At 49.8% G+C, this 70564-nt stretch overlaps 4 protein-coding genes across 5 annotated transcripts in view; 3 read left to right on the forward strand and 1 right to left on the reverse strand.

Annotated features, from left to right (window-relative positions):
* Positions 1 to 16930: 16930 nt before the first annotated feature.
* Positions 16931 to 23036, forward strand: LOC148813605 (immunoglobulin superfamily member 3-like). Its single transcript, XM_088908382.1, has 7 exons — positions 16931 to 17023; positions 18253 to 18564; positions 19740 to 20051; positions 20288 to 20569; positions 21187 to 21225; positions 21669 to 21785; positions 22908 to 23036. The coding sequence occupies exons 1-7, from the start codon at positions 16945 to 16947 to the stop codon at positions 22946 to 22948; spliced, it is 1182 nt and encodes a 393-aa protein (XP_088764508.1). The 5' UTR covers positions 16931 to 16944; the 3' UTR covers positions 22949 to 23036.
* A 1416-nt stretch (positions 23037 to 24452) lies between these two features.
* LOC148813606 (uncharacterized) lies at positions 24453 to 32325 on the forward strand. The gene is made up of 9 exons (XM_088908064.1): positions 24453 to 24525; positions 25431 to 25742; positions 25979 to 26260; positions 28018 to 28056; positions 28172 to 28216; positions 29314 to 29622; positions 29859 to 30140; positions 31327 to 31443; positions 32285 to 32325. Exons 1-9 carry the CDS (start codon positions 24453 to 24455, stop codon positions 32323 to 32325), a joined length of 1500 nt encoding a protein of 499 aa, XP_088764190.1.
* A 1653-nt stretch (positions 32326 to 33978) lies between these two features.
* Positions 33979 to 40023, forward strand: LOC148813607 (uncharacterized). The gene is made up of 6 exons (XM_088908300.1): positions 33979 to 34051; positions 36131 to 36439; positions 36676 to 36957; positions 37422 to 37532; positions 38394 to 38467; positions 38576 to 40023. Exons 1-6 carry the CDS (start codon positions 33979 to 33981, stop codon positions 38726 to 38728), a joined length of 1002 nt encoding a protein of 333 aa, XP_088764426.1. The 3' UTR covers positions 38729 to 40023.
* Positions 40024 to 63400: 23377 nt separating this feature from the next.
* vps52 (VPS52 subunit of GARP complex) overlaps positions 63401 to 70564 on the reverse strand; it is a 13669-nt gene continuing 6505 nt past the window's right edge. The window contains exons 8-20 of one of the 2 annotated variants that reach the window (XM_088908380.1): positions 70437 to 70537; positions 69799 to 69931; positions 69385 to 69442; positions 68818 to 68951; positions 68135 to 68290; positions 67927 to 68045; positions 67351 to 67474; positions 66476 to 66571; positions 66259 to 66366; positions 65497 to 65562; positions 65289 to 65400; positions 65069 to 65187; positions 63401 to 63959 (exon numbers count right to left, since the gene is read on the reverse strand). In XM_088908380.1, coding sequence (XP_088764506.1) covers positions 63813 to 63959; positions 65069 to 65187; positions 65289 to 65400; positions 65497 to 65562; positions 66259 to 66366; positions 66476 to 66571; positions 67351 to 67474; positions 67927 to 68045; positions 68135 to 68290; positions 68818 to 68951; positions 69385 to 69442; positions 69799 to 69931; positions 70437 to 70537 — 1473 coding nt within the window. In that variant the 3' untranslated portion in view covers positions 63401 to 63812. The remainder of the gene's footprint in view (positions 63960 to 65068; positions 65188 to 65288; positions 65401 to 65496; positions 65563 to 66258; positions 66367 to 66475; positions 66572 to 67350; positions 67475 to 67926; positions 68046 to 68134; positions 68291 to 68817; positions 68952 to 69384; positions 69443 to 69798; positions 69932 to 70436; positions 70538 to 70564) is intronic. The other variant, XM_088908381.1, reaches the window with a different exon arrangement.

Raw genomic sequence — 70564 nt, forward strand, 5'->3', positions numbered from 1 at the left:
GGGGGGTAGGGCAGACAGGGAGTAGAGAGGGGTCAGGTGAGGTAGGAGGTGGCCTGGGCTGAGGAGGAGAGAGTAAGAGAAGGTGCAGAGAGAGGCCCAGGCCACGGGGGGGGGGGAGATAGGAGGGGGTTAGGGGAGAGAGGGGTCAGGTAGAGTGGAGGGGTGAGGAGGTAGGAGGTGGCCCAGGCCACAGGGGGGGTGAGATGGGGGGGTGAGGTAGGGTAGAGAAGGTAGGCAGGGCTAGGAGAGGCAGGAAGGGTAGAATAGGGGGTGGGGTAGGCAGTAGAGGGGGAGGTGGGAGGGTGGGCTGATGTTTTGTCATGTTTCTCCCCCCCCATTAGTATCTAGTGTCATTTTATATATGTATAAATAGTATTTAATGATATTAGATACTAATCTTACACTAATGGGGGGGGGGAAGAGACATGACAAAACATCAGCCCGCCCACCCTCCCACCTCCCCCTCTACTGCCTACCCCACCCCCTATTCTACCCTTCCTGCCTCTCCTAGCCCTGCCTACCTTCTCTACCCTACCTCACCCCCCCCTGTGGCCTAGGCCCCTCTCTTACTCTCTCTCCTCCTCAGCCCAGGCCACCTCCTACCTCACCTGACCCCTCTCTACCCCCTGTCTGCCCTACCCCCTCCTATCTGTCCCCCCTGTGGCCTGGGCCCCTCTCTGCTCCTTCTCTTACTCTCTCTCCTCCTCAGCCCAGGCCACCTCCTGCCTACCTGACCCTGCCTACCCCTCCCAACTATCTGCCCTAACCTACCCCACCCCCCTGCTATTCTACCCTACCTGGTCCTGCCTACCCCACCCATCTCCTGCTGCCTCCACCTGTCTACCTCTCCTAGCCCTGCCTACCCCCTCTACCCTACCTAACCCCCTGCCTGCACCTCCCAGCCCATCCTCTCTCAGCTGACCTGCCCCTGCCCCCACCTGCTAGCTGGGCCTGTCTACCCCACCCTCCTCCTACCTGCACTACCTGGCCCTGCCTGTCCTACCTACCCCACCCTCTCAACCTGACTGTCCCACCCTCCTGCCTACCCAGCCCACATACTTACCTTGGATACTCACCTGGGTGATACTTACCTGGGGCCGGCCAGGATTTGAACCCACAACCTTGCGGTCATGAGCCCAGCACCATCTCCACTCCTCCATCTGCTGCCCCAAGGGGAGAGGGATTCGGTCTGTCTCTTATCCCTCCGTTTCAGCCCTGACCTGGGAAGAAGACCAAGAGCCCACAGGAGCCCCACACCTACAAAGACACGCTGTGGCTCAGGGGAAGAGCTCTGGACTTCTGCCTGGAGGTTGTGGGTTCAAATCCTGGAAGGACCTGGAGCTTTTGTTAATTTAATTCTTGTGGACAGTAACACGCTGATAAATAAAGACATGAGGGCTGTGGGCTTTTACTTCTCACCCTCTCACTGGTGGGGAGGATCACACCGCAAATTCCCCTCAGCTCTCAGCCAGGACTTGAACCTGCAACCTTGTGCTCAGGAGCTCCACACCATCTCCACTCCTCCACTGGCTCCTGTCCTGAAGGAGAGCTCATTCGGTCTGTCTTTTATCCCTCAGTCTCGAACCCTGAGCTGGGAAGACCAAGAGCACACAGGAGCCCCAGACTCACAGAGACGCTGTGGCTCAGTGGAAGAGCTCTGGGCTTCTAACACAGAGGCTGTGGGATCAAAACCTGTAGAAAACAAGATGCTTGGTTTTCATTTAATATTCACATTTACACTTTTATTTTTATTGATTTTAGGAACAACTGAGCCCCAACACAGAGGAGCCTGTAGGACATCCAGCAAGATTAATCCTGAGACCCAAAACAAGCTCCAGCCCTCATTTACCAGTCTGATTTTTATATGGGATCATCCCCAACGAGGCCCAGGAGAACAACCTGCAGCCTATAATCACCTGCCTCGCTGCTGGAAGACGATTGGTGGGGAGACAGTTAAAAGGCAGGAGGGGAGGCCTTCAGTCTGGTGCTGCTGGGGACAGAGAGCAGTTGTGCTGAGCAGAGCAGGAGGGAAGAGCTGCAGAGCTGAGCTGTGTCGGGGGAGGAGGTCAGACTGCTGAGCCTGGGAGCTGGGAGTCTGACTTGTCTTCACAGAGGCCTGGGGAAGCCGACTGCACGTCGAGCTACAGTTGGGAGAAGAGCTAGAGGTTTGTCTTGTGGTTTCTGGAACACTTCATCTCAAGCTGTGAATAAAGAGCCCTGTTTCCTTACCTTGTGGCTGTGAGTGTCTGTCCTGAGAGCTGTCCACCTGTCCTGGGCTGTCAGTTGGACACTGGCCTAGGACAGGTCTCTCGTCCCCTGGGCTGAAAAAAAGATGGAAGAACTACTGGGTTTAGTTCCTGATCAGCCAGAGACTCTGCTGGGCAGGAGGTCAGAACAGCTGATCCGTATGACTGACCCTGATCCCACTGGGAGCATGTGTGAATCACCACTGGCCCACCAGTGACCTTCCACTCCCGATCCCTGCAAGACCAGCACACCAAGAAGCACAGCAGCTGAGATCCTGATGACTGGTGCCCACAGCTGAACAAACCACTCCTGCTGCCTTTCTTCTCGGTCCAAGGGAGGTGGAACACCACCCCCCTCTGCAGGAGCGCACAGGGAGAGGCTGGGAGATGGTCCTTCTGCTTGATCTGCTCCTGGAGAAGAGGGAGTTTCGAGATGAAGCAGAGTATCAACCGAGAGCAGTCCTAGCCCCTGAATCGTAAAAGGAGATAGAAATCAAGGAGAAAAATCAGCTGCTGTGAAAGTAGGACAGCTCCTGCTTTATTTAAAACATGCCCGCTTGCTCAATATGTGTATATATATCCCTCCATCACAGCTTCCCTGCAACTGAGACATCTCTTTCCCACAACAAGCCACAGAGAAAGGGTGAACTAGTATCTCTGCAGGAGCTCCAGCAGGCTCTGAGCTTTACTCTCACACCCCCCCTCATTATATACACTGCCTGCAGGCTTGGATTGACAGCACCTGTCCCCCATCAACCCAGGGGAGGTATTCCATTGGCCACCATTATCCCCCCCCCACCCCCACCAGCAGCAGTCAGGAGTGATAGAGAGGAAAGAGACTTTATCCCTTCCTCATCCCATTATGGACACTGACATTACCCCCCCCCCCACCTTTCTTCACACAGTGTAATATAAATCTGTACACTGGGGTCTGGGACTGGCTTAGAGGTGGTACAAATATATGTTCAAGTCCCAGAGATTGTCTGTTACAGAACAAGCCCCTCTACCTACAGACACTGCCCACTGGTGGAGAAAGACTGTTACTGCAACCCCCCCCCCAGCTCCCTCCTGTTCCCCTGGGAAGCCCATCAGTAACGGATACAGCTCTGGCCGGGTGCAGGGACCCACACTGTGTATTCGCTCAAGGTCCCACCCATGAGATCAGGGAATGCAGGAAAAACGGGCAGAGCTGGTCCGAAGCCCCACATGCTTGAGTTCAGCCCACAGGCGCGGCGGTGTGTAACCGTTAAAGCACAGGACGGCTAAAACCACAGCCCCTCATCTTAACCATTCCAGTCCAACAGAGGCAAGAGGTGAGCCCACAGGGCTGCACAGTGCCACAGCTTCAGCATGGTGTTCGGCCGCAGGGCCGCCCAGTGGCCCAGCTCCAGTAGGGGGGTAGGACAGCGCTGAAGTGTACGAGTGTGGCCCGAGCACTGCTGTGAACCCACACCTCTGAGAATGACAGTACAGAACAGGGATGAGGAAGCTACAGTACAGTCCCAACCCAGGGAGGAATATTACAGCAGTACAGGTGGAAGGCCAGCAGCAGACTGCCCTTTCAGGCAGCATACTACACCAAGCTTACCCTAGGGCAGTGTGTAAATATTACAGCACAGTGCAGGAGAGAAATAAAGCAGGATACAGAATTAAGTACCAATCTGACTAATACAAGGGTACAGGAGGAAAGTTCAGTACACAGTAATACAGCCATCGGAGTGTGACAAAAGCACAGCGGCCAAGCTCAGGCATAAGATAATCTGTCAAGTCCAGCAGGCAGATCCCAGTGATACACCACCACACTACATGAAACTCGAACAAAGGCTGGAAAAGGAGAGCACAGTCCCCATTAGTCATCCACAGGAAAAAGCCGGTGTTAAGCACATACATGGAGAACTCTGCATCACAGCAGTACAAGCAAGGTCCTTATACAAGTAAGTCAGGCAAAAGTACAGGGGCTGAGTTCAGTACCCAGGGAGTAGTTTTACACCGAGCAGGGGTGGAGTCAAGTAGGTTCTTCTCCATGTAACAGGTACAGAGTTCCATACCGATGGAGGAGTTTAATAGCACTGGTTCAGAGTCCAGTAACCAGACCACGGGTTACTCAGGTCGAGAGTTCAATGCACTTGTCCGGGTCCAGGTGAGTTTAGTATCCCTGCTTAAGAAACAACTGTGCAAATAAGAGATCATGTGCAGATTAGTGTGACACTGTAGTAGAGGTGCAGAGTTCAGTACACACAGCTGAGTATTACAAACAGTACAGGTGAAAACAGATCGAATTATCATACAAGTACACCGTTCAACACACATCTGGATATTACATATAGGACAGGAGGTCAGTATACACACATGAGAAATATAACATTACAGATCAGGATACAGATCAGAATATTGTACAGAGTACACATCTAAGCATTACAAACAGTACAGGTGAGTTCTAAAGTTGTATTCTGAAGAAGACAGCAGTACAAATGAGTACACAGATCTGAGTATAACAAACAGTACAGGTGAGTTCAGTATACACATCTCAGAAATACAACAGTACAAGTTAAGAAATAGAGCAGAGTATTACAACAGGACAGGTACAGAGCACACCTGAGTATAACAAACAGTACAGTTGTGTTCAATACACACATCTGAATATTACATATAGTACATGAGGTCAGTATACACACATGAGGAATATAACATTACAGATCACGATTAAGATCAGAATATTACAAAGAGTACAGGTACTGAATACACATCTGTGCATTATAAACAGTACAGGTAAGTTCTAAAGTTGTATTCTAAAGAATACATCCGTACAAGTGAGTACGTAGATCAGAGTATTACAACAGTACAGGTACAGAGTACACACATCTGAGTACTACAAACAGTACATTTGAGTTCAATACACACATCTGAGTATAATAGTACAAGTGAGTTCAGTATATACATTGAGAAATACAACAGTACAAGTGAGTACATAGATCAGAGTATTACAACAGTACAGGTAGAGAGTACACACATCTGAGTATAATAAACAGTACAGGTGAGTACACAGATCAGAGTAGTTTAATGGTACAGGTGCAGCGTTCAGTGTAGAATTGTGAGTATAACAGTACAGGTACCAAGTCGAGTACACATATCTGAGTATAACAGTACAGGTGAGTTCAGTATACACACATCTGAGGAATACAACACTACAGCTGAGAGATCAGTATATAGATCAGAGTATTATAACAGTACAGGTACAGAGTACACATGTCTGAGTATAACAAACAGCACAGGTGAGGTCAATATACACATCTGAGGAATACAAAAGGACAGGAACAAGTTCAGTACACAAGTCTGAGTATTACAAGAGAAACCCTGCGAGACCTTCGCCCATGGAGCTGAGGAATAGAACAGTACAGATGCAGAGCTCAGGGCAGAAGGTTCGAGTTTTACAAGAGAATATACTGTACACGAGAACTTACCCCATACTTCTGAGACTGACAGAAGTGCACGTGAGACTTCAGTAATGCAATAAAGGTGAGAGCTCAGGAAACAGGTCTGAGTGTTACAAGTGTGCAGGTGAAGAGTTCAGTACACGTTTGAGAATTAAAGCTCAGTACAGGTGAGTTCAGTACACAGGGCAGAGTATTAAAGCTCAGTACAGGTGAGTTCAGTACACAAGGCAGAGTATTAAAGCTCAGTACAGGCGAGTCTTCATCATAGAGATGTTACTGTGAGCATTAAAGGTGAACTGCAACAACTTTCCAAAGTTATATTGAAGCAGGAAGGATGAGTACGTTTCAAACCACAATGAAACTAGCGAGTGTGCAACCCCCACATCACAACAGCGATGAAGTTTCAATGTGCAACACCATACTGCCAGCATTTCAGAACGAGGCAACAAAACAGACACAAGAAGCAGCCCTCTTGTGCTGCAAACATGCTCTAGACCAGGAGATTTGTGCTACTAGATTCATGTTAGATGTGTATAAGGCTACATGGTCTTAGATGCTTCATCCAACTACAGCAAAAAAACAAACAGCATCCTGCCAACAAATTAAAATACACTCCTTCGTTTTCAAGTTTACGGGAAATCACACAAAAGACATTCTTGCAGGTTTTATATAATTTTGTTTTAACAACACGTGCAGGTGAACAGAATTCAACAGCTTGATTTCAAGGCTGTTTTACCCACAAACACTACTTACTTGTCAGCTCAGCACACAGATGTTGAACAGTTCTGGGGTGAAATGTGCTGCACAACCTGTGCTTGCTGGATGGGGCTTGTGGAGGAGACCCACATCAGTGCCCGTGTTTCTGACCCGTCTCCTTCCTGGCTGACCCCTTGGAGAAGGAGACAGTGCTCTCTCACAACAGAGGAGCGGACCAGCAGAAAGTCAAACTGTTCTGAACAGTCAAACGTGCGACAGTGAGGCTTCGATTGAAATACAGACGCCAGATCAAGAAGACCAGAAAGGATTAAGGGTGGTAGGAGAGCCCATTTCATGTGTGTGTACAGCAGCTAGTGAGCAGGAAGGGCTGCTTTTGTGTGACAATGTCCACAAACTCTCCCTCTCGCTCGTGGTGAGACCAGCAGTTTCACATCTACCAGCAACGATGTGGCCAACACACAGCACGTTCACAAATCTGCACTTAACACGAAAACTGTAAAATTCATTTTGTTACCAAGATCGAATACCTGGTCTCAAAGTTATGAGTTCAGCGCACAGGTTTGAGTATTAGACCATATTACAGGTGAAGTATCAAACAGGTGAGACTTCCCTACACTGGTGGGTTATGGAGTACAGTATTACACTAAAGGCAAGGGTTCAGAACACCGTTTGTCATCAAGTATTAAAACAGCACAACACACTGATCACACTGTCATTAATTATTCAAGCACCGTGCAGTTGAGAATCCAGTACACAGAGGTGTCTGAGTATTATAGTACAGTGTACAGAGTTCAGTACGACTGTACATATTAGAGTTCTCAAGTGTGGCAGAGTATTCAAGCTCAGTACAGCTGAGAGTTCAGTACAGAGTTTTTACTACTACAACACACTGCAGGCAACAGTTCAGCACTCAGAATCGAATACTTGAACACAATGCAGTCCAGCTCACAGGTGCATCAAAGAGTATTAAAATTAAGCATTATAGGATAGAGTTCAGCACACAGGTTTGATTATAAAAGTGGACTACAGACGAGAGCTGAGAAAACTGGTTTGTCATTAAAGCTCCGTACAGACGAGTTCAGTACAGTTTTGAGTATTAAACTGCAGTACACTCAAGGGTGTCACTAAGTATTAAAGCTCAGTACAGCCAAGAGTTCAGTATACAAGTTTGAGTACTACAACACACTACAGGCAACAGTTCACCACTCAGGTTCAAATACCGAAACAAAACAGTTCAACACAGGTGTGTCAGAGTATTAAAGCTCAGTGTAGGAGAGAGTTCAGTACAGGTCTGAGAATTAAAATTCATTACAGGTGAATTCAGTCCAGGTGTGAGTATTATAGTACACTACAAGGGTACAGAATACTGGCTTGTCATTGAGTATTAAAACAAAGTACAGTTCTGTACATAGATCTGTCATGGAGTATTATAGTACAGCGTACAGAGTTCAATACAGAGGTTTGAGTGTTACAACTGTCCATATTAGAGTTCTTCACACAGGTGTCATCAATGCAGCTCAACACAGGTGATAATTCAGCACACTGATCTGTCCCTGATTATTAAAGCACAGTACAGTTGAAAAACCAGTACACAGATCTGTCTGAGTATTAAACCACAGTACAGGTGAGAGCTGAGCACACAGGTTTGAGTTCAGAAGCAGAATAAAGATTTTAGTTCAGCACACAGGTGTGTGGTTGAGTATTAAAGCTCAGTACAGACATGTGTTCAGCTCACTGTTTGAGTAATCCAACTGTTCACAGGTTCAAGTACTAAAGCACAGTACAGGTGAGCATTGAGCACACAGTGTGTCACCGAGTGCCAGCGTTAAGGTACAGCCTTCATGAGACGTCAGCACACTATTGTCAACACTACACTGTCTACAATATGCCTCTATAATAAAACATCAGAACAGTAACTGAAGTACCTGTCTCTGGGATACAAGAGCTGTGCCCCCCTCTGGAATCGAACCCTGAACTCTGCAACCCACCAGTCCTAATCCCAGCTCAGCACTGCGAAGCTGCTGTTTCACAGACCACATGCAGCTGGACTGAGAGAAAGAGACGAGCAGAGAGACGCCACAGAGGAAGAAATACAGACAGCAGAGAGCTTCTCACCTCCCTCCCAACTCCCCGTCCACACCTGTCTTCCCACTGTCGGCCTCTGGACATCCTGGAAAACTGGGGAAAAGAATACAGGAGAGATCATTCAACCCACATCCCAACTAATCCATACCTGTCTTCCCACTGTCAGCCACTGGACATCCTGGAAAACTGGGGAAAATACAGGAGAGATCATACAACTCGCAGCCCAACTAATCCATACCTGTCTTCCCACTGCCAGCCTTGGGAAAACTGGGGAAAAGAATGCAGGAGACACCATCTAACCCATCTTCCCACTGTCAGCCTCTGGACAACATGGAAAATAATACAGGAGAGACCATCCAACATGCATCCCAACTAATCCACACCTGTCTTCCCACTGCCAGCCACTGGAAAACTGGGAAAAAGAACGCAGGAGACACCATCTTCCCACTGTCAGCCTCTGGACATCCTGGAAAATAATACAGGAGAGATCATACAACTCACATCCCAACCAATCCACACCTGTCTTCCCCACTATCAGCCACTGGACATCATGGAAAAGTAGGGAATAAGATTACATGAGAGGCCATCTAACCTGCATCCATACCGGTCTTTCCACTGTCAGATTCTGGAAATCCTGGAAAATAATACAGGAGAGGTCATCCACATGCATCCCAACTAATCCACACCTGTCTTCCCACTGTCAGCCTCAGGAAAACTGGGGAAAAGAATACAGAAGACACCATCTAACCCATCTTCCCACTGTCAGCTCCTGGACATCCTGGAAAATAATACAGGAGAGATCATCAAACATGCATCCCAACTAATCCACACCTGTCTTCCCACTGTCAGCCTCTGGACATCCTGGAAAATAATACAGGAGAGATCATCAAACATGCATCCCAACTAATCCACACCTGTTTTCCCACTTTCAGCCACTGGATATCCAAGAAAGCAGGGGAAAAGATTACATGAGAGACCACCTAACCTGCATCCATACCAGTCTTCCCACTGTCAGCCTCTGGAAAACTGGGGAAAAGAATGCAGGAGACGCCATCTAACATCTTCCCACTACCAGCTCCTGGACATCCTGGAAAATTAGGCAAAATAATACAGGAGAGATGATACAACTCAAATCCCAACTAATCCATACCTGTCTTCCCACTGTCAGCCTCGGGAAACTGGGGAAAAGAATGCAGGAGACACCATCTAAGCCATCTTCCCACTGTCAGCCTCTGCACATTCTGGAAAATAATACAGGAGAGGTCATCCAACATGCACCCCAACTAATCCACACCTGTCTTCCCACTGTCAGCCTCAGGAAAACTGGGGAAAAGAAAGCAGGAGACACCATCTAACCCATCTTCCCACTGCCAGTTCCTGGACATCCTGGAAAATAATACAGGAGAGATCATACAACTCACATCCCAACTAATCCACACCTGTCTTCCCACTGTCAGCCTATGGACATCACAGAAAATAATACAGGAGAGACCATCCAACATGCATCCCAACTAATCCACACCTGTCTTCCCACTATCAACCACTGGACATCATGGAAAAGTAGGGAATACGATTACATGAGAGACCATCTAACCTGCATTCATACCGGTCTTTCCACTGTCAGATTCCAGAAATCCTGGAAAACAATACAGGAGAGATCATCCAACTCACATCCCAACTAATTCATACCCGTCTTCCCACTGTCAGCCTCGGGAAACTGGGGAAAAGAATGCAGGAGACACCATCTAAGCCATCTTCCCACTGTTAGCCTCTGCACATTCTGGAAAATAATACAGGAGAGGTCATCCAACATGCATCCCAACTAATCCACACCTGTCTTCCCACTGTCAGCCTCTGGAAAACTGGGGAAAAGAGTGCAGGAGACGCCATCTAACATCTTCCCACTACCAGCTCCTGGACATCCTGGAAAATTAGGCAAAATAATACAGGAGAGATGATACAACTCAAATCCCAACTAATCCATACCTGTCTTCCCACTGTCAGCCTCTGGAAAACTGGGGAAAAGAATGCAGGAGACACCATCTAACCCATCTTCCCACTGTTAGCCTCTGGACATCCTGAAAAATAATACAGGAGAGATCATCCAACATGCATCCCAACTAATCCATACCCGTCCTCCCACTGTCAGCCACTAGACATCCCAGAAAGTAGGAAAAAGATTACATGAGAGACCACCTAACCTGCATCCATACCCATCTTCCCACTGTCAGCCTCTGGAAAACTAGGGAAAAGAATGCAGGAGACGCCATCTAACATCTTCCCACTACCAGCTCCTGGACATCCTGGAAAATTAAGCAAAGTAATACAGGAGAGATCATACAACTCAAATCCCAACTAATCCATACCTGTCTTCCCACTGTCAACCTCTGGAAAACTGGGAAAAAATGCAGGAGACACCATCTAACCCATATTCCCACTGTCAGCCTCTGGACATCCTGGAAAATAATACAGGAGAGATCATCCAACTCACATCCCAACTAATCCACACCTGTCTTCCCACTGTTAGCCTCTGGACATCCTGGAAAATGATACAGGAGAGATCATCCAACATGGATCCCAACTAATCCACACCTGCCTTCCCACTGCCAGCCTCTGGAAAACTGGGGAAAAGAATGCAGGAGACACCATCTAACCAATCTTCCCACTGTCAGCCTCTGGACGTCCTGGACTAAAATACAGAATGGACCATCCAACATGCATCCCAACTAATCCATACCCATCCTCCCACTTTCAGTCACTGGACATCCCGAAAAATAGGGAAAAGATTACATCAGAGACCACTTAACCTGCATCCATACCCGTCTTCCCACTGCCAGCCTCTGGACATCCTGGAAAATAAAACAGGAGAGGTCATCCAACATGCATCCCAACTAATCCATACCTGTCTTCCCACTGTCAGCCTCTTGACATCCTTTAAAATAATACAGGAGAGATCATCCAACTCACATCCCAACTAATCCACACCTGTCTTCCCACTGTCAGCCTCTGGACATCCTGGAAAATAATACAGGAGAGATCATCCAACATGCATCCCAACTAATCCATACCCATCTTCCCACTGCCAGCCTCAGGAAAACTGGGGAAAAGAATGCAGGAGAAACCATCTAACCCATCTTCCCACTGTTAGCCTCTGGACATCCTGGAAAATAATACAGGAGAGACCATCCAACATGCATCCCAACTAATCCACACCTGTCTTCCCACTGTCAGCCTCTGGACATCCTGGAAAATCTGGGAGTTAATACAGCAGAGAGCATCCAACCTGCATCTGAACTCCTCATCCAGCCCGCTGTGATGTTGCTCACGCTTTTGAGAGACAAAGCAGGAGGAGTCCTCTTGGGGCTCCAGCTCTCCACCTGGACCAGGGGCACCAGCAGCTCTTCATCACCATCATCCTCACAGGCTCCAGCAGGCAGGAGGAGGAGGAGGAACATCCTGGCCGTCTCCCAGAGACGACTCCTGCTCCACCCCCTCGGAGAGCGCGGATCCGGATCGGTCCGGTCTGCTCCCAGTGGGATCGGGGAAGACCAGCCTCGCCTGCGAGGGAGCCTCACCTGGTCTGACCTCACCTGCCCTTCAGGACCAGTCAAGCAGACCCCCTTGTCCTCTACCTGCAGGTGTGGGGGCGCCCTCTCCAGCGGGGGACAGTGTTACCCCACTCCCAGTCCCTCCCTGCCCTCTCCCTGCCTGCGGGGCCGAGCTCCTCCTGCAGGAGCTGTGTCTGGTGGGAATAAACAGGCCTGAAGGCAGCCTGTGCTCCACCGGAGAGTCCCGACTGCTCCGGCCCAGAGCTGCTGTGCTGGAGAAACACAGGCGTGTTGTCCACAGGCTCTCTTCCTCACCTCCTCCTCCTCCTGACACCCCCGGGCTCCTCCTCCTCCTGACACCCCCGGGTGTCCAGGCACTGGGCTCTAGTCATCATTATAATCATCTGTGACTGACCAGTGTCAAGAAAAAATAACTCATAAATGAAAATAACCATCCCAGTGGACACCCACTGCAGACACTGGCTGGTTTAGTGACAGCTGTAGAATGAATGACCAGTATAGGGAATATATAACAGTTTTCATAAAAAACTACCTGCTTCAGTGACTGGACAGTGCAATTTACAACCAGCAGGGTGAATACAGAACATAATTAATAAGGAAAAACTCCATCTGGTTTAGTGACTTAAAATCAACACCCAGTAGGGTGAATATAGAACTTGAGTATTCATGAAAAACACCATCAGGTTGAGGGACTAGAAAGCACAATTAAACAGTGCAGTGAATATGCCAGGTAATTAATATGGACAAGCTGTATGGTTTAACAATTAGAAATTAACAACCAGTACAGTGAATACACAACAGAATTCACGAAAACCCATCTAGTTTAGTGACTACAGTACAATCAGCAGTCAGGACAGGGACTATATCACAGACCTGTCAGTACTCAGGAAAACCCATCTAGTTTAGTGACTACAGTACAATCAGCAGTCAGGACAGTGACTATATCACAGACCTGTCAGTACTCAGGAAAACCCATCTAGTTTAGTGACTCCAGTACAATCAGCAGTCAGGACAGTGACTATATCATACACCTGTCAGTACTCAGGAAAACCCATCTAGTTTAGTGACTCCAGTACAATCAGCAGTCAGGACAGTGACTATATCACAGACCTGTCAGTACTCAGGAAAAACAGTCTAGTTTAACGAGTAGACAGTTCAATTAACAACTGAATATAGTATGTCTGGTGTAGTGACTAAGGAGTTAAAATAACACCCAGTACAGGGAATATACAGTACACCATAATAAATCAGGAAAATCACTGCCTGCTTTAGTGACCATAAATCAAAATTAATAAAAAGTACAGTGAAGGTAGAACAAGTATTCAAGAGAAACACTGCGGTCCTGTGACTACACAGTAAAATTAACAACTGCACAGTGAAAATAAGATAATTAACAAGGAAAAACTGTGCAGTTAAGTGACTAGACAGTATAATTAATCACCAGTATGGTGAATATATAACCTAAGTATTCAGAAAAAAACATCTAGTTTAGTTATTAGACGGTTCAATTAAGAACTGGTACTGTGAACAGATCATTAATAAGGAAAAACTAATTCTGGCTTAGTTACTGGACAGTAAAATTAACAGACAGTATAGCGAATATATAACAATTATTTAGGGAAAAACACTCTGATTTAGCAAACAGACAATATAATTCATAACCAGTACGGAGAATATATAAGTATTCTAGAAAACCACCACCTGGTTTAGTGAGTAGACAATTACATTACAAACCAAAATAGTGAAGATAGGAAATTTAGGAAAAGCAGTCCGGTTTAGCGAGTAAGTAATACAATTAACAACTGGTACGGTGAATATAGAACAATTAAGGAAAAACACCATCCGCTTCACCGATTAGACAGCACAATGAACAACCAGAACGGAGAACATATACCATCATTATTTAGTAAAAACACCGCCTGGTTCAGGAACACTACTTTTACCATTAACAACCAGTGTGGTGCAGATGTAAAAAAATTATTCTTGAGAATCTCTGTCCGGTATCGTGACTAGACAGCTAAACAGTACGGTGAAGATCTAATATACTTATTCACAAAAACACTACCGAGCCTCAACACCGCCGCCCCGACCCCTCAACACCGTCGAGCTGGTTCAGTACAATTACCAACCAGGATAGGAGAGGCATAAGATCATTATTCTGGAAAAACACCGTCTAGTTCAGTGACTAGAAATCCTAATTAACACCCCGTCCGCGGAATAGAGACGATAATTAACAAAGAAAAAACTTCGTCTGGTTTAGTGAGAAAACGCTACAATTAACAACCACTGCGGTGGACCTACAAGACAATTAATAGAGAAAGACTTCGTCAGGTTTAGTTACAAGACCAAGACAGCAAAATTAACAAACCACTACGGTGCACGTATACAAATAATTATTCAGGAAAAACTCCGTCGGGTTTAGCGACTAAACAGTTAGACTAAGAGCCGGCGAGGAGAACAGATTACATAATGATTCAGGAAAAGGACCGTCTGTGTTTCGGACCAGCGACTTCACCGGACAAACAGCAAGTCAAACACGTAACACGTCTGTGAGTGAAGTGAAAAATATTTTCTTACCAACTGGTACAGTGAGTAACCGGAGGAGAGCAGGGCGTCGATACTCGTCTGTTCGTTCAGCTTGCAGACAAAGTGGCGTCGAGCGCCCTTCCGGTTATCAATTAACCAGGTGAGTCCACTTCCGCCGCTCAATTAAACAGGCGAGTCCACTTCCGCCCCTCAATTAAACAGGCGAGTCCACTTCCGCCTCTCAATTAAACTGGAGATTATTAATTATAAATCTAAATCTGCCTATAATTCTGTTTTTGTTTAATTCCTTTAAAAAATATTTGTACTTTTTTCCTAAACAACCAAAACGGCAGTCAACAATTGTGAGGCAAATTAATAAAAATATGATCAAACCAGATAAAGAGGACAGGAGACACAGTGAGAGAGAGGAGATCACAGGGAGTCCCTCAGTCATAAACACACACAGCAGGACAGGAGAGACAGTGAGAGAGAGGAGATCACAGACAGCCCCTCAGTCATAAACACACACAGCAGGACAGGAGACACAGTGAGAGAGAGGAGAGCACAGGGAGCCCCTCAGTCATAAACACACACAACAGGACAGGAGACACAGTAAGAGAGAGAGGAGATCACAGGGAGTCCCTCAGTCATAAACACACACAGCAGGACAGGAGAGACAGTGAGAGAGAGGAGATCACAGACAGCCCCTCAGTCATAAACACACACAGCAGGACAGGAGAGACAGTGAGAGAGAGGAGATCACAGACAGCCCCTCAGTCATAAACACACACGGCAGGACAGGAGACACAGTAAGAGAGAGGAGATCACAGGGAGTCCCTCAGTCATAAACACACACAGCAGGACAGGAGAGACAGTGAGAGAGAGGAGATCACAGGGAGTCCCTCAGTCATAAACACACACAGCAGGACAGGAGAGACAGTGAGAGAGAGGAGATCACAGACAGCCCCTCAGTCATAAACACACACAGCAGGACAGGAGAGACAGTGAGAGAGAGGAGATCACAGACAGCCCCTCAGTCATAAACACACACGGCAGGACAGGAGACACAGTAAGAGAGAGGAGATCACAGGGAGTCCCTCAGTCATAAACACACACAGCAGGACAGGAGAGACAGTGAGAGAGAGGAGATCACAGGGAGTCCCTCAGTCATAAACACACACAGCAGGACAGGAGACACAGTGAGTGAGAGGAGATCACAGACAGCTGTCTCTCCATGAGACACACAGACACACAGTTAGGGAGAGGGCCTGGGGTCAGAGTGCAGTGTGTGTTTAGTGCTGTGCTGTTTATTCCAGTGAGCTCAGACCCCTCTGGAGCGGTGCAGAGGGGCTCCAACGTCACCCTGACCTGCCTCCTCACCTGTTCCTCTGCCTGTGATAAAACCACCCAGCTGCTCTGGAGGAACAGTACCGGGGACAGCCTGCAGGGCGGCGCCAGTGAGCGCACTGGGAATACTGTCAGCTCCACTGTTGTTCTTGAGCCGCAGAGCTCTGATCCCTCACAGGACACACACACACACACACACACACACACAAACCCTGGACAGGACACCAGTCCATCACAGGACACACACACACTCACACACCCTGGACAGGACACCAGTCCATCACAGGACACAGACACACACACGCACGCACGCACGCACGCACACACACACACACACACCCTGGACAAGACACCAGTCCATCACAGGACACATATCAAAGACACAAACCCTGGACAGGACACCAGTCCCTCACAGGACACACACACACATACACACACACACACACACAAACCCTGGACAGGACACCAGTCCATCACAGGACACACACAGACACATACCCTGGACAGGACACCAGTCCATCACAGGACACAGACACACGCACGCACGCACGCACGCACGCACGCACACACACCCTGGACAAGACACCAGTCCATCACAGGACACATATCAAAGACACACACCCTGGACAGGACACCAGTCAATCACAGGACACACACACACTCACACACCCTGGACAGGACACCAGTCCATCACAGGACACACACACACACACACACACACACACACAACAGCGCCCCCTGGGGCTGGCTGTTCGCCTGTGGACCCTGCAGCGCGCTCAATGAGAGCTGCTCCTGTACTCCAGCGGGTGCCGACGGGGCTGTGTGCTCTGTGGGGCTCCCGGTGGGAGAAATGACAGAGGGAGGAAGACCGGATCAGAGAGTCCCTCCCTGCTTCTGCCTCGGATGCCGCTGATGACACAGGAAGTGTGTGGGCAGCCATGTCCGTTTCTCTGCTTGGAACTGCGCCTATTAATATCCTTCCTCTTTGACAGAAGGAGGAAGAGCTGCAGACAGAACACAATGGATCTCCTGCTCCGGGCTTCGTCCCTCATCCCCCTGCTCTCCCTCCTGGCCTGGGCTCTGGGACTGGGGGTGGAAGGTGAGTCTCGGGTTCGAGGGGGCTGGCCCGCAGACTGGGCTCTCTCGGGAACTGGCTGTCCGCGCTGGCCCAGCGATCTGACGGTACAGCTCGAGGCGTGGCCTGCATCTGCTGGAGAGGAGCTGCACCAGCTGGATCTGGAGTAACCTGCAGCTCGGCTCTGCTGCTGCTTCCTGAAGGGGTCCGGACCGGACTGACCCTGTTCAGGGGGGTCCGGTCTGGTAGAGAGCAGAGCCATTAGCACAGCAGGGACCGGACCGGACCGGACCGGACTGACCCTGTTTAGAGGGGTCCGGTCTGGCAGAGAGCAGAGCCATTAGCACAGCAGGGACCGGACCGGACCGGACTGGACTGACCCTGTTTAGAGGGGTCCGGTCTGGTAGAGAGCAGAGCCATTAGCACAGCAGGGACCGGACCGGACTGGACTGACCCTGTTTAGAGGGTCCCGGTCTGGTAGAGCCGGGTGCATCAGGCAAGAACACAACAAGTGTCAATCAGTCGGTGTCGAACTCCCCCCTCCGGGGCTGTCAGTGTCACACCCCCCCTGCGGGGCTGGCTCTGCTCGTCCTGTCAGGGGGTGTGACCAGGGAGCCCTTACAGGGGCTCATCAGCTGGGACTACACAGGCGAGGCCCCGCCCTTCCACCCGGGCCCCGCCTCCACACTGGACACGCCCCCTGCGGTATCCTGTTGCTCTCTGGTTTCCTCATTTGCTAGAAATTTGCCCCAAGAGGATAATTACAATCCAAAGACATCTATCGAAGCGATATATGTGTGAAAGGAGACACATTAAGAGGTGTGGGGTGTTGTGATATCGGGAGTGAGAAGAGACACAGTGGGAAGTGTGGGGTGTCAGCAGTGAAAGGAGACACAGTGGGAGGTGTTGTGGTGTCAGCAGTGAAAGGAGAACAGTGGGAGGTGTTGTGGTATCAGCAGTGAAAGGAGACACAGTGGGAAGTGTGGTGTCAGCAGTGAAAGGAGACACAGTGGGAGGTGCTGTAGTGTCAGGAGTGAAAGGAGACACAGTGGGAGGTGTTGTGGTATCAGGTATGAAAGGAGATACATTGGGAGGTGTGGTGTCAGATGTGAAAGGAGACACAGTGGGAGGTGTTGTGGTGTCAGCAGTGAAAGGAGACACAGTGGGAGGTGTGTGGTGTCAGGAGTGAAAGGAGACACAGTGGGAGGTGTGGTGGTATCAGGTGTTACTCTTGTGTTATTTTCTCTCCTCAGGTGTGACTCTGTACTCCACTGTGGGGGGGTCAGTCAACATGTCCTGTCAGGGGTCCAGAGACCATCAGCAGTACTATTTTGAGTGGCTCTTCTATCACAAATCTGAGAAGTCAGTGAAGATAGTAAACAGAGAACAGCAGATCACAGTCAGAGACCCAGAAAGAGCCCAGAGAATGAGTGTGGGGTCTGACTGGTCTCTACACATCCACAGTCTCAACACTCAGGACACTGGACAGTACCTCTGTGAGCAGTATGTCAATGGAGAATTTTATCTCACTGGACGCACCACTGTTGATCTCTACCTGCTGTCCAGTAAGTCTGAGGACCTGAGGACGTGTCTCTGTGTTTCAGTGAGTCTCCATTAACTGTCCCCTCTGTCTCTCCAGCCCAGTGCTGGTCCTGATGAGTCCAGTCAGGAATCTTCAGGTCTTCTGTCTCTCTGTCTGTCCTTCCTGTGCTCTGATCTGCTGTCTGGACTCATTGATCATGTCAGTGTGTGAAACAGTGTCTGTCCCTGTGCTGAAGACACATGTGATGTCATTCTGCAGTCTCTGCCAGTCCCTCTGGAGGATTGAAGACAGGCACAGTCCTCACTCTCCAGTGTGGTCTGGACTGTGGGGGAGGGTTTCAAAGCTGTTCTTATGTACCTGCTGGAGTCACAGTGACCTGGGAGAGTGACCACATGGACACAGTGGACATCAGCCAGGACAGATATTTCAGCAGCTTGTCAATGAAGCTGCAGAGTTCAGACCACATGAGGACCAGGACATGTGTACTGAGAGACAGAGATGTGTACAGTGTCAAAATTCTCCCCCTGCAGGGCTGGCTCTGCTCTCTAGTTTCATCATTTGCTAGAAATTTGTCCTGAGAGGATAATAAAAATCCAAAGACATCTATCGAAGCGATATATGTGCTTATATGCAGTGTGAAAGAGAGGGGAAGAACAGGTGAGAAAGGGGACACATTAAGAGGTGTGGAGTGTTGTGGTGTCAGGAGTGAAAGGAGACACAGTGGGAGGTGCTGTGGTATCGGATGTGAAAGGAGACACAGTGGCAGGTGTGGTGGTGTCAGCAGTGAAAGGAGACAGTGGAAGGTGTGTGGTGTCAGATGTGAAAGGAGACACAGTGGGAGGTGTTGTGGTGTCAGCAGTGAAAGGAGACACAGTGGGAGGTGCTGTAGTGTCAGGAGTGAAAGGACACACAGTGGGAGGTGTGGTGGTGTCAGCAGTGAAAGGAGACACAGTGGGAGGTGTGTGGTGTCAGATGTGAAACGAGACACAGTGGGAGGTGTGGTGGTGTCAGCAGTGAAAGGAGACACAGTGGGAGGTGTGTGGTGTCAGATGTGAAAGGAGACACAGTGGGAGGTGTTGTGGTGTCAGCAGTGAAAGGAGACACAGTGGGAGGTGTGGTGGTGTCAGCAGTGAAAGGTGTGACAGTGGGAGGTGTGGTGGTATCAGGTGTTACTGTTGTGTTATTTTCTCTCCTCAGGAGTGACTCTGTACTCCACTGTGGGGGGGTCAGTCAACATGTCCTGTGAGGAGTCCAGAGACCATCAGGAGTATTACTTTGAGTGGCTCTTTCATCACAGACCTGAGGCGCCAGTGAGGATAGTAAACAGTGAACAGCAGATCACAGTCAGAGACCCAGAAAGAGCCCAGAGAATGAGTGTGGGGTCTGACTGGTCTCTACACATCCACAATCTCCACACTCAGGACACTGGACTGTACCACTGTGAGCAGTATGTCAATGGACAGTATTTTCCCCTTGGACGCACTACTGTTGATCTCTACCTGCTGTCCAGTAAGTCTGAGGACCTGAGGACGTCTCTCTGTGTTTCAGTGAGTCTCCATTAACTGTCCCCTCTGTCTCTCCAGCCAAGTGCTGGTCCTGATGAGTCCAGTCAGGAATCTGCAGGTCCTCTGTCTCTCTATCTGTCCTTCCTGTGCTCTGATCTGCTTTCTGGACTCATTGATCATGTCAGTGTGTGAAACAGTGTCTGTCCCTGTGCTGAAGACACATGTGATGTCATTCTGCAGTCTCTGCCAGTCCCTCTGGAGGATTGAAGACAGACACAGTCCTCACTCTCCAGTGTGGTCTGGACTGTGGGGGAGGGTTTCAAAGCTGTGCTGGGGAACCTGCTGATGTCCAAGTGACCTGGGAGAGTGACCACATGGACACAGTGGACATCAGCCAGGAAAGATATTTCAGCAACTTGTCAATGAAGCTGCAGAGTTCAGACCACATGAGGAACTGGACATGTGTGCTGAGAGACAGAGGAGTGATGAAGACCTCTGATACCTACACCATTCACCTCACAGGTAGAGTATTATTGTGAGAGTGAGACAGACCTGATACCTACACCAGTCTCCTCACAGGTAGGGTATTATTGTGAGAGTGAGACAGACCTGATACCAACAACAGTCTCCTCACAGGTAGGGCATTATTGTGAGAGTGAGACAGACCTGATACCTACACCAGTCTCCTCACAGGCAGGGTATTATTGTGAGAGTGAGACAGACCTGATACCTACACCAGTCTCCTCACAGGTAGGGTATTATTGTGAGAGTGAGACAGACCTGATACCTACACCAGTCTCCTCACAGGTAGGGTATTATTGTGAGAGTGAGACAGACCTGATACCAACACCAGTCTCCTCACAGGTAGGGCATTATTGTGAGAGTGAGACAGACCTGATACCTACACCAGTCTCCTCACAGGTAGGGTATTATAGTGAGAGTGAGACAGACCTGGTACCTACACCAGTCTCCTCACAGGTAGGGTATTATTGTGAGAGTGAGACAGACCTGATACCTACACCATTCACCTCACAGGTAGGGTATTATTGTGAGAGTGAGACAGGCCTGATACCTACACCATTCACCTCACAGGTAGGGTATTATTGTGAGAGTGAGACACCTCTCTTCCTTTGTTCCAGGTGTTCATACTGGAGACACAAAAGTGAGCCCGGATTCAGGTGAGCAGCTTCTGCTCATTAGCACACAGTCCTGACTGGAGGAGCTCACCCAGCTGTGTCTGGAGAGAAGCCAGGGTATCGGCTTCAACCGCAGGGCTGGGCAGCTTGTTCCCCACCCCCACCCCCCTCTGTGAACAGTAGAGCCTCCTGTCCTGACTGGAGAAGCTCACCCAGCACACCCACAGGTCTGGGCAGCTTGTTCCACAATCTCAACACCCTCTTACTTATTTCTGAAGATGATTTCAGAGCTTATTCACTGGATGTTGGTACTTGTTGCCAGTCCTTCTGCAGTCTTTCCACAGCTCTTTAAATCTGCAACACCTTCAGAGCTGGGAGAAGCTGACTGGACAGTGTAACACAGCTGGCTCATAACTGACTTGACATGATAATCAACAAGACTTGTTTCAAAAGCTCTTTCTCAAGATGATCTAACTCTTCCTCAGATCAATCATCAGGACTGGAGATGACAGTGAGGCTGACTATTTTCTTCATCGTGCTGCTGGTCCCGGTGCTTCTTGGGATATTAATTTTCACCAAGAGGAGGAACAGCAAAGTCACAGGCAAGTAACAGAGCAGTGGAGTCAGTCTAGAGCAGGTCTGTTCACAGGCTGTAAACTCCAGTAACAGAGCAGTGGAGTCAGTCTAGAGCAGGTCTGTTCACAGGCTGTAAACTCCAGTAACAGAGCAGTGGAGTCAGTCTAGAGCAGGTCTGTCCACAGGCTGTAAACTCCAGTAACGGAGCAGTGGAGTCAGTCTAGAGCAGGTCTGTCCACAGGCTGTAAACTCCAGTAACAGAACAGTGGAGTCAGTCTAGAGCAGGTCTGTCCACAGGCTGTAAACTCCAGTAACAGAGCAGTGGAGTCAGTCTAGAGCAGGTCATTCCACAGGCTGTAAACTCCAGTAACAGAGCAGTGGAGTCAGTCTAGAGCAGGTCTGTCCACAGGCTGTAAACTCCAGTAACAGAGCAGTGGAGTCAGTCTAGAGCAGGTCTGTTCACAGGCTGTAAACTCCAGTAACAGAGCAGTGGAGTCAGTCTAGAGCAGGTCTGTCCACAGGCTGTAAACTCCAGTAACGGAGCAGTGGAGTCAGTCTAGAGCAGGTCTGTCCACAGGCTGTAAACTCCAGTAACAGAGCAGTGGAGTCAGTCTAGAGCAGGTCCATCCACAGGCTGTAAACTCCAGTAACAGAGCAGTGGAGTCAGTCTAGAGCAGGTCCATCCACAGGCTGTAAACTCCAGTAACAGAGCAGTGGAGTCAGTCTAGAGCAGGTCTGTCCACAGGCTGTAAACTCCAGTAACAGAGCAGTGGAGTCAGTCTGGAGCAGGTCTGTCCACAGGCTGCAAACTCCAGTAACAGAGCAGTGGAGTCAGTCTAGACCAGGTCTGTCCACAGGCTGTAAACTCCAGTAACAGAGCAGTGGTCTATCGGTGCAGAATGGCCGCTGTCTTTCTGTTTTAATAGAAATACTCACTTGATTTTTCAGACCCCTTTTTTTTTAACACAACACTCATTTGTCTCTTTATCCTTCATACTGAACCATTAGTTTATAAACCATGACTGTGACCAGCTTCGATGTCTGCATCTGTGCTGCAGAGTTTGTAGAAATATTTGTCAAACATGACTGTTTTCGTCAATATCCATCCTCCTCCTCCTGAATGAAGCCTCATCTTATTCTCCCTGCAGAGGAAGTGTCACCGGGGATTGAGCTCCAGCCGCAGCGCTGACTTCCTGTCCGTCCTTCTAACCATTCCCTCCTCCCCCTAGTGCCGAGAGAGAATAGTTCCTGTGTGTCTGCTTGAAGCTCTTCATAAATTCCCCACGGTCATTCCCTGCTTTTGAGGAATTAAAGGAATATTGTCTGAAAAACCAACAGCTGGGAAAAGTGCTGAATCAAACCAGTGACTGGATATCCACTGGACTGACTATACCACAGACTGGGATCCCACTGGACTGGACTGGATATCCACTGGACTGACTATCCCACAGACTGGGATCCCACTGGACTGGACTGGATATCCACTGGACTGACTATCCCACAGACTGCAATCCCACTGGACTGGACTGGATATCCACTGGACTGACGATCCCACAGACTGGGATTTCAGTGCACTGGATTAGCACTGGACTGGATATCCACTGGACTGGCTATCCCACAGACTGCAATCCCACTGGACTGGATATCCTCTGGACTGGCTATTACAGGTCATATCGCCCTCAGGTAACAGATTGGACAGCTTGCTCTCTGAACTGCTCTTCCCTGAAGTGACTATCCTCCCAGCTGGATCAGTGGAGTGACCACTGGATCACAGGAATGATCACTGGACTGCAAAGTCACTGGACAGACTGTTGAACTGGATATTAATGTTGATGCATATTCACTGGACTGGACATTCACTGCACTGTATTATCACTGGACTGACTGTCTCTTGGACTGGATATTCACTGGACTGGACATTCACTGCACTGTATTATCACTGGACTGACGGTCTCTTGGACTGGATATTCACTGGACTGAGTGTTCGCAGGTCACATGACCCTACAGTAATCCACTGAACTGAGATGTGATGTTCTGTTATTACAGTAATGTATTATAATCAATGATGCCATTACTAAACATTGATCTGCTGTGTTCAATGGATTCACCTGCTGTGATTGGTGTCATGAGAACGTGAGCCCCAGACCTGACCCCAGCCCAGCTCCAGAGACAGTCCTGTGCCCCCCCCCCACCCCTGATTCCTCCCCTGACTCCGATCGTGTGCTCAGTCGCAGCACAGCCTGACCCTCCCCACGATCCCCCCCCGCCCCGATTCCAGCCCCAACCCCAGCGTGGACCCAGCTCGGGGCCTCGTCCCCCCCCCGCCCGGCTCTGGGTCTCTCCGGCCCAGCGAGACTCGCGAGCGATGTGGTCGGCCCCCGTGCGGCCCCCCTCTCGCTGCAGGAAGTCGCTCTCACACGAGCGGCGGCTGTGGGGGGGCCCAGAGTCTGAGTGTGGGGGGCCAGTGGACTGGGCTGTTCCTCAGGCGGCAGGACAGACCCCAGATGTGGCCAGTGTCTTGGCCGGTCTCCTGCCGGCCTGCCTGTCAGTGAGAGTCAGGGGCTGCGGCTGCTCCTGTGGCAACACAGGAAGTGCTGCTTTCCACTTCCTGTCCCGGAGTTGGTCAATCTGGGCGTCCGTCTCCTCCTCCTGTCTTCTGCTCCGGCGCTCGGAGGAGACGTGTCAGTGAGGAAATGGGGCTCCCCGTCTTCTGTCTGCTGGTCTCTCTCTCTTTCTGGGGTCACACAGTGGGACAGAAGGGTGTGGGTAAGTCACACAGGTGTGAGTGTGTGTGTGTCAGTCTCAGTGTGAGTGTGTGAGTGTGTGAGTGTGTGTCTGGGTCAGTCTCAGTGTGAGTCTGTGATTGTGTGTGTGTGTGTTGGGAGTACACACTGAAGGGAGTGCGTCTCTCTGTGTGTACAAGTGTGTTCAGCTGTGTGTTTGTTTGCGTGTTTAATGTGATACAGAGCTGTGCAGTAATGGCTTCTCCGCTGTGCAACAGTGTGTGTGAGTGAGTGACAACAGCAGTGGAGTATTCAGAAAGGAAAGACTGTGTCATCTGTTACATTGTGCAACACTGTGTGTGTGTACTTCTTAAAGACAGCAGTTCAGTAATGGAGACACAACAGTGTGTGTGTACTTCTTAAAGACAGCAGTTCAGTAATGGAGACACAACAGTGTGTGTGTCCTTCTTAAAGACAGCAGTTTAGTAATGGAGACACAACAGTGTGTGTCCTTCTTAAAGACAGCAGTTCAGGTATGGAGACACAACAGTGTGTGTCCTTCTTAAAGACAACAGTTCAGTAATGGAGACAGTTTTTGTTAACTTCCTTAAATGTATCTAATAATACATTAAATCTTATTAATCGCTTACATTTCAGGCTTCTAACATCTTTTATTCTGATTAGACTGCAGTTGTTTTTAAATAACAGCAAGAACAGATCTGATAACATTTGCGTTAATATTGTACTTAGTACATAGAGAGGAGTAAATGTGTGAAAGGAGACACAATGAGTGGTGTTGTGATATCAGGAGTGAGAGGAGACACAGTGGGAGGTGTGTGGTTTCAGGAGTGAAAGGAGACACAGTGGGAGGTGTGGTGGTGTCAGCGGTGAGAGGAGACACAGTGGGAGGTGTTGTGGTGTCAGGTGTTGTGTTATTTCTCTCCTCAGGTGTGACTCTGTACTCCACTGTGGGGGGCTCAGTCATCATGTCCTGTCAGGGGTCCAGAGACCATCAGGAGTATTACTTTGAGTGGTTCTTTCATCACAAATCTGAGAAGTCAGTGAAGATAGTAAACAGTGAACAGAAGATCACAGTCAGAGACCCAGAAAGAGCCCAGAGAATGAGTGTGGGGTCTGACTGGTCTCTACACATCCACAGTGTCAACACTCAGGACACTGGACAGTACCTCTGTGAGCAGTATGTCAATGGAATACATTATGATGATGGACGCACCACTGTTGATCTCTACCTGCTGTCCAGTAAGTCTGAGGACCTGAGGACGTGTCTCTGTGTTTCAGTGAGTCTCCATTAACTGTCCCCTCTGTCTCTCCAGCCCAGTGCTGGTCCTGATGAGTCCAGTCAGAAATCTTCAGGTCTTCTGTCTCTCTGTCTGTCCTTCCTGTGCTCTGATCTGCTGTCTGGACTCATTGATCATGTCAGTGTGTGAAACAGTGTCTGTCCCTGTGCTGAAGACACATGTGATGTCATTCTGCAGTCTCTGCCAGTCCCTCTGGAGGACTGAAGACAGACATAGTCCTCACTCTCCAGTGTGGTCTGGACTGTGGGGGAGGATTCAAAAGCTGTTCTTATGTACCTGCTGGAGTCACAGTGACCTGGGAGAGTGACCACATGGACACAGTGGACATCAGCCAGGACAGATATTTCAGCAGCTTGTCAATGAAGCTGCAGAGTTCAGACCACATGAGGACCAGGACATGTGTACTGAGAGAGAAAGGAGTGATGAAGACCTCTGATACCTACACCATTCACCTCACAGGTAGGGTATTATTGTGAGAGTGAGACAGACCTGATACCTACACCAGTCTCCTCACAGGTAGGGTATTATTGTGAGAGTGAGACAGGCCTGATACCTACACCAGTCTCCTCACAGGTAGGGTATTATTGTGAGAGTGAGACAGACCTGATACCTACACCAGTCTCCTCACAGGTAGGGTATTATTGTGAGAGTGAGACAGACCTGATACCTACACCAGTCTCCTCACAGGTAGGGTATTATTGTGAGAGTGAGACAGGCCTGATACCAACACCAGTCTCCTCACAGGTAGGGTATTATTGTGAGAGTGAGACAGACCTGATACCTACACCAGTCTCCTCACAGGTAGGGTATTATTGTGAGAGTGAGACAGACCTGATATTTACACCCGTCTCCTCACAGGTAGGGTATTATTGTGAGAGTGAGACAGACCTGATACCTACACCAGTCTCCTCACAGGTAGGGTATTATTGTGAGAGTGAGACAGACCTGATACCTACACCAGTCTCCTCACAGGTAGGGTATTATTGTGAGAGTGAGACAGACCTGATACCTACACCAGTCTCCTCACAGGTAGAGTATTATTGTGAGAGTGAGACAGACCTGATACCTACACCAGTCTCCTCACAGGTAGGGTATTATTGTGAGAGTGAGACAGACCTGATATTTACACCCGTCTCCTCACAGGTAGGGTATTATTGTGAGAGTGAGACAGACCTGATACCTACACCAGTCTCCTCACAGGTAGGGTATTATTGTGAGAGTGAGACAGGCCTGATACCTACACCAGTCTCCTCACAGGTAGGGTATTATTGTGAGAGTGAGACAGGCCTGATACCTACACCAGTCTCCTCACAGGTAGGGTATTATTGTGAGAGTGAGACAGACCTGATACCTACACCAGTCTCCTCACAGGTAGGGTATTATTGTGAGAGTGAGACAGACCTGATACCTACACCAGTCTCCTCACAGGTAGGGTATTATTGTGAGAGTGAGACAGGCCTGATACCTACACCAGTCTCCTCACAGGTAGGGTATTATTGTGAGAGTGAGACAGGCCTGATACCTACACCAGTCTCCTCACAGGTAGGGTATTATTGTGAGAGTGAGACAGGCCTGATACCTACACCAGTCTCCTCACAGGTAGGGTATTATTGTGAGAGTGAGACAGACCTGATACCTACACCAGTCTCCTCACAGGTAGGGTATTATTGTGAGAGTGAGACAGGCCTGATACCTACACCAGTCTCCTCACAGGTAGGGTATTATTGTGAGAGTGAGACAGACCTGATACCAACACCAGTCTCCTCACAGGTAGGGTATTATTGTGAGAGTGAGACAGACCTGATACCTACACCAGTCTCCTCACAGGTAGGGTATTATTGTGAGAGTGAGACAGACCTGATACCTACACCAGTCTCCTCACAGGTAGAGTATTATTGTGAGAGTGAGACAGACCTGATACCTACACCAGTCTCCTCACAGGTAGGGTATTATTGTGAGAGTGAGACAGACCTGATACCTACACCAGTCTCCTCACAGGTAGGGTATTATTGTGAGAGTGAGACAGGCCTGATACCTATACCAGTCTCCTCACAGGTAGAGTATTATTGTGAGAGTGAGACAGACCTGATACCTACACCAGTCTCCTCACAGGTAGGGTATTATTGTGAGAGTGAGACAGGCCTGATACCTACACCAGTCTCCTCACAGGTAGGGTATTATTGTGAGAGTGAGACACCTCTCTTTCTTTGTTCCAGGTGTTCATACTGGAGACACAAAACTGAGCCCGGATTCAGGTGAGCAGCTTCTGACACAGTCCTCTGTCTCAGATTGTCTTTTTTGAGCATCTCTTGATGCCGAGAGGAATCTCACAGGGATGGGCAAATCTCTTATCTCCTCCTTCTTTTTCAGGCGATGTCGGATCTAAAGGATTTACAACAGCCCCACCTAGAGAAGGTTAGAGAGACTCAGTTTCCTTTCATATGACTCAGTTTCGACCAAGGAATGACTGAATAAATGAGCACTTAGAGAGGGAGAGGGAGGCAACAGTGTGTGTGAGTGAGTGACGACAGCAGTGGAGTATTCAGAAAGGAAAGACTGTGTCATCTGTTACATTGTGCAACACTGTGTGTGTGTACTTCTTAAAGACAGCAGTTCAGTAATGGAGACACAACAGTGTGTGTGTACTTCTTAAAGACAGCAGTTCAGTAATGGAGACACAACAGTGTGTGTACTTCTTAAAGACAGCAGTTCAGTAATGGAGACACAACAGTGTGTGTACTTCTTAAAGACAGCAGTTCAGTAATGGAAACACAACAGTGTGTGTACTTCTTAAAGACAGCAGTTCAGTAATGGAAACACAACAGTGTGTGTGTACTTCTTAAAGACAGCAGTTCAGTAATGGAAACACAACAGTGTGTGTACTTCTTAAAGACAGCAGTTCAGTAATGGAGACAGTTTTTGTTAACTTCCTTAAATGTATCTAATAATACATTAAATCTTATTAATTGCTGACATTTCAGGCTTCTAACCTCTTTGATTCTGATAAAACTGCAGTTGTTTTATAAATAACAGCAAGAACAGATCTGATAAAAGTTGTGTTAATATTGTACTTAGTACATAGAGAGGAGTAAATGTGTGAAAGGAGACACAGTGGGTGGTGTTCTGTTATCAGGAGTGAGAGGAGACACAGTGGGGGGTTTGTGGTTTCAGGAGTGAAAGGAGTCACAGTGGGAAGTGTGTGGTGGTGTCAGCAGTGAAAGGAGACACAGTGGGAGGTGTGTGGTGTCAGGAGTGAAAGGAGACAGTGGGAGGTGCGGTGGTGTCAGGAGTGAAAGGAGACACAGTGGGAGGTGTGTGCTATCAGGAGTGAAAGGAGACACAGTGGGGGGCGTGGTGGTGTCAGGAGTGAAAGGAGACACAGTGGGAGGTGTGGTGGTGTCAGCAGTGAAAGGCGACACAGTGGGAAGTGTGGTGGTGTCAGGAGTGAAAGGAGACACAGTGGGAGGTGTGGTGGTATCAGGTGTTACTGTTGTGTTATTTTCTCTCCTCAGGAGTGACTCTGTACTCCACTGTGGGGGGGTCAGTCAACATGTCCTGTGAGGGGCCGAGAGACTATCAGTACTACTTTGAGTGGCTCTTTCATCACAGACCTGAGGCGCCAGTGAGGATAGTAAACAGTGAACAGCAGATCACAGTCAGAGACCCAGAAAGAGCCCAGAGAATGAGTGTGGGGTCTGACTGGTCTCTACACATCCACAGTGTCAACACTCAGGACACTGGACAGTACCTCTGTGAGCAGTATGTCAATGGAATACATTATGATGATGGACGCACCACTGTTGATCTCTACCTGCTGTCCAGTAAGTCTGAGGACCTGAGGACGTGTCTCTGTGTTTCAGTGAGTCTCCATTAACTGTCCCCTCTGTCTCTCCAGCCCAGTGCTGGTCCTGATGAGTCCAGTCAGAAATCTGCAGGTCTTCTGTCTCTCTGTCTGTCCTTCCTGTGCTCTGATCTGCTGTCTGGACTCATTGATCATGTCAGTGTGTGAAACAGTGTCTGTCCCTGTGCTGAAGACACATGTGATGTCATTCTGCAGTCTCTGCCAGTCCCTCTGGAGGACTGAAGACAGACATAGTCCTCACTCTCCAGTGTGGTCTGGACTGTGGGGGAGGATTCAAAAGCTGTTCTTATGTACCTGCTGGAGTCACAGTGACCTGGGAGAGTGACCACATGGACACAGTGGACATCAGCCAGGACAGATATTTCAGCAGCTTGTCAATGAAGCTGCAGAGTTCAGACCACATGAGGACCAGGACATGTGTACTGAGAGAGAAAGGAGTGATGAAGACCTCTGATACCTACACCATTCACCTCACAGGTAGGGTATTATTGTGAGAGTGAGACAGGCCTGATACCTACACCAGTCTCCTCACAGGTAGGGTATTATTGTGAGAGTGAGACAGGCCTGATACCTACACCAGTCTCCTCACAGGTAGGGTATTATTGTGAGAGTGAGACAGGCCTGATACCTACACCATTCACCTCACAGGTAGGGTATTATTGTGAGAGTGAGACAGACCTGATACCTACACCAGTCACCTCACAGGTAGGGTATTATTGTGAGAGTGAGACAGGCCTGATACCTACACCAGTCTCCTCACAGGTAGGGTATTATTGTGAGAGTGAGACAGACCTGATACCTACACCAGTCTCCTCACAGGTAGGGTATTATTGTGAGAGTGAGACAGACCTGATACATACACCAGTCTCCTCACAGGTAGGGCATTATTGTGAGAGTGAGACAGACCTGATACCTACACCAGTCTCCTCATAGGTAGGGTATTATTGTGAGAGTGAGACAGACCTGATACCTACACCAGTCTCCTCACAGGTAGGGTATTATTGTGAGAGTGAGACAGGCCTGATACCTACAGCAGTCTCCTCACAGGTAGGCTATTATTGTGAGAGTGAGACAGGCCTGATACCTACACCAGTCTCCTCGCAGGTAGGGTATTATTGTGAGAGTGAGACAGGCCTGACACCTACACCAGTCTCCTCACAGGTAGGGTATTATTGTGAGAGCTTCAACCACAGGGCTGGGCAGCTTGTTCCCCACCCCCACCCCCCTCTGTGTACAGAAGAGCTTCCTGTCCTGACTGGAGGAGCTCACCCAGCTGTGTCTGGAGAGAAGCCAGGGTATCGGCTTCAACAGCAGGGCTGGGCAGCTTGTTCCCCACCCCCACCCCCCTCTGTGAACAGTAGAGCCTCCTGTCCTGACTGGAGAAGCTCACCCAGCACACCCACAGGTCTGGGCAGCTTGTTCCACAATCTCAACACCCTCTTACTTATTTCTGAAGATGATTTCAGAGCTTATTCACTGGATGTTGGTACTTGTTGCCAGTCCTTCTGCAGTCTTTCAACAGCTCTTTAAATTTGCAACACCTTCAGAGCTGGGAGAACCTGATTGGACAGTGTAACACAGCTGGCTCATAACTGACTTGACATGATAATCAACAAGACTTGTTTAAAAAGCTCTTTCTCAAGATGATCTAACTCTTCCTCAGATCAATCATCAGGACTGGAGATGACAGTGAGGCTGACTATTTTCTTCATCGTGCTGCTGGTCCCGGTGCTTCTTGGGATATTAATTTTCACCAAGAGGAGGAAAAGCAAAGTCACAGGCAAGTAACAGAGCAGTGGAGTCAGTCTAGAGCAGGTCTGTCCACAGGCTGTAAACTCCAGTAACAGAGCAGTGGAGTCAGTCTAGAGCAGGTCTGTCCACAGGCTGTAAACTCCAGTAACGGAGCAGTGGAGTCAGTCTAGAGCAGGTCTGTCAACAGGCTGTAAACTCCAGTAACAGAGCAGTGGAGTCGGTCTAGAGCAGGTCTGTCCACAGGCTGTAAACTCCAGTAACAGAGCAGTGGAGTCAGTCTAGAGCAGGTCCGTCCACAGGCTGTAAACTCCAGTAACGGAGAAGTGGAGTCAGTCTAGAGCAGGTCCGTCCACAGGCTGAAAACTCCAGTAACGGAGCAGTGGAGTCAGTCTAGAGCAGGTCTGTCCACAGGCTGTAAACTCCAGTAACAGAGCAGTGGAGTCAGTCTAGAGCAGGTCCATCCACAGGCTGAAAACTCCAGTAACGGAGAAGTGGAGTCAGTCTGGAGCAGGTCTGTCCACAGGCTGCAAACTCCAGTAACAGAGCAGTGGAGTCAGTCTAGACCAGGTCTGTCCACAGGCTGTAAACTCCAGTAACAGAGCGGTGGTCTATCGGTGCAGAATGGCCGCTGTCTTTCTGTTTTAATAGAAATACTCACTTGATTTTTCAGACCCCTTTTTTTTGACACGGCACTGATTTGTCTCTTTATCCTTCGTACTGAACCATTAGTTTATAAACCATGACTGTGACCAGCTTCGATGTCTGCATCTGTGCTGCAAAGTTTGTAGAAATATTTGTAAAACATGACTGTTTTCGTCAATATCCATCCTCTTCCTCCTGAACGAAGCCTCATCTTATTCTCCCTGCAGAGGAAGTGTCACCGGGGATTGAGCTCCAGCCGCAGCGCTGACTTCCTGTCCGTCCTTCTAACCATTCCCTCCTCCCCCTAGTGCCGAGAGAGAATAGTTCCTGTGTGTCTGCTTGAAGCTCTTCATAAATTCCCCTCGGTCATTCCTTGCTTTTGAGGAATTAAAGGAATATTGTCTGAAAGACCAACAGCTGGGAAAAGTGCTGAATCAAACCAGTGACTGGATATCCACTGGACTGACTATCCTACAGACTGGGATCCCACTGGACTGGACTGGATATCCACTGGACTGACTATCCCACAGACTGGGATCCCACTGGACTGGCTATTACAAGTCATATCGCACTCAGGTAACAGATTGGACAGCTTGCTCTCTGAACTGGTCTTCCCTAAAATGACTATCCTCCCAGCTGGATCAGTGGAGTGACCACTGGATCACTGGAATGATCACTGGACTGCAAAGTCACGGGACAGACTGTTGAACTGGATATTAATGTTGATGCATATTCACTGGACTGGACATTCACTGCACTGTATTGTCACTGGACTGACTGTCTCTTGGACTGGATATTCACTGGACTGAGTGTTCGCAGGTCAGATGACCCTACAGTAATCCACTGAACTGCTTTTTCTTTGAGTCAACAGCTGACAGAACTGACTATCCACTGGACTGCCTGTTCGCTCTGCTGACTAGGAACTGAAGGGGATATCCGTGTCACTGGTGAATCACTGGACTGGATATTCACAGGACAGACTACTGGACCGGATGTTAATGTTGCTGGGTGCTAACTGGAGGTCTTGTTGAACAAACTGGTCTCTGGCAGTGACGATTACCGTGTGAACTGGTTGTCTCCTCAGTGGTCGCTCGATACAGCTCGTCTGATTCTCACCCCGACAGCTCCAGGGGCGCTGTACAGTAGCTGACCCTGCGCTCTGACCCCCAGCTTCTCTCCCTGTCTGTGTGTCTCATGGGGAGCAGGCTGGGGTCACATTCCTCATGCAAGACATTGTACAGGGCCACCAAAGAGATGTGATGTTCTGTTATTACAGTAATGTATTATAATCAAGGATGCCATTATTAAATATTGATCTGTTGTGTTCAATGGATTCACCTGCTGTGATTGGTGTCATCGGAACGTGCGCCCCAGACCTGACCCCAGCCCAGCTCCAGAGACAGTCCTGTGCCCCCCCCACCCCTGATTCCTCCCCTGACTCCGATCGTGTGCTCAGTCGCAGCACAGCCCGACCCTCCCCACGATCCCCCCCCCGCCCCGATTCCAGCCCCAACCCCAGCGTGGACCCAGCTCGGGGCCTCGTCCCCCCCCCACCCGGCTCTGGGTCTCTCCGGCCCACCGAGACTCGCGAGCGATGTGGTTGGCCCCCGGGGGCCCCCCTCTCGCTGCAGGAAGTCGCTCTCACACGAGCGGCGGCTGTGGGGGGACCCAGAGACTGAGTGTGGGGGGCCAGTGGACTGGGCTGTTCCTCAGGGGGCAGGACAGACCCCAGATGTGGCCAGTGTCTTGGCCGGTCTCCTGCCGGCCTGCCTGTCAGTGAGAGTCAGGGGCTGCGGCTGCTCCTGTGGCAACACAGGAAGTGCTGCTTTCCACTTCCTGCCCCGGAGTTGGTCAATCTCGGCGTCCGTCTCCTCCTCCTGTCTTCTGCTCCGGCGCTTGGAGGAGACGTGTCAGTGAGGAAATGGGGCTCCCCGTCTTCTGTCTGCTGGTCTCTCTCTCTTTCTGGGGTCACACAGTGGGACAGAAGGGTGTGGGTAAGTCACACAGGTGTGAGTGTGTGTGTGGGTCAGTCTCAGTGTGAGTGTGTGTGTGGGTCAGTCTCAGTGTGAGTGTGTGAGTGTGTGTGTGTGTGTGTCAGTCTCAGTGTGAGTGTGTGTGTCAGTCTCAGTGTGAGTGTGTGAGTGTGTGAGTGTGTGTGTGTGTTGGGAGTACACACTGAAGGGAGTGTGTCTCTCTGTGTGTACAAGTGTGTTCAGCTGTGTGTTTGTGTGCGTGTCTCCTGTGATACAGAGTTGTGCAGTAATGGCGGCTCTGTCGCCTTCTCCATTGTGCAACAGTATGTGTGTGAGTGAGTGACGACAGCAGTGGAGTATTCAGAAAGGAAAGACTGTGTCATCTTTTACATTGTGCAACACTGTGTGTGTGTACGTCTTAAAGACAGCACTTCAGTAATGGAGACACAACAGTGTGTGTGTACGTCTTAAAGACAGCAGTTCAGTAATGGAGACACAACAGTGTGTGTGTGTACTTCTTAAAGACAGTAGTTTAGTAATGGAGACACAACACTGTGTGTGTGTACTTCTTAAAGACAACAGTTCAGTAATGGAGACACAACAGTGTGTGTACTTCTTAAAGACTGGAGTTCAGTAATGGAGACACAACAGTGTGTGTCCTTCTTAAAGACAGCAGTTCAGTAATGGAGACAGTTTTTGTTAACTTCCTTAAATGTATCTAATAATACATTAAATCTTATTAATTGCTGACATTTCAGGCTTCTAACCTCTTTGATTCTGATAAAACTGCAGTTGTTTTTTAAATAACAGCAAGAACAGATCTCATAACAATAGTGTTAATATTGTACTTAGTACATAGAGAGGAGTAAATGTGTGAAAGGAGACACGGTGGGTGGTGTTGTGGTATCAGGAGTGAGAGGAGACACAGTGGGAAGTGTGTGGTGTCAGGAGTGAGAGGAGACACAGTGGGAGGTGTGTGGTTTCAGGAGTGAAAGGAGACACAGTGGGAAGTGTGTGGTGTCAGGAGTGAGAGGAGACACAGTGGGAGGTGTGGTGGTGTCAGGTGTGAAAGGAGACAGTGGTAGGTGTGGTGGTGTCAGGTGTGAAAGGAGACACAGTGAGAGGTGTTCTAGTGTCAGGTGTGAAAGGAGACACAGTGGGAGGTGTGGTGGTGTCAGCAGTGAAAGGAGACACAGTGAGAGGTGTTGTAGTGTCAGGTGTGAAAGGAGACACAGTGGGAGGTGTGGTGGTGTCAGGAGTGAAAGGAGGCACAGTGGGAGGTGTGGTGGTATCAGCAGTGAAACAAGACACAGTGGGAGGTGTGGTGGTATCAGCAGTGAAAGGAGACACAGTGAGAGTTGTGGTGGTATCAGCAGTGAAACAAGACACAGTGGGAGGTGTTGTGGTATCAGCAGTGAAAGGAGACACAGTGGGAGGTGTGTTGTGTCAGCAGTGAAAGGTGACACAGTGGGAGGTGTGGTGGTGTCAGCAGTGAAAGGTGACACAGTGGGAGGTGTGTTGTGTCAGCAGTGAAAGGAGACACAGTGGGAGGTGTGGTGGTGTCAGCAGTGAAAGGAGACACAGTGGGAGGTGTGTGGTGTCAGCAGTGAAAGGAGACACAGTGGCAGGTGTGGTGGTGTCAGGAGTGAAAGGAGGCACAGTGGGAGGTGTGTTGTGTCAGCAGTGAAAGGAGACACAGTGGGAGGTGTGGTGGTGTCAGGAGTGAAAGGAGGCACAGTGGGAGGTGTGGTGGTGTCAGGAGTGAAAGGAGGCACAGTGGGAGGTGTGGTGGTGTCAGCAGTGAAAGGTGACACAGTGGGAGGTGTGGTGGTGTCAGCAGTGAAAGGAGACACAGTGGGAGGTGTGTGGTGTCAGCAGTGAAAGGAGACACAGTGGCAGGTGTGGTGGTGTCAGCAGTGAAAGGAGACACAGTGGGAGGTGTGTGGTGTCAGCAGTGAAAGGAGGCACAGTGGGAGGTGTGGTGGTGTCAGGAGTGAAAGGAGGCACAGTGGGAGGTGTGGTGGTGTCAGCAGTGAAAGGTGACACAGTGGGAGGTGTGGTGGTGTCAGGTGTTACTGTTGTGTTATTTTCTCTCCTCAGGTGTGACTCTGTACTCCACTGTGGGGGGGTCAGTCAACATGTCCTGTCAGGGGTCCAGAGACTATCAGGAGTATTACTTTGAGTGGGATTTTCTTTACAAATCTAAGCGAATCAAAATAATAAACGGAAAACAGCAGATTACAGTCAGAGACCCAGAAAGAGCCCAGAGAATGAGTGTGGGGTCTGACTGGTCTCTACACATCCACAGTCTCAACACTCAGGACATTGGACAGTACCTCTGTGAGCAGAATATCAATGGACAGTATTTTCTCCCTGGACGCACCACTGTTGATCTCTACCTGCTGTCCAGTAAGTCTGAGGACCTGAGGCAGTGTCTCTGTGTTTCAGTCAGTCTCCATTAACTGTCCCCTCTGTCTCTCCAGCCCAGTGCTGGTCCTGATGAGTCCAGTCAGGAATCTGCAGGTCTTCTGTCTCTCTGTCTGTCCTTCCTGTGCTCTGATCTGCTGTCTGGACTCACTGATCATGTCAGTGTGTGAAACAGTGTCTGTCCCTGTGCTGAAGACACATGTGATGTCATTCTGCAGTCTCTGCCAGTCCCTCTGGAGGATTGAAGACAGACACAGTCCTCACTCTCCAGTGTGGTCTGGACTGTGGGGGAGGGTTTCAAAGCTGTGCTGGGGAACCTGCTGATGTCCAAGTGACCTGGGAGAGTGACCACATGGACACAGTGGACATCAGGCAGGACAGATATTTCAGCAGCTTGTCAATGAAGCTGCAGAGTTCAGACCACATGAGGACCAGGACATGTGTACTGAGAGAGAGAGGAGTGATGAAGACCTCTGATACCTACACCATTCACCTCACAGGTAGGGTATTATTGTGAGAGTGAGACAGACCTGATACCTACACCATTCACCTCACAGGTAGGGTATTATTGTGAGAGTGAGACAGGCCTGATACCTACACCAGTCTCCTCACAGGTAGGGTATTATTGTGAGAGTGAGACAGGCCTGATACCTACACCAGTCTCCTCACAGGTAGGGTATTATTGTGAGAGTGAGACAGACCTGATACCTACACCAGTCTCCTCACAGGTAGGGTATTATTGTGAGAGTGAGACAGACCTGATACCTACACCAGTCTCCTCACAGGTAGGGTATTATTGTGAGAGTGAGACAGACCTGATACCTACACCAGTCTCCTCACAGGTAGGGTATTATTGTGAGAGTGAGACAGACCTGATACCTACACCAGGCTCCTCACAGGTAGGGTATTAATTCTTGAAACGGAGTTTGATTCCTGTTTTATCCTGATTCATTGTTTCTCCCAGAGGACGATTTGCTGGTGAAAATTCTTGTGCCAGTAGCCGCTGTCCTCTGTGTCCTGCTGGTGCTTGTCGCTGTCGTCATGATGAAGAGAAGGATGAGGAGGAAGGTGACAGGTCTGTACCACTACAGCAGCCTTATAAACCAGAGTTCACCTTTGACCTTTCACCTCTAAAATAAGAATGTGCAGAAAGAGCTGAATTCTGGCCTGTTTTATTTTTTTTGTTTAAGCACAGTATATGGGTAGCTGCTTATTAAGTCTGAGTATCTCAGTCACCTTTGATTTTAAGCTTGTTCCACACCCCCACCCCCCTCAGTGTACAGAAGAGCCCCCTGTCCTGACTGGAGGAGCTCACCCAGCTGTGTCTGGAGAGAAGCCAGGGTATCGGCTTCAACCACAGGGCTGGGCAGCTTGTTCCCCACCCCCACCCCCCTCTGTGTACAGTAGAGCCTCCTGTCCTGACTGGAGGAGCTCACCCAGCTGTGTCTGGAGAGAAGCCCCAGGGTATCGGCTTCAACCACAGGGCTGGGCAGCTTGTTCCCCACCCCTGCCCCCCTCTGTGTACAGAAGAGCCTCCTGTCCTGACTGGAGGAGCTCACCCAGCTGTGTCTGGAGAGAAGTCAGGGTATCGGCTTCAACCACACGCCTGGGCAGCTTGTTCCCCACCCCCACCCCCCTCTGTGTACAGTAGAGCCTCCTGTCCTGACTGGAGGAGCTCACCCAGCTGTGTCTGGAGAGAAGCCAGGGTATCGGCTTCAACCACAGGGCTGGGCAGCTTGTTCCCCACCCCCGCCCCCCTCTGTGTACAGCAGAGCCTCCTGTCCTGACTGGAGGAGCTCACCCAGCTGTGTCTGGAGAGAAGCCAGGGTATCGGCTTCAACCACAGGGCTGGGCAGCTTGTTCCCCACCCCCGCCCCCCTCTGTGTACAGAAGCACGGCTCTGGGCCTCAGTCCTGGCTCTGCTCGTTATTCGCAGGCCGGGCGGCTCGCGAGGAGAGAGAGGACGTCGCCGGAGACCTCCCTGTCTGCGCCGGCCCCGCAGAGCCCACGGTAACACGGCCCCGGGTTCGAGCAGACCCCCCCAGCGGGGCTGTGCTCAGCCTCCTTCCTGTGTCCGAGTGTGACCTGTCCGCGGGTCTCTCTCTCTCCCTCTCCCAGCAGGTCCAGAGCTCCCCCAGCGCTCCGGGCGGCGATGAGGTCAGCTACTCCACTGTGAGCTTCGCAGAGGCGACAGCAGGACCCCAGAGAAGACAGGGCGTCCCCAGGGAGGGCGAGACCAGCGTTTACTCGGACCTCAGGACAGGGAAATAGGAGGAGGTGGAGGTTACATCAAGTCTCCACCGGGGGGCGCTGTGTGATGTACCTGAGACTCCCCCACCTGCCAGAACACGATCCACCAGGCCACAGAGATGGACGCTCAGAGCACAGCAGCAGAGCTGTGTTGCTTAACAGCACGGCCGGTTTTGAACTCAAAAGAGCCTAAAACCTGTTGGGGATATTAATTCAGACCCCCTGTCTCGAACGTTTCCTGTACTGCTTAGTCACTGAACCAGTAGGTGTCTTTACTGACCAGCTGTTCCACTGTACAAGGTGGTTTTCACGAGTTAAGGGCTTCTCAAGAAACGCGCTGGCGTCTTTCCTCAGTCAGTATTGTGTCCGATATTCACTGCGCTGAAAAATGACTTTACTGCGTGTTCACCAACACCGTCTGTTTCCGGAATACGCAGTCCCGTTTATCCTCTAAAAAGACCTGGCGTTGCTATACAACCTGAGGTTCGTTTCCCTGGAGGAGGAGGAGTGTCATCGGAGAGCAGGGACACGGGACTGGCGAGCTGTTTAATTGAGGGGCGGAAGTGGACTCTCCTGGTTAATTGACGACCGGAAGGGTGCTCGACGCCACTTCGTCTGCAAGCTGAACAAACGAGTATCGTTGTCCTGCTCTGCTCGGATATTCACTGTACCCGTCAGTAAGAAATAGTTTTTCCTTCACGAATAGTTGTATGTACGTGTTTGCCTGACTGTTTAATCAGTGAAATCGCGGGTTTCTGAAGCCGGACGGAGTTTTTCCTTGTTAAATTATATTCCCCGGGCAGGTTGTGAATTGTACGTCTAGTCATGAAACCGGACAGCGTTTTCCCTGAATCATCGTTATATCCTCGCTGTGCTGGCTGTTAATTTAAATGCCTAATTTCGCTAAACCAGGCAGTGATTTTTGTGAACAATCTTGGTATATGTTCACCGTACTCGTTGTTAAATCCGTCTCGTCACTAAACCGGACGGAGTTTGTCCTGAGTGCTCATGTTCACGGTACTGGTTGCTAATTTTAATTTCCAGTCACTAAACCGGACGGAGTTGGTTCCTATTAATTATTTGATATATATTTTCCTACGGTCTGTTAGTTAATTAATTAACGAGACTGAGTTTTTCAGTATTAATTATGTTCTATATCCCCCGTGCTGGGTGTTAATTTGACTGTATAGTCACAGAACCAGAAGGTGTTTTCCATGAATACTTATGTCTTCACTGTGCTGTTTATTCATTTTAATTTATGCTCATTAAACCAGGCAGTGATTTTCCTGAATTATTCTCGTGTATATTCACCGTACCGGGTGTTAATGACACTGTCTAATCACTAACCCAGACGGTGTTTTTCCTCAATAATTGTTTTACGTTTGCGGTACCTGTTCTTAATATTACTGTTTAGTAACAAAACCGTGTGGAATGTCTTCTTACTAATTTTCTTATATATTCAGTGTTCTGGTTGTTAATTATACTGTCTAATCACTGAACCAGATGTTATTGCTGAATATCTATGCGACATATTTCCTGTACTGGTTGTTAATTTTAATTTCTAGTGACTAAACCGGACAGTTTTCCCTTGTTGATTATCTTGTATCTTCACCGTGCTGGTTGTTAATTTTACTGTGTTGTCACAGTGCCATACAGTGTTTTTTTAGGAATAATTGTGTTATCTTCACTGTACTGTTTGTTAATCTTGAATTAGTCACTAAACCAGACAGTATTTGTCTAGAATAATTGTTATATTCATCGCACTGGTTGCTAATAATACTGACTAGTCACTAAATCAGACGGAGGTTTTCATTAATATTATTCCTGATTATTTGCGTGATATATTCCCTGTACTGGTTGTTAATTTTCATTTCTAGTCACTAAACCGGACAGAGTTATTTCTTATTAATTATGTTCTATATTCACGGTACTGGTTGTTAATTGTACTGTTTTGTCACTAAACCTTCCAGTGTTGTTAACGAATACTTGTTCTATATTCACCTTCCTGGTTGTTAATTTTAATTTCGAGTCACTAATCCAGACTATATTTTTCTTGAATAATTATGATAAATTCGCCGTGTTCGTTGTTAATTGTACTGTCTCGTCACTAAACCCGATGTTTTTCATGAATACTTGTTATATATTAACCATACTGAGTATTAATTTCTAGTTCCTAATCCGGGCAGAGAATTTCCTAAATATAATTGTTCTATGTTCACGGTACTGGTTCTTAATATTACTGTTTAGTAACTAATCCATACAGAAGTTTTCCTTACTAATTTTCTTATACAGTATATTCACTGAACTGTTTTTTTATTATACTGTCTAATCACTGAACCAGGTGGTGTTTTTCCTGAATATTTCTTAAATATTAATTGTGCTGGTTGTTAATTGCACTGTCCAGTCACTGAACCAGGTAGTTTTTTATGAAAACTAATGTTGTATATTCACTGTACTGGTCATTCATCCTACATCTTTGTCACTAAACCAGCCAGTGTCTGCAGTGGGTGTCCACTGGGATGCTTATTGTCAGTGATAATTACACTGACAGGACAATGGTCAATCACTGACCATAATGGTTGATAATTGTACTTACTGTCTAGGCACTAAACCAAGTGGAAATATTCCTTATTAATTATGCTATATTTACTGGACTGCTTATTAATTATATTGTCTAGTCTATATATATTAATTATATTGTCTGGAAGAGGTGTTAGTGGGACCAGCAGGGGGTGCTCACCCTGTGGTCCATGTGGGTCCTAATGCCCCAGTATAGTGACGGGGACACTGGACTGTAAACAGGCGCTGTCCTTCGGATGAGACATAAAACCGAGGTCCTGACTCTCTGTGCTCATTAACGATCCCGGGGTGTCTCTCGAGAAGAGTAGGGGTGTTACCCCAGTGTCCTGCCCCAATTACCCCCCTGGTCTTTACCCATCATGGCCTCCTAATCACCCCCCTCTCTGAACTGGCCTCATCCCTCTGCTCTCCTCCCCACTGAGAGCTGGTGTGTGGGGAGCGTTCTGGCGCACTGTGGCTGCCGTCGCATCATCCAGGTGGGGCTGCACACCGGTGGGGGTGGAGGGGATCCCCATTACCTGTAAAGCGCTTTGAGTGGAGTGTCCAGAAAAGCGCTATATAAGTGTAAGCAATTATTTATTATTTATTATTTATTATTATTATTATTATGATTATTAGTCACTTAACTGCACAGTTTTTCCTTGTTAATTATCTTATTTTCACTGTGCAGTTGTTAATTTTACTGTGTAGTCACAGGACCACAGTGTTTCTCTTGAATACTTGTTCTACCTTCACTGTACTTTTTATTAATTTTGATTTATAGTCACTAAAGCAGGCAGTGATTTTCCTGAATTATTCACCGTACCAGTTGTTAATTGAACTGTCTACTCGTTAAACTAGATGGGTTTTCCTGAGTACTGACAGGTCTGTGATATAGTCACTGTCCTGACTGCTGATTGTACTGTAGTCACTAAACTAGATGGGTTTTCCTGAGTACTGACAGGTGTATGATATAGTCACTGTCCTGACTGCTGATTGTACTGTAGTCAATAAACCAGATGGGTTTTCCTGAGTACTGACAGGTCTGTGATATAGTCCCTGTCCTGACTGCTGACTGTACTGTAGTCACTAAACTAGACTGTTTTTCCTGAGTACTGACAGGTCTGTGATATAGTCCCTGTCCTGACTGCTGATTGTACTGTAGTCACTAAACTAGATGGCTTTTCCTGAGTACTGACAGGTGTATGATATAGTCACTGTCCTGACTGCTGACTGTACTGTAGTCACTAAACTAGATGGGTTTTCCTGAGTACTGACAGGTCTGTGATATAGTCCCTGTCCTGACTGCTGACTGTACTGTAGTCACTAAACTAGATGGCTTTTCCTGAGTACTGACAGGTCTGTGATATAGTCACTGTCCTGACTGCTGACTGTACTGTAGTCACTAAACTAGATGGGTTTTCCTGAGTACTGACAGGTATGTGATATAGTCCCTGTACTGACTGCTAATTGTACTGTAGTTGCTAAACTAGATGGGTTTTCATGAATTCTGTTGTGTATTCACTGTACTGGTTGTTAATTTTAATTTCTAATTACTAATCCAGACAGTTTGTCCATATTAATTACCTGGCATATTCACTGCACTGTTTAATTGTGCTTTCTAGTCCCTCAACCTGATGGTGTTTTTCATGAATACTCAAGTTCTATATTCACCCTGCTGGGTGTTAATTTTAAGTCACTAAACCGGATGGAGTTTTTCCTTATTAATTGTGTTCTATATTCACCGTGCTGGTTGTTAATCGCACTGTCCAGTCACTGAACCAGGTGGTGTTTTTCTTGAACTTGTGTTATATATTCCCTGTACTGGTGGTTCATTTTAATTTCTACTTGCTCAACCAGATGGAGTTTGTTTCTAAATACTTAGGTTGCATATTGACTGTAAAGCTTGTTAACTCGCCCAGACAGTTTTTCCTGGTGAATTACTGTTCAATGTCTTCTAGACACCTGAGACCTTGTTTCTTTTCCCTTTTCATGCTGGGAATAAACCTGAACTTGTTCCTCTTCAGTCTGCGGCTGTCACTAAACCAGCCAGCGTCTGCAGTGGGTGTCCACTGGAGTGGTTATTTTCAGTAATGAGTGATTATTACACTAACAGAACCATAGTCAGTCACAGACGATTATAATGATGACTAGAGCCCAGTGCCTGGACACCCAGGGGTGTCAGGAGGAGGAGGTGAGGAAGAGAGCCTGTGGACAACACGCCTGTGTTTCTCCAGCACAGCAGCTCTGGGCCGGAGCAGTCGGGACTCGGTGGAGCACAGGCTGCCTTCAGGCCTGTTTATTCCCACCAGACACAGCTCCTGCAGGAGGAGCTCGGCCCCGCAGGCAGGGACTGGGAGTGGGGTAACACTGTCCCCCGCTGGAGAGGGCGCCCCCACACCTGCAGGTAGAGGACAAGGGGGTCTGCTTGACTGGTCCTGAAGGGCAGGTGAGGTCAGACCAGGTGAGGCTCCCTCGCAGGCGACGCTGGTCTTCCCCGATCCCACTGGGAGCAGACCGGACCGATCCGGATCCGCGCTCTCCGAGGGGGTGGAGCAGGAGTCGTCTCTGGGAGACGGCCAGGATGTTCCTCCTCCTCCTGCCTGCTGGAGCCTGTGAGGGTGACGATGGTGATGAAGAGCTGCTGGTGCCCCTGGTCCAGGTGGAGAGCTGGAGCCCCAGGAGGACTCCTCCTGCTTTGTCTCTCAAAAGCGTGAGCAACATCACAGCGGGCTGGATGAGGAGTTCAGATGCAGGTTGGATGCTCTCTGCTGTATTAACTCCCAGATTTTCCAGGATGTCCAGAGGCTGGCAGTGGGAAGACCGGTATGGATGCAGGTTAGATGGTCTCTCATGTAATCTTATTCCCTTCTTTCTGGGATGTCCGGTGGCTGACAGTGGGAAGACAGGTATGGATTAGTTGGGATGTGAGTTGTATGATCTCTCCTGTATTATTTTCCAGGATGTCCAGGAGCTGGCAGTGCGAAGATGGGTTAGATGGTGTCTCCTGCATTCTTTTCCCCAGTTTTCCTGAGGCTGGCAGTGGGAAGACAGGTGTGGATTAGTTGGGATCCATGTTGGATGATCTCTCCTGTATTATTTTCCAGGATATCCAGAGGCTGACAGTGGGAAGACGGGTATGAATTAGTTGGGATGCATGTTGGATGATCTCTCCTGTATTATTATCCAGGATGTCCAGAGGCTGACAGTGGGGGGATGGGTTAGATGGTGTCTCCTGCATTCTTTTCCCCAGTTTTCCAGAGGCTGGCAGTGGGAAGACAGGTATGGATTAGTTGGGATGCATGTTGGATGATCTCTCCTGTATTATTTTCCAGGATATCCAGAGGCTGACAGTGGGAAGATGGGTATGAATTAGTTGGGATGCATGTTGGATGATCTCTCCTGAATTATTTTCCAGGATGTCCAGAGGCTGACAGTGGGAAGACAGGTATGAATTAGTTGGGATGCATGTTGGATGATCTCTCCTGAATTATTTTCCAGGATGTCCAGAGGCTGACAGTGGGAAGACAGGTATGAATTAGTTGGGATGCATGTTGGATGATCTCTCCTGTATTATTTTCCAGGATGTCCAGAGGCTGACAGTGGGGAGATGGGTTAGATGGTGTCTCCTGCATTCTTTTCCCCAGTTTTCCCAGAGGCTGGCAGTGGGAAGACAGGTATGGATTAGTTGGGATGCATGTTGGATGATCTCTCCTGTATTATTTTCCAGGATGTCCAGAGGCTGACAGTGGGAAGACAGGTATGAATTAGTTGGGATGCATGTTGGATGATCTCTCCTGTATTATTTTCCAGGATGTCCAGAGGCTGACAGTGGGAAGATGGGTTAGATGGTGTCTCCTGCATTCTTTTCCCCAGTTTTCCAGAGGCTGACAGTGGGAGGACAGGTATGGGTTAGTTGGGATGCATGTTGGATGGTCTCTCCTGTATTATTTTCCAGGATGTCCAGAGGCTGACAGTGGGAAGATGGGTTAGATGGCGTCTCCTGCGTTCTTTTCCCCAGTTTTCCAGAGGCTGACAGTGGGAGGACGGGTATGGATTAGTTGGGATGCATGTTGGATGGTCTCTCCTGTATTATTTTCTGTGATGTCCAGAGGCTGACAGTGGGAAGACAGGTATGAATTAGTTGGGATGTGAGTTGGATGACGTCTCCTGTATTATTTTCCAGGATATCCAGAATCTGACAGTGGGAAGACAGGTGTGGATTAGTTGGGATGCATGTTGGATGATCTCTCCTGTATTAGTTTCCAGGATGTGCAGAGGCTAACGGTGGGAAGACGGGTATGAATCAGTTGGGATGCATGTTGGATGATCTCTCCTGTATTATTTTCCAGGATGTCCAGGAGCTGGCAGTGGGAAGATGGGTTAGATGGTGTCTCCTGCTTTCTTTTCCCCAGTTTTCCAGAGGCTGACAGTGGGAAGATGGGTATGGATTAGTTGGGATGTGAGTTGTATTATTTTCCAGGATTTCCAGAATCTGACAGTGGGAAGACCGGTATGGATGCAGGTTAGATGGTCTCTCATGTAATCTTTTTCCCTACTTTTCCGGGATGTCCAGTGACAGACAGTGGGAAGACAGGTGTGGATTAGTTGGGATGCATGTTGGATGATCTCTCCTGTATTATTTTCCAGGATGTCCAGAGGCTGACAGTGGGAATACAGGTATGGATTAGTTTGGATGCTTGTTGGGTGGTCTCTCCTGTATTTTCTACGATTTCCAGAATATGACAGTGGGAAGACCGGTATGGATGCAGGTTAGATCGTCTCATGTAATCTTTTTCCCTACTTTTCCGGGATGTCCATTGAGTGACAGTGTGGATTAGTTGGGATGCATTTTGGATGATCTTTCCTGTACTATTTTCCAGGATGTCTAGGAGTTGGCAGTGGGAAGATGGGTTAAATGGTGTCTCCTGCATTCGTTTTCCAGATGTTGACAGTGGGAAGACAGGTAAGTATGCTGATTGGACTCTCTCCTGTGTTGTTTTTCAGGATGTCCACAGGCTGACAGCCTCTAGGATGACAGGTATGGATATACAGATTTGATGGTCTTTCCTGCATTCCGTAACCTAATTTTCCAGGATGTGCAGTGGGAAGGCAGGTATGGATGCCATTTGCATGGTCTCTCCTGTATTCTTTTCCCCAGTTTTCCAGGATGTCCAGAGGCTGACAGTGGGAAGACAGGTATGGATTAGTTGGGATGTGGGTTAAATGATCTCTCGTTTTTTTTTTTCTGAATTTTCCAGGATGTCCAGAGGCTGACAGTGGGAAGATGGGAGTGGATGGGGAGTTAGATGGAGGTTAGATGCTCTCTCCAGTCTCTTGTTTCCCTAGTTTTCCTGATTGTCCAGAGGCTGACAGTGGGAAGACAGGTATGGATTAGTTGGGATGCATGTTGGATGATCTTTCCTGTATTATTTTCCAGGATGTCCAGAGGCTGACAGAGGGAAGATGGGAGTGGATGGGGAGTTGTGATGGAGGTTAGATGCTCTCTCCAGTCTCTTGTTTCCCTAGTTTTCCTGATTGTCCAGAGGCTGACAGTGGGAAGAGAGGTGTGGAGTTGGGATCGAACTTGAACTCTCATTTATTCTTTTCCCTGATTTTCCTGGCTGTCCAGATGTTGACAGTGGAAAGACAGGTATGTATGCTGATTGGACTCTCTCCTTTGTTGTTTTCCAGGATGTCCAGAGGCTGACAGTGGGAAGACGGGTATGGATTAGTTGGGATCTAGGTTGAATGATCTCTCCTGTGTTCTTTTCCCCAGTTTTCCAGGATGTCCAGAGGCTGACAGTGGGAAGACAGGTGTGGACGGGGAGTTGGGAGGGAGGTGAGAAGCTCTCTGTCTGTATTTCTTCCTCTGTGGCGTCTCTCTGCTCGTCTCTCTCTCAGTCCAGCTGCATGTGGTCTGTGGAACAGCAGCTTCGCAGTGCTGAGCTGGGATTAGGACCGGTGGGTTGCAGAGTTCAGGGTTCGATTCCAGAGGGGGACACAGCTCTTGTATCCCAGAGACAGGTACTTCAGTTACTGTTCTGATGTTTTATTATAGAGGTGTATTGTGGACAGTGTAGTGTTGACAATAGTGTGCTGACGTCTCATGAAGGCTGTACCTTAACACTCACACTCAGTGACACACTGTGTGCTCAATGCTCGCCTGTACTGTGCTTTAGTACTTGAACCTGTGTACAGTAGTAATACTCAGACCAGTGTGCTGAACACATGCCTGTACTGAGCTTTAATACTCAATGACAAGCCAGTATTCTGAACTCTTGTTTTGTACTATAATACTCACAACTGGACTGAACTCATCTGTAGTGAACTTGAACTCTCTCCTACACTGAGCTTTAATACTCTGACACACCTGTGTGCTGAACTGTATTGTTTTAGTATTTGAACTTTAGTGCTGAATTGTTGCCTCTGCTTTTGTAGTACTCAAACTTGTGTACTGAACTCTCAGCTGTATCGAGCTTTAATACTTTTTGATACACCTGTGTGACAAACCCTGATATGTACAGTTGTATTTCTCAAACCTGTGTACTGAACTCTCTCCTACACTGAGCTTTAATACTCTGACATACCTGTGTGCTGAACTGTATTGTTTTAGTATTTGAATCTCGGGGCTGAACTGTTGCCTGTAGTGGTGTTGTACTCAAACCTGTATATTGTACTCTCAGTTGTTTTGAGCTTTAATACTTTTTGACACACCTGTGTGACGAACTCTAATATGTACAGTTGTATTTCTCAGACCTGTATACTGAACTCTGAATGCTGTGCTATAATACTCCATGACACATCTGTGTGCCGAATTCTCAACTGTACTGCTCTGTAATAATGACAGTTCTGTGTGCTGAATTCTCCACTTTAATTAACGACTGATCGGTGTGCTGTGCTGAACTTTACTACTCAATTACAAACCAGTACTATGTGCCCCTCCTTGTCCTGTGATTTAACACTCAAATCTGTTTACTAAACTCTCCTGTGCTGAATTTTAATACAGTGTCACACCAGTGTGCTGAGCTCTTGCCTGTACTGTACTAGTCCTACCTGTGTTCTGATCCCTCGTCTGTAATCCAGGCCACTTCTAAATCATGTGATAAACCTGTGTGTAACACCTGTGCTGAAGTCTCTCAACTTGCTTAGACCAGTTATTAAATCTCGCTAACAAAAACTGACAGTATCAGAAAACTGTACAAATTTTGAATTAAGTGCACCTTTGTAAACGTGTACTGTATGTTGGCCACATCCTTCCTGCTCACTAGCTGTTGTACACACACATGAAATGGGCTCTCCTACCACCCTTAATCCTTTCTGGTCTTTTTGAAGTGGCGTCTGTATTTCAATCGAAGCCTCACTGTCGTGCGTTTGACTGTTCAGAACAGTTTGACTTTCTGCTGGTCCGCTCCTCTGTTGTGAGAGAGCACTGTCTCCTTCTCCAAGGGATCAGCCAGGAAGGAGACGGGTCATAAACACGGGCACTGATGTGGGTCTCCTCCACAAGCCCCATCCAGCAAGCACAGGTTGTGCAGCACATTTCACCCCAGAACTGTTCAACATCTGTGTGCTGAGCTGACAAGTAAGTAGTGTTTGTGGGTAAAACAGTCTTGAAATCGAGCTGTTGAATTCAGTTCACCTGCACTCGTTCAGATCCCAAACAGCCTGTGACACAGCATGTCCTCCAGAAATATAAGACCTGCAGGAATGTCTTTGATGTGTGCTTTCCCATAAAATAACCACCAGTGGAAATGGAGCACTCTTGCAAGACTTGAAAACAAAGGAGTGTATTTTAATTAGTTGGCAGAATGCTTTTCTGCTGTACTTGGGGAAAAAAGCATCTTAAAAACATGTTGCTGTACTGTATATGTCTGTTTCGTGAATCTAGTAGCACAAATCTCCTGGTCTAGAGCATGTTTGCAGCACAAGAGGGCTGCTTTTGTCTGTTTTGTTGCCTCGTTCTGAAATGCTGGCAGTATGGTGTTGCACATTGAAACTTCATCGCTGTTGTGATGTGAAGTGGATGTTGCACACTCGCTAGTTTCATTGTGGTTTGAAACGTACTCATCCTTCCTGCTTCAATATAACTTTGGAAAGTTGTTGCAGTTCACCTTTAATGCTCACAGTAACATCTCTATGATGAAGACTCGCCTGTACTGAGCTTTAATACTCTGCCCTGTGTACTGAACTCACCTGTACTGAGCTTTAATTCTCAAACGTGTACTGAGCTCTTCACCTGCACAGTGAAAACACTCAGACTTGTTTACTGAGCTCTCACCTTTATTGCATTACTGAAGTCTCACGTGCACTTTTGTAATTTCAGAAGTATGTGCCTGTCCTATTGTACTGTATTTCCCAGAGCGGTGTGCTGGACTCTACCTGTTCCGTTCTAATACTCAAAAAGGGAGACTGAACTTACCTCTTCTATTATGATCAGAACGATGCAGTGAACTCTGCCTGCTGTAGTGAATTCTGTACCTGTACCGTTGTAATACTGTGACCTGTGTCCTGAACTCTGTACCTGTGCTGTTGTAATACTGTGACCTGTGTCCTGAACCCTGTACCTGTACCATTGTACCCCTCTACCTTACATACTGAACTCTGTACCTGTACTGTTGTAATACTGTGACCTGTCTCCTGAACCCTGTACCTGTACCATTGTACCCCTCTGCCTTGTGTACTGAACTTTGTACCTGTACTGTTGTAATACTGTGACCTGTGTCCTGAACTCTGTACCATTGTACCCCTCTGCCTTGTCTACTGAACTTTGTACCTGTACTGTTGTAATACTGTGACCTGTGTCCTGAACTCTGTACCATTGTACCCCTCTTCCTTGTGTAGTGAACTTTGTACCTGTACTGTTGTAATACTGACGTGTGCCTTGAACTCTGTACCTGTGCCATTGAATACTGAACTTTGTACCTGTACTGTTGTAATACTGTGATGTGTGCCTTGAACTCTGTACCTATGCCATTGTATACTGAACTTTGTATCTGTACTGTTGTACCCCTTTCCCTTGTGTCCTGAACTCTGTACCTGTACCGTTGCAGTAGGGTGATCTGTGCCCTGCACTCAGAACCATTGTACCCCTCTGCCTTGTGTACTGAATTCTGTACCTATACCGGTGTAATACTGTGACCTGTCTCCTGAACCCTGTACCTGTACCATTGTACCCCTCTGCCTTGTGTAATGAACTCTGTACCTGTACTGTTGTAATACTGTGACCTGTGTCCTGCTCTCTGTACTTGTACCATTGTACCACTCTCCCTTGTAGCCTGAGCACTGTACCTACTCTGTTGTAACAGTGTGGCCTGTGCTGTTGTAGTAGGGTGACCTGTGTCCTAACCTTTTCTTGTATTGTAACACTACAGGTCTCCAGTTGAACTCTTGTACTGTTCTAATATTCTCTTTATTGTGGTAACAGTGGGCTGAGTTCTTTCCCCTGTACGTTTGTACTACTTGGATCTGTACTCAAACCTGTAACTGAATAAGTTCTCTCTCCTGTAATATCTTTACCCTGTCTTATTCCCAGGGTAAACACCAGGTTTTACTCTGCTGCCAGAGTCAGTTTGCTTCTACCCTGATACCTGTACTGTTGAAATATTCCTCCCAGTGTTGTGACTGTCTTGTACTTTTCTGATCACTCCGTAGAGCTCGCTGTGCTACTGTCCTAGGTCTCTGACCACACGCTGGACTGTCCCACGTTCTGTCCTGTAAGACTAGGAGCTGTGGTCCTGACAAACTGGTCCACTGCCCCCCTGTCTCTGAACCCCACCCTGCAGCTGCGTCAGAGTCCAGACCTGTCTGTTCAGCTCTCGCCTATGTTCTGCTGGAATGGCTGAAGGTGGGTGCTGAGGTCTTGCTTCTCCTGTGCTTCAGAGTTTACATACTAACACTTCTGTCCTCAACATCCATGCCTACCTGCCCTTCTCTGTTTTGCCTGTCTTTCTGGATTTGCTGTCCTAAGGTGTGGGCAGTTGATTGAATAGGCTCTGTGTGTGTCTCCTGGTTGGTCTCCCTGCTCTGGGGCAGAGCAGCGTGGGTAACGGCCGGGTCTCCCAGTCCAGCAGGAGTTGTGGCCGAGCCGCGGGCCTGTGTGGAGCCGGGTGCTGGGCATGAACGCAGCGCCCGTGGGTCTGGGATGGGTGGAACCGGTCCTGTGGGGGGGGGGGGAGTAGAGAGTACTGCCCCACGGCCCAGCTGTGCTCACCGGTGAGACGGGTTCAGCAGCAGCTGCTCCCTGGGGCCCGAGCCTGTGGGCTGGGCTCCGGCCCCTCTTCCTCGCCGCGCTCGTGGAGTCGGAGAGGCTGTTTTTTCGTTTCCATTTGCTGCTTCGTGTTGCTGAGGAAGTGGAGTGAGCCGAGCCGCAGTAACGGTCTCCCTCCACCAGAGGGCGGTGTGTGTTTCCAGGTGTGGCTGCCTGTTCTCTAGCACAAGCGTGGTCTGTGCGCTGTGCGTGCGTATTGCACCACCTCTAAGCCGGTTCCAGACCAGGCTGTACAGATTGGTGTGATGAAATATGGGGGCAATGGCAGTGTCTATAACAGGAACAAGTACGAGGTTTATTCCCAGAGAAGAAAGAAAACCTGTTTCAGCTGTGGAGCCCTCTTCAGGTGTGTGAGGCTATAGTGTCGCACACGTGGCATCGCACACTAAGAGTGTCTATAATAGATAGAGAAATGAGATGTGGTCTCCACCCTCTCTTTCACTCTAACTGGGACAGTGTTGCTGCAGGTCCCCTTGAACTACATTTCCCAGCAGGCCTTGGGTGGGAATAATGGTGGCCAATAGGATGCCTCCCCTGGGTTGATAAGGCACAGGTGCCGTCCGTTCAAGCCTGCAGCCAGTGTATATAATGAGGGGGTGAGAGAGTGGAGCTCAGAGCCTGCTGGAGAGGAGAGGTACTAGTTCACTCTTTCTGTGGGGCTGTCTGTGATGAAGGGAGAGGTATGAACACGCTGTGCTGTTCTCAATAAAAGGCGAACCGTCCTGCCGTCTCCTGTTCCATTTTTTGGAGTCTGTGTTAATGTTTCAGGCCCAGCTGCAGGATGTTTTTATAGAGTTTGCTTCCTTATGAATCTCCAGCGCTTTGTGCAGCTCTGGTCAGAACTACATTACCCAGGAGGACCTGCTCGCTCCAGTCAGGTGACCAGCTGGGGGACTTGTGATTGGGCAGGAGCTGACAGACTCCTCTCCACCCCCCAGCCCCTGCTCTCCTCTCCCTCAGAGGAAGGGCAGGAGGAGCTGCTTGTGTAACGCCAGGCCCAGGTCCACAGGGACGAGGAGGAGGAGGAGGAGGAGGAGGAAGAGGGGGTGCTCTTGGTTTGCAGCAAGTTGGCGAGGAAGGCCCCTATCTCCTGGGGTAGAGGGGTGTCTGGCTGACCAGCAGCTCCTCCACCTGTTTTAACTCAGAAAGGACAGGCAACTGTCCCTGCCCCAGCACCCAGCTCGTCTGACCCCAGCTGACCCCCCCACCCACCTCCAACCCCCACACAGCTGGACAGCTCTCAGGACAGACACTCACAGCCACAAGGTAAGGAAACAGGGCTCTTTATTCACAGTTTGAGATGAAGCGTTCCAGAAACCACAAGACAAACCTCTAGTTCTTCTCCCAACTGTAGCTAGACGTGCAGTCGGCTTCCCCAGGCCTCTGTGAAGACAAGTCAGACTCCCAGCTCCCAGGCTCAGCAGGCAGACCTCCTCCCCCGACACAGCTCAGCTCTGCAGCTCTTCCCTCCTGCTCTGCTCAGCACAACTGCTCTCTGTCCCCAGCAGCACCAGACTGAAGGCCTCCCCTCCTGCCTTTTAACTGTCTCCCCACCAATCGTCTTCCAGCAGCGAGGCAGGTGATTATAGGCTGCAGGTTGTTCTCCTGGGCCTCGTTGGGGATGATCCCATATAAAAATCAGACTGGTAAATGAGGGCTGGAGCTTGTTTTGGGTCTCAGGATTAATCTTGCTGGATGTCCTACAGGCTCCTCTGTGTTGGGGCTCAGTTGTTCCTAAAAAAATCAATAAAAATAAAAGTGTAATTGTGAATATTAAATGAAAACCGAGCATCTTGTTTTCTACAGGTTTTGATCCCACAGCCTCTGTGTTAAAAGCCCAGAGCTCTTCCACTGAGCCACAGTGTCTCTGGGAATCTGGGGCTCCTGTGTGCTCTTGGCCTTCCCAGCTCAGGGTTCGAGACTGAGAGATAAAAGACAGACCGAATGAGCTCTCCTTCAGGACAGGAGCCAGTGGAGGAGTGGAGATGGTGCTGAGCTCCTGAGCACAAGGTTGTGGGTTCAAGTCCTGGCTGAGAGCTGAGGTGAATTTGCGGTGTGATTCTCCCCAGCTGTGAGAGGGTGAGAAGTAAGAGCCCACAGCCCTTGTGTCTTTATTTATCAGTGTGTTAATGTCCACAAGAATTAAATCAACAAAAGCTCCAGGTCCTTCCAGGATTTGAACCCACAATCTCCAGGCAGAAGTCCAGAGCTCTTCCCCTGAGCCACAGCGTGTCTTTGTAGGTGTGGGCTCCTGTGGGCTCTTGGTCTTCTTCCCAGTTCAGGGTTGAAACGGAGGGATAAGAGACAGACCGAATCCCTCTCTGCTCTGGGCAGCAGACGGAGGAGTGGAGACGGTGCTGGGCTCATGACCGCAAGGTTGTGGGTTCAAATCCTGGCCGGCCCCAGGTAAGTATCACCCAGGTGAGTATCCAAGGTAAGTATGTGGGCTGGGTAGACAGGAGGGGTAGACAGGGCTAGGCAGGAGGGTGGGAGTCAGGTTGAGAGGGTGGGGTAGGTAGTGCAGGTAGGAGGAGGGTGGGGTAGACAGGCCCAGCTAGCAGGTGGGGGCAGGTCAGCTGAGAGAGGACAGGCAGGGCTGGGAGGTGCAGGTAGAGGGGGTAGATAGGGGTAGGCAGGGCTAGGAGAGGTAGACAGGTGCAGGAGGTGGGTGGGGTAGGCAGGAGCAGGTAGGGTAGAATAGCAGGGGGGTGGGGTAGGTTAGGGGAGACAGGGGGTTAGGTGGAGTTGGGAGGGGCAGGCAGGAGCAGGTAGAATAGCAGGGGGGTGGGGTAGGTTAGGGGAGACAGGGGGTTAGGTAGAGTTGGGAGGGGCAGGCAGGGTCAGGTAGGCAGGGGGTGGCCTGGGCTGAGGAGAGAGTAAGAGGAGGGGCAGGCAGGGTCAGGTAGGCAGGGGGTGGCCTGGGCTGAGGAGAGAGTAAGAGAAGGAGCAGAGAGGGGCCCAGGCCACAGGGGGGGGTCAGGTAGGCAGGAGGTGGCCTGGGCTGAGGAGGAGAGAGTAAGAGAAGGAGCAGAGAGGGGCCCAGGCCACAGGGGGGGATTGGGTAGAGGAGGCAGGCAGGAGGTGGTGGGGTAGGCTGGAACAGGTAGGGTAGAATAGGGGGTGGGGTAGGTGGTGGCGGGGGGAGTTGACAGGTAGGGGGAGAAGAGGTAGGGTGGGCTGATGTTTTTTTCATGGTTCCCCCCACCCAATCTGTGTATTATATATAATCAGTATCTGTAAGATCATTAAATACTATTTTTTTATATATATATAAAATGACACTAGATACTAATTAATTGGGGGGGGGGGGGGGGGGGGAGAACCATGAAAAAAACATCAGCCCACCCTACCTCTTCTCCCCCTACCTGTCAACCCCCCCCACCACCACCTACCCCACCCCCTATTCTACCCTACCTGTTCCAGCCTACCCCACCACCTCCTGCCTGCCTGCCCTACCCCCCCCCGTGACCTGGGCCCCTCTCTGCTCCTTCTCTTACTCTCTCCTCCTCAGCCCAGGCCCCCTCCTGCCTACCTGACTCTCCTCTCTCTACCCTAACCCTCCTATCTGACCCCCCCCTGTGGCCTGGGCCCCTCTCTGCTCCTTCTCTTACTCTCTCCTCCTCAGCCCAGGCCACCTCCTGCCTACCTGACCCTGCCTGCTCCTCCCAACTCTACCTAACCCCCTGTCTCCCCTAACCTACCCCACCCCCCTCCTGCTGCCTGTACCTGTCTACCTCTCCTAGCCCTGCCTACTTTCTCTACCCTACCTAACCCCCTGCCTGCACCTCCCAGCCCTGCCTGTCCTCTCTCAGCTGACCTGCCCCTGCCCCCACCTGCTAGCTGGGCCTGTCTACCCCACCCTCCTCCTACCTGCACTACCTGGCCCTGCCTGTCCTACCTACCCCACCCTCTCAACCTGACTGTCCCACCCTCCTGCCTAGCCCTGTCTACCCCTCCTGTCTACCCAGCCCACATACTTACCTTGGATACTCACCTGGGTGATACTTACCAGGGACCAGCCAGGATTTGAACCCACAACCTTGCGGTCATGAGCCCAGCACCGTCTCCACTCCTCCGTCTGCTGCCCGGAGTGGAGAGGGATTCGGTCTGTCTCTTATCCCTCCGTTTCAGCCCTGAACTGGGAAGAAGACCAAGAGCCCACAGGAGCCCACCCCTACAAAGACACGCTGTGGCTCAGGGGAAGAGCTCTGGACTTCTGCCTGGAGGTTGTGGGTTCAAATCCTGGAAGGACCTGGAGCTTTTGTTGATTTAATTCTTGTGGACAGTAACACACTGATAAATAAAGACACAAGGGCTGTGGGCTTTTACTTCTCACCCTCTCACTGCTGGGGAGAATCACACTGCAAATTTACCTCAGCTCTCAGCCAGGACTTGAACCCACAACCTTGTGCTCAGGAGCTCAGCACCTCCTCCACTCCTCCACTGGCTCCTGTCCTGAAGGAGAGCTCATTCGGTCTGTCTTTTATCCCTCAGTCTCGAACCCTGAGCTGGGAAGGCCAAGAGCACACAGGAGCCCCAGACTCACAGAGACACTGTGGCTCAGTGGAAGAGCTCTGGGCTTCTAACACAGAGGCTGTGGGATCAAAACCTGTAAAAAACAAGGTGCTTGGTTTTCATTTAATTTGCACAAATATTCACAATTACACTTTTATTTTTATTTATTTTAGGAACAACTGAGCCCCAACACAGAGGAGCCTGTAGGACATCCAGCAAGATTAATCCTGAGACCCAAAACAAGCTCCTGCCCTCGTTTAACAGTCTGATTTTTATATGGGATCATCCCCAACGAGGCCCAGGAGAACAACCTGCAGCCTATAATCACCTGCCTCGCTGCTGGAAGACGATTGGTGGGGAGACAGTTAAAAGGCAGGAGGGGAGGCCTTCAGTCTGGTGCTGCTGGGGACAGAGAGCAGTTGTGCTGAGCAGAGCAGGAGGGAAGAGCTGCAGAGCTGAGCTGTGTCAGGGGAGGAGGTCTGACTGCTGAGCCTGGGAGCTGGGAGTCTGACTTGTCTTCACAGAGGCCTGGGGAAGCCGACTGCACGTCTAGCGACAGTTGGGAGAAGAACTAGAGGTTTGTCTTGTGGTTTCTGGAACGCTTCATCTCAAACTGTGAATAAAGAGCCCTGTTTCCTTACCTTGTGGCTGTGAGTGTCTGTCCTGAGAGCTGTCCAGCTGTGCCTCAGCTGCAGTAGGAGGAGGATGGGGACTGTGAACTGCACAGTGGGTCAGGACAGGTCCCTCGTCCCCTCTGAGCTGAAAAAGATGAAAAACTACTGGGTTTAGCTTCTGTGTGAGAGCAGTCAGGAGGATAAGCTGTTACTTGTTCCCTCATTCTCCCAGAGTGCGTCCTAGCAGAGGGTCACCAGCCCCCCTCCCCTGCAGCGCCCTGAACAACAGGACCACTAAGAAGTAGGCCTGTAAACTGTCCCAGATCGGTTTCTGTGTTGGAGGCGAGAGCTCTTCTCTATCTCTGCTCCTCCAACAGCACTAAGGACAGCTGTCACTGCCTGCTTTTCAAATGTCTTCTGACCAATCATCTTTGTCCCAGGGCTCAGGTGACTGAATGGAGCAGGTCCTTGTGGGTGATGCAGTTCTACCAGCCCTCTGCATGAGCTCTACTCCACCCCCCCTTATTATACACACTGGACACTAGGATTAACAGCTGCATGAGTAACCCAGGGGAGGCAGCCTATTGGCCACCATTCCCTCATGGCCTGCTGGGAAATGTAGTGCAGCCTGGAGGGGATCACTCTGCTGGAGAATCAAGGTGGGGGAAGAGGCAAACGCTTAGAGACACACTGCCCTCTGCTGGCTAAAGGCTGTAAGTGCCTCTCACCTCCCTCCATCTCTGAGCCAGACGCCTCTTGCTGCAGTGATCGCAAACAGAAGCTGTGACTTTAATAAGGATGCCCCTTTCCTTTCTGTCTGAGGCTGCAGCGTGGGGGTTTGGGTACAGTGACAGGAGAGAACACCGTCCCCCTGCCTGTGAGAGTCATGAGATGTGGTGTGACCAGCCCCTGAGTTAATATTCACCACCTCCCCATAGTGACTTTATTCACAGCTCCACCAGCTCTGCTCCTGCCAGGGGCTGTTCTCCAGTCAGGTTGCTTTTCATGATCGAGGTGACACCAGGACCCCTGGGAGTTGTGCAAATAACAGGCACAGCTCTGTGCTGGAGTACAGAGAGCCCCAGGGGTGAACTTACCCCCATTGAGTTCAGAGTCCTTACACCGGACCCTAGCCGTAATCAGGAAATTATGATAAATCCGATACACCAGTCAGTCACTGTGCTGACAACACAGGTAAAAGCTCAGTGTGTAAATATTAATGCAGAGGACAGTTGTACAGTTCAACACAGGTCTGAAAACTACAAGTCAAGGCCTGAGAGAGCAGGAAAAGGCTGGAGTGTTATTGCAGCAGGTGTGGGAGATGAGGACACAGGGCTGCACACTGGACAGTATGTGTGACAGTTAAGGGTGGAGTGTTCAGTATTACCACACTGTACATGAGAAGGCAACACCAGTCAGACTATCACAACAGTACAGGTACAGAGTTCAGCACATAACCACAGGAATTACAACAATACAAGCACAGAGAGGGAACAGGGCTGAGTACATTACAGGTATAAACGTAGGCCATGAAGCTGAGTACTACAGCGGTATAGTGAGATACACCTGTGAGAGTGGAGGGAGGAGTGTTGAGTATTACAACAATGTACTTGAGAAAACAACACTGCTCACATTAACAGCAGAACAGGTATAGAGTTCAGCACCAAGACTATCCATACAACACTACAAGCACAGTCAGGGAACAGGTCTAAGTACTATACCAGTGATAAAAAAAGCAGTATTTAAGGCAGAGAACTTCTACAGCATAGTGTGAGATACGCAAGAGAGTTCAGTACAACACTAAGGGCAGTGGAACAGAAGTAGAGGTGTAGGGTTCACTACAAACACTTGAGAAAAAGAATTTCAGTACACATTTAAAGAATTTCACCCTACTGTAGTCAAGTACACCCCTTTCAAAAGTTAAGCAGATAGTTGAGTACACAGTGCTGATTACATTAGTACAGGAAAGAGCTCAGAACACAGGCTTGAATATTACAGCACAATACAGGGGGAAAGCTTAACACACAGGGCTGAGTACGACAACAGTACATGTTTCAGAACGTAAGCTTAGTACAGGTAAACAGCAAATTACTATAAAATACAGTAAAGTTCAGTAAACAATCTAACAACTCCAACAACACAGGTTAGGGACATGTCCGAGTACCACTGGTGTACAGGAGCAGAGTTCAGTATAAGTTTTAAAATATAAACTTGGTACAAGTGAGTTTAGTACAGATCAAAGTAGTACAGAACAAGGGACAGCTAAGAGCTTAACATACAGTTCTGATTATTACAATAGTACATGAATATTACAGCACAATACAGGGGAAAGCTTAGTACACAGGGCTGAGTATTACAACAGTGCAGGAGCAGAGTTCAGTCCATGTTTCAGAATTAAAGCTCACTATAGGAGCAGAGTTCAATACATAGTGCAGAAATAAAGTTCAGTGCAGGTGAGAGTTCAAGACTTATAACAGTACAGAGACTTCAGTACACAATCTGACAACTTCAACAATACATGTTAGGGATATTACATATCTGACTATTACAGCTGTACAGCAGCAGAGTTTAGTACACAGTACAAGTGAGTTCAGTACACAGCTCTCAATGTTACAACAGTACAGGAACACAGATCAGTATACAGGTCTGAGAATTACAACAGTACAGGAACAGAGTTCAGTACATAAGTTTAAACAACTGAAGCTCAGTACAGCACACAAGACAGTAACAGCAGTACAAGCGAGACTTCAGGAAACCGGTAAAGTCATTACACACATTTCAGTATTACAACAGTACATGTGAGTTCAGGAAACAGAGCTAAGTACTACAGTACAATGTACAGGTAAGAGTATAGTACACAGTTCTGATTATTACAATAGTACATGTTAGAGCTCAGGACACAGACTTGAATATTACAGCACAATACAGGGGAAAGATTAACTGTTAAGTATTACAGTACAGGAGCAGAGTTCAGTACATGTTTCAGAATTAAAGCTCAGTACAGGTGAGAAGAGAAAACACGTTTCAGTACTACAACAGTACATGTGAGGGTCATTACACAGGTCTGAGTTACAACAGTAGAGGTCAGAGTTCAGTACACCTTTCAGAATCAGAGCTCAGTACAGCTGATTAGTTCAGCACACGTGACAGTGAGTATTACAGGAGAACTTCAACACTATTTTTACATTTCCAGGTTATACTGAACCAGTGACGATGAGTGTGTTTCAAACGACAATGAAACTACCACGTGTACAACCTCAACCTCACTACACAACAGAGATGAAGTTTCAACGTACTGTCTGAGCAACACCATATCACCAGCAAGGTCTACAGTTCAGAACGAGGCAACAAAACAGAGACGTGAAAGCAGCCCTCTTACACTGTAAACATGCTCTTGACCAAGAGATGTTGCTACTATACTCATGTTAAATATTTTCATGAAACCGATACAGCAACATTTGTTAGATTCCTTAAATAGTGTGGAAGAAAGCAGTAAATCTGATGGAAGATCACACATAAGAGACATTCCTGTAGGTCTTATATTTCTGGAGGACATGCTGTCACAGGCTGTGTTTGTGATCTGAACGAGTGCAGGTGAACAGAATTCAACAGCTCGATTTCAAGACTGTTTTACCCACAAACACTACTTACTTGTCAGCTCAGCACACAGATGTTGAACAGTTCTGGGGTGAAATGTGCTGCACAACCTGTGCTTGCTGGATGGGGCTTGTGGAGGAGACCCACATCAGTGCCCGTGTTTATGACCCGTCTCCTTCCTGGCTGACCCCTTGGAGAAGGAGACAGTGCTCTCTCACAACAGAGGAGCGGACCAGCAGAAAGTCAAACTGTTCTGAACAGTCAAACACGCGACAGTGAGGCTTCGATTGAAATACAGACGCCAGATCAAGAAGACCAGAAAGGATTAAGGTTGGTAGGAGAGCCCATTTCATGTGTGTGTACAGCAGCTAGTGAGCAGGAAGGATGTGGCCAACATACAGCACGTTCACAAAGGTGCATTTAATATGAAATTTGTACAATACTGTAAGTTTATTTTGTTAGCGAGATTTAATAACCAGTCTAAGCAAGTTGAGAGAGTTTTACAACAGGTTTATCACAGGATTTAGAATTGGGCTGGATTACAGGTGAGAGCTCAGCACACTGGTGTGACACTGGGTATTAACATTCAGCACAGGAGAGTTTAGTACACAGATTTGAGTGTTACATCACAGGACAGGGAAGGGCACATAGTACTGGTTTGTCATTGAGTAGTAAAGTTCAGCACAGCACACCGATCAGTCGTTAATTAAAGTGGAGAATTCAGCACACAGAACTGTCATTATTACAGAGCAGTACAGTTGAGAATTCGGCACACAGGTGTGTCATGGAGTATTATAGTACAGTGTACAGAGTCCAGCACACAGGTATGAGTATTACAACTGTCCATATTAGAGTTCATCACACAGGTGTGTCAAAAAATATTAAAGCTCAATACAGCCGAGAGTTCAGAACACAAGTTTGAGTACTACAACACTACAGGCAACAGTTCAGCACTCAGGTTCAAACACTAAAACAATACAGTTCAGCACAGAGGTGTGTCAGAGTATTAAAGCTCAGTGTAGGAGAGAGTTCAGTACACAGGTTTGAGAATTCAAGTTCACTACAGGTGAGTTCAGTCCAGCTGTGAGTATTACAGTACACTACAAGGGTTCAGAATACTGGCTTGTCATTGAGTATTACATCTCAGTACAGTTGAGAGTACAGCACACAGATGTGTCTTGGAGTATTATAGTACAGCGTACAGAGTTCAGTACACAGGTCTGAGTGTTACAACTGTCCATATTAGAGTTTTTCACACAAGTGTCATCATTGCAGCTCAATACAGGCGATAATTCAGCACACTGATTATTAAAGCGCAGTACAGTTGAAGAATCAGTACACAGGTGTGTCTGAGTATTAAACTACAGTACAGGTGAGAGTTGAGTGCACAGGGTTGAGTACCGAAGCAGAATAAAGGTTTTAGTTCAGCACACAGGTGTGTTGTTGAGTATTAAAGCTCAGTACAGGCATGAATTCAGCTCACTGGTCTGAGTATTACAACTGTACACAGGTTCAAGTACTAAAGCACAGTACAGGTGAGCATTTAGCACACAGTGTGTCACCGAGTGCCAGTGTTAAGGTACAGCCTTCATGAGACGTCAGCACACTATTGTCAACACTACACTGTCCACAATACACCTCTATAATAAAACATCAGAACAGTAACTGAAGTACCTGTCTCTGGGATACAAGAGCTGTGTCCCCCTCTGGAATCGAACCCTGAACTCTGCGACCCACCGGTCCTAATCCCAGCTCAGCACTGCGAAGCTGCTGTTCCACAGACCACATGCAGCTGGACTGAGAGAGAGACGAGCAGAGAGACGCCACAGAGGAAGAAATACAGACAGAGAGCTTCTCACCTCCCTCCCAACTCCCCGTCCACACCTGTCTTCCCACTGTCAGCCTCTGGATAGTCGTGAAAATCTGGGAAAAGATGGCAGGGGAACCCAGCCTGTATCCCTAGCTGTCAGTGTGACCCCTGTGGCTGGTGCTGCATGAGCTCAGAGAGCAGGAGGCTCTGCTGTCGGCTGTACAGCTCACGAGTCTGAGGGCAGCAGTCCGGCTCGGTCCTGCTCATCCGAGTCCGAGCACAGCACTCCCTCTGCTCCCCAGACTGATGCGGCGTCGTGCCATCGAGAGAGACCCCCAGCCGAGAGGAACGACCACATCGCCCCCCGCCACAGAGCAGAGCCTGAACTCTCTCTTCCACTCCTGATGGGGGTGTCGTGTTCACTAGTCCTGCTTCTGTCACTGGTGTGTGTGTTCAAAATCACAACAACACCAGGGCTGCTTCTATTACAGACTGACCCCCACTCCTCCTGCTCTCACCTGACCTGTACCCCCACTCTCACCAGACCAGTGCCCCCTCCTCCTCCTCCTCCTCCTCCTCTCACCAGACCAGTGCCCCCACTCCCCTCCTCCTCTCACCAGACCAGTGCCCCCACTTCCTCCTCTCCTCTCACCAGACCAGTGCCCCCACTCCCCCTCCTCCTCTCACCAGACCAGTGCCCCCACTTCCCCCTCCCCCTCCTCTCACCAGACCAGTGCCCCCACTTCCCTCCTCCTCTCACCAGACCAGTGCCCCCACTTCCCCCTCCTCTCACCAGACCAGTGCCCCCACTTCCCTCCTCCTCTCACCAGACCAGTGCCCCCACTTCCCCCTCCTCTCACCAGACCAGTGCCCCCACTTCCCCCTCCCCCTCCTCTCACCAGACCAGTGCCCCCACTTCCCCCTCCCCCTCCTCTCACCAGACCAGTGCCCCCACTTCCCCCTCCTCCTCTCACCAGACCAGTGCCCCCACTTCCCCCTCCTCCTCTCACCAGACCAGTGCCCCCACTTCCCCCTCCTCTCACCAGACCAGTGCCCCCACTTCCTCCTGCTCTCAGTCAGCGGGTACCCCAATACCCGAGAGCGCGCTGGTGCCGACGGGCCGGGTCGCTCCTCACTGCTGGGTCCTGGTGTCGGGACGACGTCGGTCCGGGCTCACCCCCCCTGGACGCACGTGGGGTGCAGGGGCAGTAGCCACCCCCCCCCCCTCAGCCTTGCCCCTCCACTCACCTGCCGCCCATCTTGGGGTACCCCCCCCCCCCCCACCGACAGCGGACACAGAATCCTGGACACACAGCGGGACCAGGAGCGAGAGTCGGCAGGGTCTTTATTCAGAGCGGACTGCAGCTACACACACAGCGGGGTCACAGCGGGGTCACAGCGGGGTCACAGTCCCGGGGAGTCCACAGCTGGTGCGTTTCACTGCTGCACGTCGTCTTCCTGCACCGCGGGACGGACCGGACCGGACCGGGCAGAGGGGCAGGGCAGGGCGCCCCCTCCTGCCGGACAGCGGTCACCCCCCCCCCCCAGCCCAGGGGTCTCTCGAACCCGTCTCACTCTCTCTGTCTGTCTGTCTCTCCAGGGCAGCACAGAGCCCCGCAGACACAGGCACAGTCTCTCCAGCAGGGGGCACCACTGCACCAGCACGCTCACACACACACACGGGTCCCAGGTCACACCGATCCGGACGGGGGCGCCCCCCCCCCCGCCGAGCCCTGTCCCTCAGAAGTTGGGCTTGTGCTTCTTCACCTCCACCATGAGGTGGTGCAGGTTGATGAGCTCGGAGCGCACCGCCAGGGTCCGGAACGCCGGCTGGGACAGGGCCTTGTGGAACCCGTGGTAGTACTGGATCAGCTGGGTCAGCGCACCCTGGACACAGAGAGACAGGACACACCTGAGACAGCGAGAGACAGAGAGCGCGAGAGGAGACAGGACACACCTGAGACAGCAAGAGAGAGAGACAGTGACAATGAGAGACAGGACACACCTGAGACAGCAAGAAACAGGACACATCTGAGACTGCAAGAGAGAGAGCGCGAGAGGAGACAGGACACACCTGAGACAGCAAGAGACAGAGACAGTGACAATGAGAGACAGGACACACCTGAGACAGCAAGAAACAGGACACATCTGACACTGCAAGAGAGAGAGCGCGAGAGGAGACAGGACACACCTGAGACAGCAAGAGACAGAGACAGTGACAATGAGAGACAGGACACACCTGAGACGGCGAGAAACAGGACACATCTGAGACTGCAAGAGAGAGAGCAAGAAACAGGACACACCTGAGACAGCAAGAGACAGAGAGCGCGAGCGGAGACAGGACACACCTGAGACAGCAAGAGACAGAGAGCGTGAGCGAGAGACAGGACACACCTGAGACAGCAAGAGACAGACAGTGACAATGAGAGAGAGGACACACCTGAGACGGCAAGAAACAGGACACATCTGAGACAGCAAGAGAGAGAGCGTGCGGGAAACAGGACACACCTGAGACAGCAAGAGACAGAGAGCGCGAGCAGAGACAGGACACACCTGAGACAGCAAGAGACAGAGACAGTGACAATGAGAGAGAGGACACACCTGAGACAGCGAGAAACAGGACACATCTGAGACAGCAAGAGAGAGAGCAAGAAACAGGACACACCTGAGACAGCGACAGAAAGCACGAGCGAGAAACAGGACACACCTGAGACAGCGAGAGAGAGCGCGAGCGAGAGACAGGACACACCTGAGACCGCGAGAGAGAGAGAGCGCGAGCGAGAGACAGGACACACCTGAGACCGCGAGAGAGAGAGCGCGAGCGAGAGACAGGACACACCCGAGACCGCAAGAGACAGAGACAGGTACAGCGAGAAACAAGACACACCTGAGACAGCGACAGCAAGAGACAGGACACACCTGAGAGTGAGAGAGACAGGACACTGTGACACACACACACACACACCCTGGAGAGAGGCAGGAAGCTCAGTCTGTACCTGAATGATCCCGGTACCGTTCTTGAAGTTGGTGAAGGACCTCATGACGTCCTGGCTGAGGCTCTCCACGGACTGCTTCCAGGTGCTGGAGAACCCTCTGACCAGCTGAGTGACCCTGACTGAGAGAGAGAGAGAGAGAGAGAGAGAGAGAGACTGGACACTCCAGGACACTAACACTGCACTGGGAGGGTGGGGGGGGAATTACCTCCTCCTCTCTCACCTTCATCGTTCTTCAGCCGGTCCAGCTGACCCTTCTCCATCAGAGCCTCGCTCTCCTTCACGAACGCGATCATGCCGCCGAAGGGCGGGGAGAGGATCTCCTCGATGAACTCCTGAGAGCCAGAGAGGGGATCTCCATGAGACCTTGTGATCTACGGTAAGCCCAGCGGGATCCTCACTGCACAGCCCTGAGTCCACTGCTGACCCACCTGAGTTCTGGCATGTAGGAGCTGCTGGAAACCCTCCACTTCCTTGCTGTCATCCGATGCCCTTTCCTGGCAGGGAGAGAAAGTTCATACAGACCCTCACACAGACCCCAGAGGCACTCCTCACACAGAGAGAGGAGCACAGACCCTCACACAGACCCCAGAGACACTCCTCACACAGAGAGAGGAGCACAGACCCTCACACAGACCCCAGAGACACTCCTCACACAGAGAGAGGAGTCCAGACCCTCACACAGACCCCAGAGACACTCCTCACACAGAGAGAGGAGTCCAGACCCTCACACAGACCCCAGAGGCACTCCTCACACAGAGAGAGGAGCACAGACCCTCACACAGACCCCAGAGACACTCCTCACACAGAGAGAGGAGCACAGACCCTCACACAGACCCCAGAGGCACTCCTCACACAGAGAGAGGAGTCCAGACCCTCACACAGACCCCAGAGGCACTCCTCACACAGAGAGAGGAGTCCAGACCCTCACACAGACCCCAGAGACACTCCTCACACAGAGAGAGGAGTCCAGACCCTCACACAGACCCCAGAGACACTCCTCACACAGAGAGAGGAGTCCAGACCCTCACACAGACCCCAGAGACACTCCTCACACAGAGAGAGGAGTCCAGACCCTCACACAGACCCCAGAGACACTCCTCACACAGAGAGAGGAGTCCAGACCCTCACACAGACCCCAGAGACACTCCTCACACAGAGAGAGGAGTACAGACCACGTGTCTCCGTCTCACCATGAGCACGCTCAGCATCATGTCGTAGTTGTTGATGAGGAAGATGAGCTGGTCCTTCCTGGAGGGAAACTCGGCCGCCATCTTCAGGACGAAGTTCTCCACTTCCACCTGCCAAGGAGGACCGAGAGCGCGTTACCGTGCGGACTGGGGCCCGCGCCCCTGCAGCGCCGGAGGGCTGCCTCCTCATCCTCCTCCTCCTCCTCCTCCTCGTGCGTACCTGCAGCTGGCCCAGCAGGGTGTGGGTCTTCTCGTTGGGGAAGGTCTGGTTGATGCTGACGATCGCGGAGGAGAACTCTGCATACCGCCGGGTGATCTGAGGACAGAGACACCGACACAGGCAGCGCGTCAGTACTGACGGAGTGTGGTCTGGTGTCTGAGGGTCAGTGAGTGTCACCGGTCAGTACTGACGGAGTGTGGTCTGGTGTCTGAGGGTCAGTGAGTGTCACCAGTCAGTACTGACGGAGTGTGGTCTGGTGTCTGAGGGTCAGTGAGTGTCACCGGTCAGTACTGACGGAGTGTGGTCTGGTGTCCAGTATTCCCAGTCTCTGAGGGTCAGTGTGTGTCACTGGTCAGTACTGACCGAGTGTGGTCTGGTGTCTGAGGGTCAGTGAGTGTCACTGGTCAGTACTGACCGAGTGTGGTCTGGTGTCTGAGGGTCAGTGAGTGTCACCGGTCAGTACTGACCGAGTGTGGTCTGGTGTCCAGTATTCCCAGTCTCTGAGGGTCAGTGTGAGTCACCGGTCAGTACTGACCGTGTGTGGTCTGGTGTCCAGTATTCCCAGTCTCTGAGGGTCAGTGTGAGTCACCGGTCAGTACTGACGGAGTGTGGTCTGGTGTCCAGTATTCCCAGTCTCTGAGGGTCAGTGTGAGTCACTGGTCAGTACTGACGGAGTGTGGTCTGGTGTCCAGTATTCCCAGTCTCTGAGGGTCAGTGAGTGTCACCGGTCAGTACTGACCGAGTGTGGTCTGGTGTCCAGTATTCCCAGTCTCTGAGGGTCAGTGTGAGTCACTGGTCAGTACTGACGTAGTGTGGTCTGGTGTCCAGTATTCCCAGTCTCTGAGGGTCAGTGTGAGTCACCAGTCAGTACTGACGTAGTGTGGTCTGGTGTCCAGTATTCCCAGTCTCTGAGGGTCAGTGTTCCTGATGCTCTGGATGTTCATCTCCAGGATCAGCTCAAATCGTGGCCACAAGAGCTCCAGCACAGCCTCCCAGTACCTACAGCAACACAGAGCAACACCGCACCATCAACACTGGGCAACAAGTCAACACAGAGCAACACCGCACCATCAACACAGAGCAATAAGTCAACACAGAGCAACACCGCATCATCAACACTGGGCAACAAGTCAACACCGCACCATCAACACTGGGCAACAAGTCAACACAGAGCAATACCGCATCATCAACACTGAGCAACAAGTCAACACAGAGCAACACCGCACCATCAACACTGAGCAACACAGAGCAACACCGCACCATAAACACTGAGCAACAAGTCAACACAGAGCAACACCGCACCATCAACACTGGGCAACACAGAGCAACACCACACCATCAACACTGGGCAACACAGAGCAACACAGCACCATCAACACTGGGCAACACAGCACCAGCAACACGGGGAGTCTGAAGAGAGACTCAGCAGCAGCAGGCGGAGAGAGACTGACTTGTCCAGCGCCGGGACGTTCCTCTTGGCCGTGATGGCCCGGAACCGCAGGATGATGTGGATGCAGAGGAAGACGGCGATGCTGTCGTAGCAGTCCGACACGTAGGAGGACATGTGTTTCTGCGGGGAGACAGAGGGGCGCACAGCGGCTGAGCTCGGGGCCCTGCGCCCCGAACTCCACCCTCCTCCTCCTCCTCCTCCTCACCTACCAGGAACATGCTGAGCGTCTTTCCCATGATGCAGTTGAAGAGGTCCTGGGCGGAGCTTCCTGTCACCATGAAGAAGTCACACAGGAAGAGGAACTCCCGGCAGCTGTTGTCCAGCAGAGCGTAGTGCTGACTGCGGAACAGAGTCTCGTAGGGGTACTGAGACACAGAGAGAGAGAGGGGTCAATACACACCCTGACTGGACACTCCAGTACATGAACACTGCACTGAGAGAGAGAGGGGTTCATACACACACACTGACTGGACACTCCAGTACATGAACACTGCACTGAGAGAGAGAGGGGTTCATACAGACACACTGACTGGACACTCCAGTACATGAACACTGCACTGAGAGAGAGAGGGGTTCATACACACACCCTGACTGGACACTCCAGTACATGAACACTGCACTGAGAGAGAGAGGGGTTCATACACACACACTGACTGGACACTCCAGTACATGAACACTGCACTGAGAGAGAGAGGGGTTCATACAGACACACTGACTGGACACTCCAGTACATGAACACTGCACTGAGAGAGAGAGGGGTTCATACAGACACACTGACTGGACACTCCAGTACATGAACACTGCACTGAGAGAGAGAGGGGTTCATACACACACACTGACTGGACACTCCAGTACATGAACACTGCACTGAGAGGGGGGTGGCTGTATTTACCCTGTTGTCACTCCTCTGGGCAGTGTGGGGTACCAGGATGGGCCCCTCCAACTCGGTGGGACTCAGTATCGCCCCCCTCTGGCCCAGCGTGAAGATGGTGTTCCTGCTCTTCAGAGAGGGCTTGGAGAAGAACCGTTCACTGGGTCAAGGAGAAACACTGGGGCCACACTACTGTTACACAACCGCACAACAACTGTGGTGCACACACAACACCACCACACCACTCTCGCACAATCTCACTGCACACACACTAACCACACAATAACACCAAACCTCTCTTGGACAACCTCACTACACACACGAACCACACCACTCTCGCACAATCTCACTGCACACACACTAACCACACAATAACACACCAAACCTCTCTTAGACAACCTCACTACACACACGAACCACACAACACCACCATGCCACTCTCGCACAATCTCACTGCACACACACTAACAACACAATAACACCAAACCCCTCTTACACGACCTCACTACACACATGAACCCCACAGTGACACCCAGCCCCTCCTACACAATCCCACGGCGCCCTGCTGCCCTGCTCTCTGAAGGATATCTTTCTTGGCTGTGTCCTCCACACCCATGAGGTCGTCTTTATCAGCAACCTCCTCGTACTGGGGCAGAGAGACAGAGAGGGGCAGGGGTCAGGGGGGACACTGCGGCCAGCTGGAGCCTGGACAGTCAGTGGACAGGCGCGACAGACAGACAGACAGACAGACAGACAGACAGACAGACAGACAGACAGACAGACAGACAGACAGACAGACAGACAGACAGACAGACAGAGGACAGGAGCGGCAGTCGGATAGCCAAGCGGACGGACAGACAGTCAGTCAGTCAGTGGAAAGGCGCGGCAGTCAGTCAGAGGACAGGCGCGGCAGTCAGTCAGACAGTCAGTCAGTGGACAGGTGCGGCAGTCGGACAGACAGACATTGGACAGACAGACGCCCGTGTCCCTCTGGACTCAGACCTGCACTTTCATCAGCCTGCCGGTGTAGGACTTGAAGTAGCTGTAGTACATCTTGCTCATGGTGTCCACATACTCGTCCCTGACCTCCTTCGCCACCTGTCGCTCGTTCGCCAGCAGGAACTGGTAGAAGAACCTGCAGACAGGAGAGAGAAAGATGACGACAGTCTTCCCTGAACTCAGACATCTCGTCCCAGAGTTCCCACACCTGCCAGAATCCCAGCGGGTCCCCATCCTACTGGGAGAGGGGGGAGGGAACTCTGCTGAACTGGCAGCCCAGTATGTGAGCTCCTGTCCCAGCCTGAGGACCAGTGAGCCTGTCTCCCAGTAATGCTCCTTTTGTCCACAGTATATGACAATATTTTATGACATGTCTTTGATGTAAATGTCTGTAGATTTTATTTTACTTTTATTTTGTGTTTTGTTTCGTGTTAATTTCATTATTTTATCTGCTGTGGCAACACTGATCGTACCCATCGGCCATGCTAATGAAGCACCTTGGACTGGACTGAAAAACTGTCAGAGTCAGAGAGACGGGAGAGAGAGTGGGACACAAACAGAGTGGGGACTGAGACAGATGACGAACCCCCGCGAGCGAACCAGACAGGGGGGACCCCCGGGGCGGAGGGGCGGGGCCGTACCTGTACTTGAGCAGGGTGTTCTGGGGGATCTGGTAGTTGGTCATGGGCTTGCGGAATGAGTAGACCTTCTGCAGGACGAACTCGCGGATCTTGGAGACAGCCTGGGGGGCAGAGGGACAGACGCTCAG

The sequence above is a fragment of the Atractosteus spatula genome (assembly GCF_055471065.1).
Source record: "Atractosteus spatula isolate fAtrSpa1 chromosome 10 unlocalized genomic scaffold, fAtrSpa1.hap1 SUPER_10_unloc_1, whole genome shotgun sequence".
In the NCBI taxonomy this organism is placed as follows: domain Eukaryota; kingdom Metazoa; phylum Chordata; class Actinopteri; order Semionotiformes; family Lepisosteidae; genus Atractosteus; species Atractosteus spatula.

Bases quoted from the DNA above. Each gene is read 5' to 3' on its own strand.
- LOC148813605 (XM_088908382.1), top strand. From the start codon at position 16,945: ATGGATCTCCTGCTCCGGGCTTCGTCCCTCATCCCCCTGCTCTCCCTC. The intron at 18,565-19,739 runs GTAAGTCTGAGG...TTCTCTCCTCAG, and splicing joins TGATCTCTACCTGCTGTCCA to GAGTGACTCTGTACTCCACT. The intron at 21,226-21,668 runs GTGAGCAGCTTC...ACTCTTCCTCAG, and splicing joins AAAAGTGAGCCCGGATTCAG to ATCAATCATCAGGACTGGAG.
- LOC148813606 (XM_088908064.1), top strand. From the start codon at position 24,453: ATGGGGCTCCCCGTCTTCTGTCTGCTGGTCTCTCTCTCTTTCTGGGGT. The intron at 25,743-25,978 runs GTAAGTCTGAGG...GTCATTCTGCAG, and splicing joins TGATCTCTACCTGCTGTCCA to TCTCTGCCAGTCCCTCTGGA. The intron at 28,217-29,313 runs GTTAGAGAGACT...TTCTCTCCTCAG, and splicing joins AACAGCCCCACCTAGAGAAG to GAGTGACTCTGTACTCCACT.
- LOC148813607 (XM_088908300.1), top strand. From the start codon at position 33,979: ATGGGGCTCCCCGTCTTCTGTCTGCTGGTCTCTCTCTCTTTCTGGGGT. The intron at 36,958-37,421 runs GTAGGGTATTAT...TGTTTCTCCCAG, and splicing joins CTACACCATTCACCTCACAG to AGGACGATTTGCTGGTGAAA. The intron at 38,468-38,575 runs GTAACACGGCCC...TCCCTCTCCCAG, and splicing joins CCGGCCCCGCAGAGCCCACG to CAGGTCCAGAGCTCCCCCAG.